This window comes from Excalfactoria chinensis, chromosome 13, assembly GCF_039878825.1.
Source record: "Excalfactoria chinensis isolate bCotChi1 chromosome 13, bCotChi1.hap2, whole genome shotgun sequence".
In the NCBI taxonomy this organism is placed as follows: Eukaryota; Metazoa; Chordata; class Aves; order Galliformes; family Phasianidae; genus Excalfactoria; species Excalfactoria chinensis.
The window spans coordinates 2,363,691-2,424,638 of record NC_092837.1 but is presented as its reverse complement, the minus strand read 5'-3'; the positions used below and the strand labels follow the sequence as shown (position 1 = coordinate 2,424,638).

Genomic DNA, 60,948 nt, shown 5'->3' with positions numbered 1-60,948 from the left:
CTGTTTTGGGCTCACAGAACAGAAGGGGTGCCTTTGAGTTGAACTACATGTTTCAACAGTATGTTGTTCTGAAAAGTGTTGTATATGTGCCGACATCCGCTGCTGGCATGTGTACAGACTGAAGCTTGCCAGCTCCTCCTAATCTGGAAAGAGGAGACATGTAGTGTTAAGTACATGTGTCATCACTAGTCATCCCCCCCCCCAACCCCCAGTTTTGTCATTTGGTTGTGCAATGCATTTGAACCAAGTCAGCCCATTTAGCTGAGATGAACTCAGGCCAAATAACTGTACTGAGGCTGACTTCAGGGAGTTGAGAGGAGTTGCTGGAGTAGCTCTTCCATAAGTAAATGCAAACGCTTTTGTGCTCCTTGCTCTGCTCCTCAAAGGCCTCTTGGTAGGGCTGCAGTTGGAGGGAGAGCCCCTAAGAAAACAAACTCACCATGCAGCAGATTACATCATGCCACTTCTGACTCTCATCGTGGTAAATCTGACAGGCAAAACAGGGCCAGGCTTCAACAGGGCTTACAAAGGGGACTCCAAGGAAACCCATGCTGCAAGGGATGGTAGGATGACTCAGGAGGTGACATGGGATCTTAGTCAGGATTCTGGAGCAACATTAGCATACTCAAGCTCAGAAGGCTTTTAGATTGACAGTAGAAGTCCTGGGAAATTTTTGTGTTCATACAGATCTCCTCATCTTGGTCAAAATGCAGCTGTACTGATCGTGTCTTCCCACTGCAATTGTTTTGGATGGAGCAAATGCAAGGCTATGACTGTGGTCTACCCCACAGTCCTGAAGAATGACTGCAGCAGGTTGTGACTCTCCTGTAATATGGATGCTAACACCTGTGCAATGATGGCATCAGCTGCAGAGTATTTAGGCAGGAGGCTCAGTGCTTACTGTTCCCACTTGTGGTGATTGCATTGCTTGTGGCATGTGAGTTTCCCCCAGCTAGAGCAAGTTGAGTGTGCTTATAGGACTGCAGATGCATCCCGGGGGCTCTGGTCTGACTCATGGATCTGTTTGTTGTCTGTTTGTGCTGTGTGTGGACCCTGGGACAGTGCAGGAGCAGCAGATGATTTGTTTCTGAAGACCTTGGAGCAATGAGAGGAGTGCAGCCATGTGAGGTACTGTGGTACCAAACAGGAGTGGGTAGAAGTTTTGGTGACCAGAGAAAAAGGAGAGATTTTAGAAGGGCAAGGGAAAAACAAAAACATATAAAACTATCATTATTCATTTTATAGTCTAAATGTGAGTTATGTTATGAGATGCTTTCATCTCAGTATAGGTTAGCATTCCTCAGCTTATTATATTTGTATATAAATATTTTTCTTGAAGTGAAGTCAGCCTCATTGGAAGTAGGAACTATTCTATGTCACTTTTTTAATACTGTAATATATTTCCCCTAGTTAATCATTCCTATTTCTAAATATAAATTTCCTCTCTTTTTCTTTCAAGTCCCTTAAAACAAGAGGGCCTGCTTTCCTCTTTGACCTTCTCTAACAAGCAGACCCTTGAAATGCAGCGTTTCCAGACTGTAAGCTGTAGGAGCAACAGATGGGTTTAGTAAATTACAGCTTGCAGATGAGTTGTATGAAAAGTAAGTTTGGGATGAAGGCTTAAAATACACAGAGATCTTCTGTGCTGCAGCTTGTTCCTTGCTGTCAAATGCTGCCTGCTAAACGCATGACTTGTGTGATGTTAGTTTTCTCCGTGGATTGACTGGGACAAGCAGTTCCACCCCAGATAAGCAGCCCCCTGGGTCTCAGCCTGCAGTCTCGCTCAGACAGAAGACTGTGTCCTCTAGGTATGTTTCAGTATTTTGCATTTCTTTTATTTGCTGAAACCATTCTGTCAGACTACTTACACTGATCAGCAGATCCTAAAACCTGTTTGTGGTTTCCCAGGGATTTCATAGACAAATTAGTGCCTCTGTGTTTGCAGGACAGGTGACTCCTAAATGTTAAAACTGCAGTTTATAATCAAAGTGCCTTTCTTGTAACAATAATCTTGAGATAAGCATTTGCCTATATTCCAATGTGATAATCCTTTCTGGGATTAACAACTCATTTCTCAAAAGCATGCTCTTGGTCCTGCAGACCTTGCTGACGAGTAAATCTTGCTGAGTTCACGAGGCATAAAGGCTGCAGGAATGGATATTCATCTCAATAGGTTTCCTCAGTGTGATTTAAGCGTTGCTCTGAGGTCTGAAACTCCATTATGTGCTTGATATAGAGTAGCAGCAGTAAGTTGTCATTGTGATCAAACACAATTTTTTCTGTAGGGAAGCATAAATCATTTGCATGGGTGTGATGAATGCTTGAAGGGAATTTGATAAATTGCATGTTGAGCACTGGGAAAACTCCTGAAAAGGATCCGTGGTGTTCTCTGCAGCTTCAGAAATGTATTATTGAAAAGAGCCTGTCGCTGGCTCTGCTTATCGTGTAAGATTATTAAGTTTCCTGAAATGTGTGCATTTGGGATATCATGGCCAATGATACGAGATCCGGTGGGCCCGTGACTTTTTTCTTTTTAAACATAAATAAGGACTTATCATCTCATATTGATATGGAAGTCAATGGACTGTACAGTGTCTTCCTATGCTGTCTGAGTTTGCAGTTCTTGAAGTCACTGGAACGTCACCAACCTTGTGAATCTCTGCATCAAGATTTTGCATGGCACCAATGTGGTTCTGTCTGGGGCTTGCAGGATTTGTTTCTGCATTAAATGAAGTAGGATTTCCTTTTGGAAGGAAAAGATGCACTTGGTGAAGGTGAGGATGGTCATAATAATGATCTTGTAGCTGGGGAATGTGCACAGTGCTCTCATTGCTGCTTTCTGCTTGACCCGTGTATGCAGGTGGCAGTACCACAGCTGTGGGTCATTACTGCCCATTGTGCTGTGCCCCATATGGGCATGCTGCTTGGCTCCTATCCCCATGCATGCCTTGGCTTTCACACAAAGGAAACCATAGCACATGGGGGAAGGGTTTGCATGCAGATCTCCTGTAACAGTGGCAGTGCAGGGCAAGGGTGTATGCCTAAGGATGACAATTGCAGGGTGTACTGCAGGGAGCATCTGCCCAGCAGTGCAGATACTGCCTGCAGGGAAGCCTCCTTTAGAAGGGTGTCTGGTGCTGTAAGTGCTCTTCTTGCAGAGCCGGTCTCAGTGCGACAGCACTCGATGTGCAGGTAGTACCCAACGGCCAGGCTATGAGTATAATGCTTATGCTCGGTAATGGCGTTAAAGACTACAGAATTCCCATAAGAGATAAAGGCAGGACTGCTTCTATGAGGAATGGTTAGAGAATGCAAATTTAACATTTATCTGAACTGTAACACCAACTCCAGCCTGGATCAGTGAGCTTCTTCCAAGGCTGTCAGTGTGCGTGAAAATACCACCCCCTTTTCTTCTTAATTTCCCCCTTTTGAAGATCATCCCACAACAGTTAACTGCACAATAGGTTTCTCTGCATTCCTAGGACTACTCACATGTAAAAGGGCTGCAGCAATACACAGGGATTGAAATAGTTTTTCCATGATGTGATTTGTTGCTGCTCTAAGGTTTGCCGCTCCATGGTATGAGTACTTGACATAGACTATCAGAGTTGCTGCTGTAACTGCACAAAATACTTAAGCCACTCACAGCAAGGCTGCCTAACGGTTTCAGATCTGAAATGTCCAGCTGAAACTCTATGGAGAACTGCTGAGGGAGGCAGAATGTAATTACTCCTGTTGGAGTCTGGCCAGGTTTCCAAGGTTAACACCTTTCATCTTGACAGCAAATCTTTAATGACCACATGTGGCAAAGACATTTGTTTAACATCTCGTTTGGGAACGTAGCAGGTCCAGCATTACCATGCCCCTTTTGTAGTACTGGGGTATTGGTCTGAAAGAAAACGGCTTTCAAAGGTTCCAGTAATATTTCGTGGACAACCACACGTTTCCTCTAGAGGTTCCCATTGAATATTACTGGGAGCTACTAGTCTGATTTATCTCTTTTCCTAATGATTTGGTCCTCTGTCCTTCTTCATGAGTTAATGACAAGCAATGCAATTGCCTTTACTTCCAGGTTGCCAAATAAAATAATTAGAGAAGTAAGTGTTGTGACTTTGGAGAGATAAGCTAGTAAATGAAGGGGGGTGATGACAGTATGCTCTCAGTGTGCCAGTTAAAACACTGCTGAGGAGATTCAGCACAACTTCCTGGAGAACCAAGTAGATTGGAGATTCAGAAGGATTCTCTTAAACTGAAGAACCTTAAAAAGGCTTCTTTCTGCTACTAAGCATATGGCATGGGGAAGTAGTTAGCTTATGCTCCTGGCTGTGCACGTGTACTTCCTTGAGCAGTACACGTTATTTAGAGAGAGGATGAAATAATCTGAACTATCCTTAATGAAGAAATTGGTGGTATCTGAGATGGTCCAATTGAAGAGTCAGTAGTTGCTTTTAGCTGTAAATTAGTCTTGTTCAGGATCCAACAAAGACTTCTCTGTATGACCGCTAACATCTTAAACTTGCCACTCTTTTAAAAAAAACACTACAATCCCTTAAATGAACAAAGAAAGGAAGCCCCCAACAACAAATATGTGAAAATCTAGCCCAGTGCATTGCACCCACTGCTCTTCAGATACTCTGCTGTGAAAGTACACAAGAATCTCCATTTCATATACTGGGGGAAGCAGAGCTTAGACAAGTTGCTTGCCAAATGTTGGTCACAGCCTGGTGCTCTTTCTGCTTCTGAGCATTTCTTACACTACTGATAACTGGGGAAAAAAGCACAGCAAAAACCAGATTATATATTTTTTTAATAACAAAGTCTCTGTGTTCAATGTGAGTGTGTATGGGTTCTGTGCGATAGGTCTTTGTTCACATGGGGTAGCATCTGAAGTGCAATGAAATTCTGACTTGTGAACTGATACAAAGCTAAATTTGGTCTCAGTTTTCCCCTTTGTCAGGATGTTTTGTTTTCATGTTATTGGCATTAATCTGTTTTTAATCAGTCTCATTTGTAATCTGCTAGACGAGTCAGTTGGTCCAGGGAAATGTGACCACAGTGGCTTTCAAAGTCTAAATATAGAGATGAAAGGAAAGGACATTAGAGCATCCAGGGCAATGTAGGTGATGATTACACAGATCTGACCATCTTAAAATGACATTAGGATCACCTCGTCTATTAAAATGGGAATATCCGTTATGAAACACTTTGCCTCCTGTCACACTGGTTGTGGCTGATCTGTATGTGGTCTAGAGTGGTCACAGGCATGGGCTGACAGTTGGATGCGATGATCTTATCGGTCTTTCCAGCATTAATGATTCTACAGCTGCAGTCCTCTCCCACTTCGTGTGGTGTGTGCTCTGTGGTGAGCGTGGCCACTGCCTTGCAGTGCTGCATGTGGGGCTGAGGGCAACAAAATGGCTGCCCTTGCCTTCCAGCCCGGTGTGCACAGTGCTGGGCCCAAAGACAAGATGGCTGGCAGGCGGGAGAAAATTGAGACAAAACCAGCCCTATGGTGATGATGGCCCAGTTTCTTCAGGCTTCCCATGCCAAGCAGGTTAAATGCAGACAGACGAGGTGTTTCTGGTGCTGTGTGATGCTGTGTGCTGCGGACCGGCTGCTGCCTGGCTGGGTGTAGGGCCGAGGCCTTCACTGGGAGCGCACTGCCTGCTGAGCGCCATCTGTGCCTGTGGGGTGGGTGGGGGCACAGCACTGCCATGCCCTCCGTCCTGCCTGAGGAGAAGGGGATGTCTTCACATGTTTGTTTCGGAGTTTTATTATTATTAATTTGTGATTTTTTTTTTTTCTTTCTTTCTAATCAAATACCTTCATTTTATTGTCTGCCTGCAGTCCGGTGACTTCTGTAAACTCGTGTTGGCAGAGCTAACAACAGGTTAAATGAAGTGACTAATTGTTTTCATTCATCAGCTATTCATTGCAAGAGCAATTACAGTTTCAGTGTTCTGCCCCCATGTGAGGGATCCTGTAGTCATGTATGATTTATGTTACCTGCCTCCCTGCTGGCATTCTTTAGCACAGAGGTGGCTATACCCAGAGTCCAGCCCCTTGGAAAAACCATGACTTCAAATCCAGCTCAGAATTTAGGCCATCCAGAATACCCACATTTTGTCTTAATTCCAAGTATGAGATGAATACAATCTAATTTTGTCATTTTATTTGTTCGTAGGGTGCCAGGAGGCAGCTAAAATGTGAAGAAGCTCTTGCTTAACTTTTTCTGCTCAGATGAAATTTAGCACCAAAGTGCAATCCCTGAGGCAGCAGCTTCATTCTGTGAAGCAGGTGAGATATTTCTACCTCATTAGTCACTTCCAAAATTATTATTTTCCCACATGTAAGATTTAAGAAAAAGACCTCCTCATAGCAAAACTCAGGTTTCCCTTGCCAAGCACACCCAGACCTTGAAAGAACCAGTGCTAACACCTTCACTGTTTGTTTTAGTGGTAGGACAGGTAAGATGTTCTGAAAATGGAGATCAGTGAGATGGTTCCACAAACAAGTAATTCTCAGGGATTTTGTCACTGTTGTGTTGTTGGAAGTCATATCTAGACTGAACTGCTTGGCAGGGATTCTGATGTCCGCTGGTGGCTGTGCATGCTGTTTGCTTGGAGCAAAGAGAGCGTTCAGCTCACTGGAGCAGCAGGAGAAATGTGTAGGAAACAAAGATGTACCACCGTAGGCACCTCCATTGGTGAGTCCTTTTTGCTTTCTTCCCTCTCTTGTGCATCTTCGTGCCACCTTGGTGCAGCATAGAAGCACAGAGAATGACCACTTCAGTTACACCTGAGAGCTGAAATTCAGATAAAACCAAGTAAAGAGATTTACACTGTGCACTGTTGAATTCTGGACCTGTACCAAAACTTTGTGGTGTTCCTTCATCTTTCCAGTGGGCAGAAAGAAAAGTAAGGCTTTGAAAATCGTTGTGGTCTTAAATAGGAAATTTCTCGTCTAATCCAAACTTCATAGCTTGATCCTGTTTCTGCTACTGCAAGCTACGTTTGTGTGTCTGATATCCTGAAATGTATGGTATTCATGTCTAAACCCCTTATCTGCGCCTAGTCCACAAAGCAGCTGTAGATGATAGCAAGCGGTTCATAGAGGAAAAAAATCAAAGTGAAAATGGTAATCTTAGTGCTACTTTGTACTTGGTAGATCTCAAAACACTTCACAAAGTGAAGGCGCCTTGTTTTAAATCCTTCAGCAGCCCAGTGTGCTAGTTAAGCGGAGGGAGGAGAAGCATTTGTTTATAACTGAGCTATTAAATGTAGGATTTGTCTTACAAAGTGGCAGTGTTGCTTTTCAAAGCAGACTAGGAATGGGGAATATATTCAGGTCCTACAACATTTAAAATGAATGCAAAAATTGCTCCACTTCAATAGGAGAAGGAGAGAGAAAAATGTTCCTGTTCCAGTATCTTCCCTGGTGAGTGTCTTGGTTAGCATCTTCTCAAATGGCAGACATTGTACCTAGGTTTTGGGTATTCTGGAAGTAATATTTGATGCTAATGGGTAGCAAAGTGATAAAAGAAATATGAATTTCCTAACTATTTAATTACATCTAAAAGCAATGCAATTCTATTACGTCATCAACACTACTTTGCATATATATATATTTCTCTTTGCAATGTGATTTATGAGCAGCAATTAACTCAACCTTCTAACACCACGTGACATAAATGGGCCCATTTATGAGCTAGGCAAGCTGAGGCACAGAGGTGTCAAACGTAGCTTCTCAGTGATGATACTGCAAAAGGAAGACAAGAACCCAGGAATCAAATCATAACATTGCTCTGCTATTGCTAGAAAAGAGAGGAGCTCTAAAATCCACTTGACTTGCTACAAAGTCTAGCAAATTTCATAAAACTATAAATGCTTTTAAATGCAAATAGTTTCCTTAATAAATGACGAATGCAGGAACTGTTTAAAGGAACACTAAAGAAAGACGTTTAAACCACGATAAAGCAGGAATCAAGTCATTTAAAAAAAAGAAATCAAGCTGGGATGGATAATTCTCTGTATCTCTGTCAGGCCACGAGCTTCCTAAATTAGTGCAATCTGACTCTGGCTGAGGTGGCAGAGTTGTCATGTTTTATGGTCCTTCCCCTGCTGTGTATCTCTTGGCCTTGCCCATGCTTTGGAAAACTTATAGGATGGTCTGATGCTTCTGACTGAGGAAAGGTGTTCGGTGAAGGCAAAATTTATCTTTGCGTAGCTGAGACTGCAGTGGAACACAGATCTTAACATTGTCCCTCAAAAATGATTTTCATCCTCAAGACATTGTACTTGGTGTGTCTGCAATGCTGCTGAGGCCAACGGTAGCAGATATGAGCAATGGCTTGTATGGGCAGACCCTCCTGGGACTATCATCACAAGTCATTCTAGATTGACAAGAGATGTGCCACCACATATCAGCTAATTATATATAATATCAGGATATGGCCAGGTAGAAACCAAGCTTAGAAGCTGAGTGAGAATGAGATTGTGTGGAGGCAGAAGAAGAGAACAATTTAGGCCTGAACCTCTATTTCACAACACGACATGCAAAAAAAGAAAGGTATAACATATCTTAGGCATTCTTACCTGCAAGTACCTTCACATTAGTGGTGTGGTAAGGATTCCTGAACATCTGCCTTGCTCACCAATGGGGTAGAGATGTGACAACTTGATAAACGTGGCGTGGGGACTTGCCATGTGTTTAAATCTTGGCAAGGGAAATGCTTTATTCACATATGAAACTAACAGCTCTGTAGTGGTGGAAATAGTATTTCTCTGTTGTATGGAGATCTCTGATGTTTGGCAGATGATTTAATCAGGGGATTTTTTATTTTTTTTTTAATAAAAAAGGAAAAGTAGAATACAGATGCGGGTGGTTAAATATAGGAGATCCTATTTCTGTTTTTAGTGTAAATACATTTATTATTTTTAAATCTGACTCATTTGTAAAGATACCGATCTATATATACATGTATGTAAGAGTCATGCAGCGAGGACTATTCAAGTCCTTGTATGAGTGCAAGCAGTACTTTATAAATTGGTAGCAAGATGTTCCACAGTAATGATCTGGGCTACCAGTACAGTTATTGCTGTAGATGTGCTGCCTATGCTTATTTTCACATGCAGCTATATTCAGATCCGGGAAATATGTTACCCTTTGCAGGAAAGTACTTAGAATCAGCTAAGCAGGTAATATATTTTTTTTTTTCTCAAAAATTGAAATGAGGTTTTAAAACCCATCCTCAAAACTGGTCAAAACCAAAGGCAAAAGGGATAGCGTTTCAGACCCTGTGCTCCGACAAAGCTTGGCAACCCATGGGGATGGATGGTGTGAGATCCTGGCGTTGCCCTGGGCATTTGATTCAACCCCAAATCCTGCAGACTTGTAGGACAATCCCTGTTGGTTGTTTGGTGTGTTGTTTTTTGGTTTTGTTTTTTGTTTTTTTTAACCTCTGGCTGAAGGTGCAAAGTAAAACAGGTCTGTGGTCCTGTTCCCATTAGAGCCTGTGAGAGTTTGCTTACACTGAAGTCACTGAAAAACCCTCAGCAGCTTTAATGGGGGCAGGAACAAGCTCACCGTGATTTAGTCTCAAGTGTTCAGCTCAAGGCAGAAAGACGGGGGCTCTTTGAAAATGACAACCTGTGGGTTTTGGAGAGGTCATTAACATATTTGTCATGGGGGAAAGAGGGTAAATAAGGAACTTGAAAAGAAAGGCAGATATTAATTACGCTTCAGACAACATAGCTGTGTGCTGATGACATGCTGTAGCTCTCCAGACGACTATAATTTGCAAGTGAGCCCAACGAGTATGAGACTACAACAAGCCAAGCAATTAGTTCCTCCTGAGTTGCAAGAGTGACATCATGTGTGCAAAACATGCCTTCGCCTTCAGCAAACAACACATACTCATTTATTTTTCCTGTAGGGTCACTGCAGTGAGGCCACTAAACCTGCCTCTGAAGGAAGCTGATCTTTAGAGTCTGAGGGTCCCCAGAGTTCAGAAAAGCCTGTATTTGAAACATCATCTTCCAGCAAAAACAGCTCCTGTATCTGATTTTGGTGCCATGCTGCCACTCTGCAAAATTCTCCTATCATTTAAGGGCCTTAAGTTGTATTTCCAGAGTCTTGAAAATGTATCCCAGCTGAAGGGATCTGACCCTGATCAGTGTGTTTTCTAATGTGGAATTAGGGAGTTGTTGGAAGAGGTGAGGGGCTGCTCTTTGGAGCTCTGTTATGTACAGACTTCTGGAACAAGCAAACAGAGAAATGCAGTAGAAACAAAACAATCAGTTTGCAATGTTTATATGCAACTGAGAGATTTCCAGTAGTGTATGTGGCTTTATAGCTTGGATCACAAGGTTTTGTGCTGTGTGAGCTTTCAGAGAGGCTATAGGGATCCATCTGATACTCAGGGAGGAATAAATTATGGCATTGATCTACGGAGACAATTGCATTTATTCTTTTAATGATCTATGTGGGCCCACTGGTGCTGCATACTACTCATGTGCAGTAAATTAAGCTGCTGGAGTGCTCTGTAGAATCAAGAGCTAAAAAATCTTGAAGATGTTTCTGCTCTTTTGTCTGTTAGAAGTGTGATGCAAATGCTGCATGGCTTTTGATTTTTTTTATTTATTTATTTATTTGCTGGAATAATGAGAAAGAAAAATACGATGTGAATGGACTTGATGTTAGGAATACGTTTCGGTGTGCAAAAAGCTGCTTTACCTTTTGAAGAAAACTGACTAGAAAAGCAACTGGAGCTGTGCCTTGTGTCAAATGAGAGCAAGCTTCCCCATCAGCCGAGTTCCCCGCATGGCTTTATGCGTATCCCCATTACCCTTCCCATATCTTGGCAGGGTTTGAATCCCCATGTTGGTCGTTCCCACAAGTTTGCCGTCTTCTTGTCAAGTTGCTGGGAAAGCTTTTCCTCTTAGCAGCAGCCCAGCCAGGCTCAGGGGGCTCTTGTGCTGCACTTTGTTCTGCAGATCTGAAAGCCCATGACTCACTTCAAGGTATTTGGGTTTCTTCACCCACCCTGTGCTTTAAATAATCTGTATTGGGTTTGTGTTTGTTTCTGGCTTAACAGTTTACATAGTCCCTTCTAGAGGCTTCACTTTAGAATCCTAAGGAACATAGGAACCTGTTCTCTGAAGCCAACAGATTATCTAACAAGAGTGGTTGTTGCTGTTATTAAGAATATTAATCACCTTATGTTAACTGAAGGCAGGAATGAATCTGTTGCTGGACGGTGTCTGGGGTTTGTGACCTGTCTTTGTCCTTTCAAAGCTGAGGCAAAACGTATCTGAGTGAAGCTGAAGATGGCTGTACTGGAGAAGCCCTGTGTCAGGTAGCAGTGCCTTTGTGTCCCTGCTGACACTTGGCTGGTTGGGTATTTCTGCTGCTTCTGACAACTCATTGCCTGCACAGGGACAAAGCGAGTGTGTGCAGCGTTCAATTCAGTGTTCTGCAGTAAAGTTCCTGTTTTGTTCACTGCACTAAAGGAGGGTGGGCACAGGAGAATGGCAGCAAAAGTGCCAAGCAGAGCCCGAGGGGAGGAGAAAAATTCTATGAAAGGGTTTGAACCCTTCAGCTGCAGGGACTTTCCTCCTAACTGAACGCTGAGGATCCCTCCGTATGAGGCTATTTGGTTCATCTCTTTATCTGTAGCTGCCAGCATGGCCACAGATGTGATAGGGGAAGACGCTGGTTTTGGTGGTGCAGACAAAAGAGGAGTGAGGCGTGTTTGCATGAACTGTCTGCTTGGCTAACAAGCTCTGCACAGCCTGGAGAGGCAAACCTCCCACTGAGCCCAAATCTGCTTGCTTCGTGGCCCATTCTGGTTGAATTATTCTGCTGGCAATGCACCCCTTGAGCTAAACTTTAATAATGCAAAGCCGATGACAGCCTGGTTTAGGTTTTAAGTGCATGGTTTTGATTAATTTCATACAATTCAAGAGAAAAATGTGTAAACTTGGTATTTACTGAGTACGGCAGCACTTTGCATGTGTAGTTGACCTACCAGAATGGTAGATCTCTTTTTGCCTGCTGGACATGCAGCTCCATGTACTAGACAGACAGAGCTGGAACACTGCATGTTCTATCTGAACTTGCACTGGGAAACTCAATAAGAATGTGAGCAGAAAGTGCAACTCTTCTCAGAAACACAACAAAACCGCACCTGCTCGCCTTCTGTTCACCTTGCTTTGCTGGCACACTGTACAGAAGTCATCTCTCCTTTCTTCTGTGTGTGCACCCATGCACACAGCCACCAACCTCCCGCAGAGCAACGAAAGAGAATCTCCTCAGTGGTTATAATGAAAATGCAGTTTCGTAGCTCTAATGATCAACAGCTGGGAAAACTCATGCTGTTCTCCTTCATCATCTCTAGACTTGTTTGAAAGATCTTACTTTTGTGGCTTTCCTGATGAACTGATTTAAAAGATCATTTAATTTCTTCGAAGACCATAATGGTTACCATAGAAATACGTTAACTGCAAAACAAGGAATAATTAGTTTACGTTGATTCCTTTGTGTCTCCTAATTTCTTCCATTCAGGATTTTTAAGCATATAATTAAAGGGATTATTCAGCTTTGTGATTTATTTCCCCCCCCCCTCCGCCCCCCCTTCCATAAATTCATTTAAAGACAAAACTCTGATGTCTGTCGAGCATAAGTAATAATGATTATATGTGGTAAGGAGTCCAACCTGTTTGTCCACATAGCAGAAAACAATGTGTTTTCTGTCGGAAGCCTGCAATGCTGACCTGTGGTCACTCTCAGCTTCGGCTGTGGCATTCCCAGTTATCTGCCTCATCCTTTGTGGGCACCCAGCTCATTACCCTTAACAAAACCCTGCTGGGAAGTGGCCTTCTCAAAAGCACTGCTGGACACCTTCTGTGCCATCAGTGTGGTGGGAAAGGCATCATTCAGCTCCAGGATTCTCCAGGGTCAGGTGACAGTTGCTCAAGAATGTGAACTGTTGCAATACTGGGACTTGAAGTGGTTATTTCACGCCGCTGCCCTGGCAGGGCATGCTGAGTAGGCAAAGCTCTGTCTGGCTGTGTGGAAGGGCTGAGGCTGGCAGGGCTCTGCAGCGATGCGGTGATGGATTGGGCTTTTGGCAGGCTGGCACCTTTCCCCTGACATGGGGATGGGCATCAGATTGTGGTTCAAGATGGTATGCCCCTGTCTTCTTTTATAGCAGAATTCAGAGGTGAGGGGAGTGAAGCCAGCACTTGATCTGCCAAGTGTGCTCCAACAATTCTGAGCTGAGCCCAGGCAAAGCAATAACTGCTGGTGCTACGTGGCTTCGTTCGGAGCTGGATTCTGAGATGCGCTGGTCCAAATAGAGGGGCTCTGGTATGGACTAAATGCAGTCACTTGTAAATGGATGGCAATGTGGAGCTTTTCTAGTTTGGGTGTTGGAGTTTAAAGCCTACATCAGCCCATCTTTATGTGTATTCCTTCTTTGATCAGGGTTTCTTAGTTTCTCAAATACATATCCTGGCAATTCTATGTTTCACCTGGGCACGAGAGCACTGAAGTTCGTTCTGAGCGCCCTGCTCTCTTACACCCTGCGTTTCCTTTCCAGAACGCTCGCGGATTGTCCGCTCATGGATCTCAATACGATTCCGGCGAGGGCTGCGCTGTAGCGCCCTCTGGCGGCCGGAGGCGGCCTCTCCCAGCGCCGCAGCGCTTCGGGCGCAACCCCCGCGCATCCCGCCCGCTTCGCTCTGCCCACGCCTTCAGCGCCTTCCGGCCTTGTACGAATCTCATTTGCCCCTTGATATTCCGTCCTGATATTCAGTACCTAATTTTTCAGTGGGCCTTGTATGTTTTGCATGCATGCACTGTGTGCTTTAGCTTCTTGAAGTATTCATTTCCTATGCTGACTTTTGGTAATATTACATAATATCCGGGAATGAACGTTTAGGATGGAGCATTCCACTTAATGCATTTCTTACACAATTATGAGTTGTTTACCTTAAACATTATTCTAAAGAGTAATGAGGGGAAAAAAAAAAAAAAAAAAAAAAAAAAGTAAAGAAAATTCTGGTTAATAAACCGGGCAAAGCAATTATCCCACTAAGACTCTTTATTGAATCATGTATGCAAAACACAGCCAGTTTTCGTAACAGATGTATTTAATCTTGATGCAAGGTTTGGTTTTAACCCCGTGATGTCTTGCAGTTCTGAGCTTGAACAGAGGATTCTGAGCTGGAAGCTTCTGGGATCAGAAAGAAGAGTTGGCTGTTGCAGAAGCTCCTTACATTTTCTCATTGTCTAGTGGTTGCTTTGGAAGCTCTCCTGGTGTTTCTTGAAGTAAATGTCAGTACGAGAGTACTGTGTTGTTTGTGTCATAGATGTAAACTCCTGCAAAAGAGAACAGCCCAGTGGCGTGTATTGTTCTAGAGCTTCACTCTTCTGGGGAGAAGTGAGCACGTGGCAGCTCCCTCTGCTCTCTGGCAGCTATTTGAAGTAGTGCTGCTCCACGTGCTGGGCTGCTGCTGCTGTGGCAGTGGTGGTCAGGTGTCCTGGAGCTCGTGGAGCTGCCTGAAGTTGGCCATACAGAGACCTTGAGGAAAGGCTGCCTTAAAAGTGAATGTGTTTGACTTTACTGCATAGCAACCTGCAGGTGGTCAGGTGTAAATAGAGCACTAGATCCTGGAGCTGGCAAAGCATTAGTGGATCACTCAGTGTCCCCACTTCACAAAGGTTGAGTCCTTTGCCAAATATTTATTAGGGCTTTATCATGCTTGTCTTTGAATTCTCCTATGAAGGAGTTTCTGCATATGACCCCTTTTCCCCAAACTATCTTATATTCTAATTTTCTTTCCTTAGTTTCTTTCCCTGTATTGAGCCTGACTTTCTTTTCATTCAGCTGCTTCTAATTGCTCCCAGTTATCCATCCCAACCTGAGCACTTTCCTCTTCTCTGGGCTTATACCTGTCAGATATCCCAAATGATTTCCCTTGCTCAAAGACTTATATATGCAATTCCCTAATCTCCCCTCTGCCATCTGTTCCCCCCAGCTCTTTGTTATTTTGCTAGCTCTGCTCTGAACACCTTCCCATTTGTCAATACCATTTTTTAATGATGCCTGAGCTGCACACAGTGCCGTGCTGTCCATGGATGCAGCCCACAGAGCTGTGTTTGTGCGCAGACTCTGCTGAGCCTATTGTCTTGGCTCTGCCCCACAGATAGGAGCACAGCACGTCACATACTGTTTGCTGGTAAATATTGGCCCAGAGTGAAGCATTGATGGCTGAAGACAGATAGTTTTTCCTAATCACTTATATATCCTTTTCTCAAAGACTGAAAGCTGTGCTCACGCAGCCCTTCTGCAGTGGGAGCAGTTGCTGAGGCACAGCTCAAAGTCATGCAGCTTGCTTTTTAAATGACTGTTTATTTTCCATTAATGTTGTGTGCTGAGCGCAGACCACGGTTGGTGCTTTCACTGTGCGTGTCTCATATGTGCTGGGATTCTTGCTGTTGTGTTAACGATAAGGAAATGCAGTGTGTGTCTGATGGGGTGTGGTGGCTGTGCCTGAGTTGTTTTAAGGGCTTTTAAGCTCATCCAGAAAATAAATGGTTAGAGAGTCTGCAAGCAAAGTTTTCGGGTAAGGGCTTTTTGAGACTTGACTTTGGCTTAGTCTCTGATATAACATTTGGGTTTCTTTCTGTAATGGGCAAGGAAGGATGGAGAAATATATGTTTAGGAGTCTTTTTATAGTAAACGAAATATGTTAATACAAAGAACAGAAAACAACTTTTAAAACCACTAAGTGCTAGCAGTAAAGCACGATGACCACCAAGCATGTCACTGCTGAAAATAGACCACCACCACCAGAGAATTACGTTTCCAAATGCTCTGCCGACTGAGCTCGTTTCTATGAAGTTAATCTTTACAAGAACAAAAGAAAAGGCTTGAACAATAAGTCTGCATGAAATAATTGTGTAAGTAAATATCAAGAGAGCTAAGGGAGCAAAACTCAAATGAACCTCGTGCACACAGCAGCCCTTCGAGAACAATGAGGCAGAAGGTGACTGAGGTGTGTGGGCAGACCCTCCTTTGGGTAAATGAATGCCAGAAAACAAGGCTGTGGCCCAGGGTTTGGGATTACAATGCCTTGCTCCTGGCTGGAGTTCTGCTGATTGTGTACCTTTGCCTTGCCCTGTTTTGAGCAGAATAAGGGAAGGGTGTATGTGGAAGGCAGAGACTGCTTCACTTAAATGCTGTCCTGTGCCTGTTTGGCATTTGTTACTCATCCTTTTGCTGCTTAATGTCTTCATTTCCTTCACTGTTTGTATAAAAGCTTATCTTAGCTGTGATCTTCCCTCTAATGACATGGAATGAATGTCATGTGGGAGGGAGGGATTCTGTCTCCCTTCTTGGACAAAACCTGAGCATTCTTCTCAACAAATCTCAGCTCTGGACATGGTGGGATGGGATAAAGGACAATCAGATGGGGGCAGGATTGGAAGTAGGCTGATGTGGCACTGACAGATGTCTTAGATCCTTTTTGTTTGTTTTCTTAGAAAAAAAATAAAGCAGAACTCATGAGATCGAATGTGCCATGGAAATCCCTTTGTGTCACTGGAGCTCCATCCTTCTCACTCAAACTAAGCGAATTCCTGGATGAATCTGTAGCTCTGGGAGTGAAAAACAAGCAAAGTGGACTCTTCCCCATTCCCACCAAAGGCTTCTTTCAGCAGAGTGGAATTGCATCATCTCAGTGGAGCTTCCGGGCAAGGTTGGCCACTAACTGTTGTTGTGGGTTTAAAAATCCAGAAAGCTGTATCATAACAACATCCGTGGGTCTGCAGTTGCATTGCACTTGGTTAAGTGTTGGCTTTGATCTTCCCAGAAAGCCTAACCATAGCCAGCTATGTAATGAGCAAGGGAAGGATTTCTCAGGTCTGCTGGCCCATCCCCTGAACCACTGCAGGAAAAACGTCCTCTGTCGTTCTAGTGAGAAACCTTGAAATCTGCTCTTACAGACTTCCCATGATGGGAACTCTCATCTCCTCCATGCAGCCTGTTCCAGGGCATCCCTGTCTCTTAAGAGTTTCCCTATAGTTTGGTTTTTCGAGTCTCTCCTGCCAAGGTTGAAGTCTGTCTTCTTCCATCGCATCACCTGTGCATTGTTCATGACCATCTTTTCACCAGGTGCATCTGGTGGTGTTTGTTGGTTCTCACTCCGCTTTTTGCACTACTTATCACCTGCCCATGTTGAACTGCATCTGTTGTTATTTCTGTTGTGAAGATCATGTTGAACTTCGGTCTTACCCTTCGATATACTGGCAGGGAATTCCACAGTCTTATCATCTACAAAACTAAAGACGTCCTTTCTGTCTGATCATCCTTAACTTTAGGGAAAGCACTGAACAAAATTGAATCTTAGTTTCCTGCAGACCTGCTCTTGATGTGTCCACTTGATAGTGAGTAGCCTGTGCTCACCCTCTGGGTGTGACTGGGAATGGGCATTGGCTTTGGCATCTGTGCTGAAGATTTACTCAAACCTTATGAAACGTATAGAGCTAAAACTCCAACTGTTCTACTTAAACCTGATGAAATGAGATGCTATTGTGCCTGAAAAATTATATTTCTTGCCAGAGTTCAGAATGGGATTTGCTAAAGCCCTCTGAGGGCACAAGCACTGCCTTCTTTGGGAACTGGAAATGACTTAAGAGCCGCTGTCTCATGAGATTTCCAGCTCATACAAATGAGCTCCTGTGTGGGTAGGAAGCATTGTGGTAAAGGGATCTGAAGATGAGAAGGGGCAGAAAACATTTGAACCCGAAGCGTAAGCTGAAGCTCATTCAGGTTGATGGAAAGTCTCTGACTGGCAGCTCGTGGCCATGCAGAGGGCTGCTAAAAAAGCAGAGCGAGGAGAGAAAAAATAAACATCTTGTTGAAGCAAAAAGATTGTTGAGATAGGAGAGAAAAATGTATTTCTGTAGAAACTTCAAGGGCTATGGAAAGGCATCCTTCCAAAGGCCACTTGAAATGTGTAGAGAAAGCTCTTTCCAGTTGGGTAATGGTAACATAGGACCCCAAAAAAGGAGAGAGAGAGAGAGAGAGGAGGTGGAACAGAGTGGCATTAATAACAAAAATACAGCAAATGTAGACAAATTAAACCAAGTGAACTTTAGGCTTTCTGATGCTCCAGGTGGTGCATGCCGGCTCTGCTGTGTGCTCAGAGTTGTGTTCTGAGAATTAACATTCTCCTGTCAGTGTGCTGGTCAAACTGGGCTTGTCCTGGCTGTACCTTTGGGACTCAGTGACATGTGGATTCTTTCCTGTTCTCCTCTGTACAGCTGCATTTTGCACCCGTGGAAATAAAGGTGCTGTGGTTTGATGCGGCTTCCCTGTGTTTTCCCCAAGCAGACAGTTTTATGCCTTATGTCTCATCCTGTTAATTGCTATTAGAAGCGATGCTGCTGAGTACATTTGTGGGGCTGCATGTGTATGTGTGTTTATATGAAAGTCTGAGGGCAGAATCTGTCTGTACTTTAGCATTTTAGCAGCGGCAGCATAGCAATCAGAGGAGAATTAGACCCTAGCAGCTGTTCGGTTTCTAGTGCCTGTAGCCTGACTGCTTGTTACAATAATGAGAAATGCAAGTAAGCAGCACCACATCAGCACTTGCAATCCCACTTTCTATTGCCGTCATCAAAGGGTTTGGGAAAGTTTGCATTCAGAGCAGGGTTTTTTTGTTTTGTTTTGTTTTATAGTACATTATATGCTTTTGCACAATGTTGTCTGGGAAATCCTGCACTGTAAATGGCAGCTTCTGTGTAAGGCATGACTTAGGTTTGAGTTCTTGGTCCAGTGGTCAAGGCCAGGTGAGGACCAGGACAGGGAGCAGAAGGTCAAGGCAAGTGCAGAGAGCTGGTGGAAAAAGCATGGCTGGGAGCTGAGGGAAGGAGGAGTTGTACCACCTGATGTGTGATGGTGATGTGGATTTTAAAACAACTGGGATTGTCCCAACAACAAGCACTTAAAGCATGCACGCTTAGAGGCCTGTCGGTACTCACTCTTTGCAAACAATTCTCCTTCATCTCTGCCTGTTTCAGTCTGGGGAAGTGTAAGTTTTGTTCTGCCTGAAAATAGCGGTACCAACAACCACTTGTATGCTTCTGTTGTGTCGCAAGTAGAGAATTATTGCTTTTAGTGTGGATTCCCAGCTGCCAAAGAGTTAGTGTTGAAATCTGGATGTAAAACTCCATGGTGATTTCCAGTGCTGGATTTCATAGGGTGCTTTGGTGTTTGCCAGCTGTGCAACAGGCTGGTAAAACCAATGGTGAGAAAATTAGGAAGAATGTAATTGCTAGAGAGACTCCTGAAAAGGCATCAACAGGAATCCCAAAACTCATTGGAGTGTTGTGAGCAGTCTCTGTTGAGGTCAAAAGTAAAATATTGACAGGGTAAAGACCTTGAAAGTGAAAATTACCAAGAAGTTTGATAGGAATAAGAAATTAATCAACCTAGAAGTGCCTTCTGCAAATGAAAACCTTTTGCTTTGAAAGAGCAAGGAACATTATTAATCCCTTTTGCTGCTTTTTGCTTACTATTATCCCTTCAGCCTGGAAATAAAGCAAGGGATTGCCACAAAGTCTGTGCAGCATTCATAGTTCACATGAATTTTGAAGAGAGGCCTAAATAGGGGACCCTGAGCTAGCCTCACACCTGAGTGTCAACTTCTGGCAAATGCAGAATGTTCATTTAGCTGAAGATAAAGTGCAATAACACGTTCTATTCGAGGACCTAATCCAGTTACTTGTGTGCCTGGCTGTATGGCAGATTTGGTCCTGCACTTGGAGACTCGTTCAGGTTTCCAAGAAGCACGGAGGAGGCTGGGAAAAGCCTTCAGCCTGTTGATGTCTGCTTCCCATTCTGCTTTTACAGACAGGTCTACTTGTCAGCTTACCCAACTTGTGCTTTTTATCATCTGTTACAAAGACCCAAGGTTGTGTTTTTCATCATCTGTTACAAAGACCAAGAAGCCATCAATCACAGTTAAAACCAAACTCTACAGACCATGAGGGAAGGAGAAAGCTCTTTAAGCCATCAGATTTCTTTCAGAAAACGGAGTTAGTCAGAGTCGTCATCTGGGTTTCATTGGATTTATTTCCCTTCATTAATTTTTAAAGTTTGGTTGCAAAGAAATGTATCCTCTTTGGTACCGTGTGACTATTGGAATGAATATTCAACACACGATTCCCAGAGAGACAGGGATTTGAAACACACAATGTTGTAGTTATTACGAATTAATGAATGTTCTCTTAAATATTTCTGTTTTATATCTTTGCTTCCTTTAAGCCTTGCCAGCAGAGGGGAAAAGAAAGCTTAATAAAAATAAGCAAATTGCTTTTCAGTATGCTGGGAGTGATTGATTTCCATGGACAGCTCAATGGCTCTTTCAACAGTGCTGGGAAAGTGGGCAGGGATCTCGTGGGATCTCATGGGATCTCAGGTCCTGCAGCCTGAAGTTGGGTTTGAGTTGCCATAGCCTTGAATGGTATGAAAATGAAATAGAACCACAGGATCGTAGAATGGTTTGGGTTGGAATGGACCCTTCCAGGCCACCTGGTCCCACTCCTTGCAATGAGAAGAGACACCCATGGCTCCATCAGCTGCTCCAGCCTGACTTGGGATGTCTGCATATATCCAGGCAGCCTGTGTCAGAGCCTCACCACCCTTAGCGTAAGCAACTTCTGTCCTATATCCAGTCTGAATCTCCCTTCTTTCTTGCCTTAGCTCTGCTCAAGCTCTTCCGTGTTACAACCACCTGGCTTGACGATTCAGAACTCATTTTGCTGCTAAGAAGTTTCACGTGCTAATTGAAATATTCGATCACGGATATTTATTTCACATTTAGGTATTTAGTTATGTTCCAGTTCTGGCCAAACCACCCCATGTGCCCAGGCGAGGAGCTGGGTGTGCGGCCAGCTGGCACCCATGGAGGGCATTCAAACCTTTGTGCTAAGGAGGTAAGAGATACATTCAGAGTTTAGTACAATGCTACCAATTTTAAAAGTTTCCATTGTTTACTTATCTAATTAAGCATCTATGTCCATATAGGCACATGAACGGCAGGTACGAATCTATCTAGATGTCTATCTTTGTTCCACTGTACGTTTGCCAGTAGGTCTCTATACATAGAAACATAAAGCGGCGTATATATCCTGCTGCCTTTTGAAACTTACAGAAAATTACCAACAGTTTCTTTTCTCTAGTTTGCTCAAATGCTTGTGGTTAGGTATTCTGAAAGTATAGAATAAAAAAAGAGAGAGAAAAGAGAAAATTTACACACTTTGAAAATCTGCTTGGTTTAAAAAAAAAAAGCAAAGAAAAGCTTTTAAAATTATTTTTATTTTTTTTCCTTGTTAACCAGCACATTTTAATTCTTGACTTCTGTTTGCCCTTTTCTGATGAGATGAAGTCAGGTAATGGGGCAGTGTTGGGGTCACGAGTGGTGGGTGGCACCCACTGGGATTTAGGAGCAGTTTGGTGGCATTTTGGGTTCTGTGTTGGGTGTCTGCTTCCTGCAGCCCGGCTGTATGAAATGAAGGTTTTGCTCAGAGCATGCATTGTATCTTATTAACTGTCTCAAAATCCAACGTGTAAAACAAGCTGAAAGTTGAAAAGGGAGATTTGAATAAGTCTAAGAGGGATATTCCTTGTAATTTTTTATTCAAATAAGCATCAAAACATTTGGTAGCAGCACTTAAGCATGAAGAGTTAAATAAAAGGGGAAAATTCCTGGGTGAAATCATACCTAATGAACATAATGAGCACAAATCATATTTAATAATTGACTTAATCTGGCTTTCTTATCTCTTGGTTAAATTTGATTCTTTTCCCAAATGTAGGATTTGAATATTAATGGCCAAGGAGTGTAAACACACCTGGCCTTATTATTTGCTAAAACGAGACTGAATCAGTGGGGAGCACTTGGAATGGAATAGTTTGTATCGGTGCTTGAAGACTCAAAGGAACAAAGACGCGTAATGTGTTGTTTTAAACAGTTTCACTTTGAAAGTTATTCAAAAATTGTCCACAAATTAGTATTCAGGTAAAGGAAAACCCTCCACACCGGTGGGTTTATGGTGCTGCAGCATTCCCATTTCCAGACTGCTGTGTCTTGTGCTGAACAAATTCCCTACTATTTCTAGTTATGAATCTACTGGGTTTTCTTACCGTTGATTTTGTTAGCACTGTTTTATATCTGTTTCTAATGGTGTTAGCATGGACTGCTACCAGAAAAAGTTAGGGCCTGAATCCTGGTATTCTCAAATAAATGCTGTGGCAGTGGAAGGAAGATCCCTCCTGCTTCTGTTTGTGGTCAGAGCCCCGTTCAGGTGCACCATTAAGCACAGGCAATAAGGAAACACCCACTCAAGTCCCAGCGATTTTGGGGGTGTTTCAGGATCAGGCTGTTTGGAACACTTAGTTAATGTTGCATTTCAGTGCCAGCTGCACCAGAGCTGTTGCAGTCCTGCTGGCAAAACTGATCTGCTCTGTGGGGTACAAAAAATCTTCACTGAGTTTATAAAAACGAATGCAGAAAATGGTGAATTTACCTAAAAGGCTTCCAGCTCTTTCAGAAATGAGGACAGAGTCAACACCCAGTGCTGCAAGGGATGGTTCTTGTCCAATTATTCTTTGGCTGGGTGCTCTGCGAGGGGCTGGGCATCAGGTGTCTGAGGAGTGGCTCAAGACAGTCTTTAGCAGTCGGAGTTAATTTGTGAGTCGCCCAGATCTGAAAGCCCAGTTACTGGGTGGCAGCGGCTGGTCCTGTTGGTGGGAATTGCTCTTTTTCTTGATTGAATGGTTTTACTTTTCACTTTGTTTCCTCTGCTTCCACGGCTGCACTCAAAGGGACCGTTTGCTTTCTGTAAGCACTCACACTGTTGGAAAAAAAGAACAAGAAATAGACAAAATGTTGGGGAGCGGACAGAAATGAGCAGGAACCAGTTTATAGAGTGCTGAGTGGGATGCAACCCAGCTGATCTGACAGTGCCTTGGTGTGGTGGTTCCATGGGAAGAGTCACGGTGGTGATGCCCTTCTGGAGTGCCACGTCTGGGCATCACATGCATGAGCAGAACTGGTCTCAGGGAGAGCATTTCAGGTGATTCAGTTTGAGCTGTGAGAGAGGTGATGGCACGGGGTAATCGCATGGGGCTGTGAGCAACCTGGTCTAGAGGGAGGTGTCCCTACCTATAGCAGGCGGGTTGGAACTGGATGATCTTAAAGGTTTCTTCCATCCCAAACCATTCTGTGACTCTGTGACTGAAGGGCCAATGCTTTGGAGGCGAGTTTTGTTAATGAGCCGCAACAGCTTTAAGTTGTAAGAGGAATCTATAAACCCAGTTATACCCCCAGATATGACTCCGATTTGGCAGAGTTTGGGTAAGGTCTTGTCTTAGCAGAATTTCTGGAAAAGATGGCTTGCATTAAAGAAAACCAAGGGTTAGTCTTGTGTATGCAGATGTTTGGGATCTTGCAGGGTGAGGGGGTTGAGCAGTGCTCTCTGTTCCCTTCTGGGACCTTGGCTGGAGGGACTGGTGCTGCCCTGCTTGTGTGGGATCATAGGATCATAGAACCAGTAGAGTTGGAAGGGTCCTATGAAGGCCATCTATTCCCACTCCTGCAGTGAGCAGGGGCACCATGGGCAGAATGGGATGAAAGCGGCTCCCTGGGCTGTGGCCACCAGCACAGGGCAGCGAGAACAAAGCCTGGCGTTCAGAGCCGTCACCTCCCACACCTCACTGCTTTCAGATTGATCTGTTTGAGCCATTCCGTTAGTGAGAATCATAAGGAGGGAAAGTTTTCATCTGAGCCTCCAGGCACACACACACAAATATGAATGATCTGGAAAAAATCCCCCAAACTCCTCTCGCCTGCCCCGTGCTGTGAGATGGAAACAGGGGCGGCTGCCGCCTGTACTCGACAACGCTGCAACATGTGATATTTTCAGAGGTATCTCGGGAGCATCTACCACATTTACAGCATGTGAGGCATATCATCTGGAGCCGTTTTGATCTCCCCTAACCCGTTCACAAACGCACACATCTCATAACAGGCCCCGCGGGGTGATAAGCATCTCCGAGTTTCTTCTGCGCAGTATCTGCAAACAATTCAAAGCTGTTCCACACAAACAAATGTGAGAACCCCCTGACCACAGACTGCCTTTAGAGCAGACCAAGATTTGATGTTACTCATATCTTCCAGTACCTGTCAGAGTTCAAACAGGAAACCTGGTTTTTCCTCTCATGTCAACAACTTCTTTTCTGCAGCGGCGCTCGCACCGAGCGGTGGAAGTCCTGTATTTCTTTGGGACAAACAAGTACTTGCCCTGGTACGTCATTGGTGACATTAACAAGAGCTGAATATGTGGTTTTTGGTGATCCTGTGGGTGCTTCTATAGAAACGGACACACTGGCTTTGAGCAATCACACAAGAAAGGAATTCATTCATACAGGATATAGGTGGCACACAGCCGCAGTTTGCTTTGGAAAGGTCAGAAAAAGTGGGTGCTCTTTCTTTCGGCATTGCAGTGTTTTGTGCTTATGCAGTAACACCTTTTATCACTGCACTGTTTGTCACTGGTATGATATCCTGCTGCCTGCGTCCCAGCAAGGCCACGTGAAAATATTCTTATCTACTAATAAAGGTTTCATCTGAGCATCTTGGAATGCTATTAATTAACTGATGTGACCCCCAGCAGCCTGAGATTTGGCCACAGCCACTTGTGTATTTTGGCACTCTTGGGAATGGAAATGAGGGATGATAATTAACATATGTCCCTTTTCATCAGAGCCCATTATTTATCTCTAAATTCTAATCAATAAATGCGGTTCAATCTGAAACTCTCGGCACGCTCCATTTCCACTGAAATGCTTTACTGACATTGAACTTAACCTCCCGTGAGTGTAGGGAGTATATAACAAAAGTAATCATTGATGTGAACTAATGCCCGTGACACAACCACCGGCTCTATCAAGAGATGCACTGCTCCTGAAGATCATTTTTCCCATTTGATTTATGCCTGACAGATGCAAAAACCATCTCAAAAGCATCTGCATCAGGGAAAGAACACACAGACGTTTCCATGGCTTTCATCTCTCTTCGTTTTATGTGATTATAAAACATGCTTTTGTGGCATGCATAATCAAGGGGCAGAACATCTGGCAAAGCCTTGTTACAGCAAAATGTCCAGATAGCTAAATATTATTGTTGTCTATTTTTTTTTTTTCATAGCAACAACAAACAGTTGTATAACATTATGACTGGTGTTAATGCTGTGAGTGGTACTTGCTGAAATGATGCTACAGACCCATGCAATGAGCAGCACTGGGACAGAGCTGCCCTCTGAAGCCCACAGGTCAGCCCAGCACCAGGCTTCATCTCTTCTTTATTTCTGTCATGGAATCGTAAAAACATGAATGTTGGGAATGATCCCCAAATCCACCCCCTGTGCCCCCTGACCGTGTCACACCTCCATTCCTGCAGGGTTTCTGCCCAGATGCAAATCCAGCATTTGATTCTCCTGCAGTTTTTCCAGTGGCTCTTTCAGAGCCAAGCACTTCAATTAAAACCCAATGTTACAAAGACTCCTGGAAAATGGTACTGCTGTGCTGTTAGTGTAACTTGGGGATGCTGCTTGCTGTGCTTGCACTGCTCAGCAGCAGATCTGAGATCTTCCCCGCTCCTGGTTGGGCTAGAAGTTCTTAGTGGTCCTTTCAAGCTGTAATGGTGCTCTGGTTCAGCCCCTCAGTGCATCCCAGCCTGCAGACAGGTGGCAAGAAGAAAGGAATTATTTGCATTCGTCATAAGAAATCTTTCCTTTCTAATTTCCTTTCTAACTCTCAATAGTCTATGAAACCTCAAGGAAAAACTAAGTACAGATATAAGCTGGTGATTTATAAGCCGATTCAGAAAAGCATCCAGACACATCCCCTGGGGTACACAGCTAAAACCAAGCATATGCTACAAGGTGCTGCTGAATCAGTCAGTACCTGCAGCTCAAATTAGCAGTCTGTAGCAGAAATGAGTAGTAAAGCACTTCCAAGCTCTCGGCTACTTGCCTCCTGATGCACAAAGCACTCACATGTGTTGATGCCCCATGTTATCCTATGGAACTGCACCAAAGGACTGCAGTCTGAGGAGCTGGGACTGACCCAGTGCAGCAGTGTGAGCCCTGCAGCTGCGGTTGGGTCCCTCACTGCGGAGTGATATGATGTGGGGTGACACGACGTGGCAGGGCAGCAGGCAGCCTGGCCCTGGGAACCGACTGTGCTTACATGGGATTAACTCCTGGTGCTTGATTCCCAAAGGGCTGTGGGTGCAATGCTGCGTTCCGAGGCATCTTCATGAAAGTGCTGCCAATCCCTCTTATTCAGGGTGTGATAAGTTGCAATTAGGTAAATATAAGTAATTACAGTCAAGTAGTGTTTTAGGGCAAACTGAGCTTTACCGGGTAATTGTAGGCATTGCTATTTTCAGCCTGCACACAGTACCATGTGTTTTCATGGCTGTGCAAGCTCCCTAGCAATTGCATGGTGGATTACTGCTACAGAAGGGAGACAGCAGAATTACTGTTTTGCTTTTTCATGGATTTTGTTACAAACAGTAGAGCTGACCATTCCGTAACACATAGGACATGAATGGGTGGAGATCAGCGGGTGAACGAGGAGCTCCAGCATCCATAGCAGTTGAGATGAAAAGATGCTTTTGGATTTATGGAGGCTTTTTAATAGCTTGAGCAAAATGATGGAGAATGTAACACCACACCTGTGTGAGCTGAGAGCTTGCTGGCCCCTGGGATGTCCAGTGGGTGCATCTCCAGGCTTTGAGCTCTACCATTGTGCACAAAGCTCAGGAGTTCCATTCCAAACCATGCACTTCTATGTTTTGTATTTTTTCTTACATCCTTGCAGATTTAAATTGCTGGGGTGCAGCCTGACTCCAGCCTGGGTGTCAGATGGCAATATTCTGGGCTCTGTCAACCTGGGATGGATTGGATCTGTTTGAAGTGAAGAACTTCTCAGTATGCCAATATCCTCTCGTTTGGCTACCTGCAGTGTTTTACAGCACAGAAGGCAGAGTGGCTGCTTGTGTTAACCAGGTGTTCTCCAGACTCTGCTCGGGAGCAGCTGCAGAGCCTTCGCTTGGGTTTTCAGACTTGGGGTAACAAAAGGGGATATGCTGAGGGTGAATGGAGGTGCACAAGTGGCAAATCACCAACAGCTCTGCTGGACCAGACACATTGGGATGTGCTTTTGGAAGGATGCAAAGCTTCTCCATGCAGTATCTTCAAGGCTATAACCTCAGTCTCATATGTCAGGATGGGGCAAAACCAGTTCTGCCTTCTTTTGTTCCCACACTTTTCTGTGCAGCCCCAGTCAGGACGGCTGCAATCTGCAAGGGTTTTGCTGAAGGAAAATGAGCATCTCCAGCTGCTGCGAGTAATCCTGTTTTGGCTAAAACCAAACACAGCCGTCATGTGCCACAGCAGCAGCGCTCAGACCAGTGTCAGTCTGCTGAAGCACAAAGAGCCCCTTAATAGCTGAGATGGAGAGATAAGCTCTGCCATGCCATTTAAAGCAGAGCATTTATGCCTGAATAAAGTCACTCCAGTTCTGGAGCAGGGAGTTTACCTGGAAAGCCAGGATTTACATTGCACCCCAGGGACTACAGCGCCCTTACACCCTTTCATAAGTCTCCTTCCTTCAAAGCCATTCACCCCACCTGTGGGTTCCTCACTGCCTGTATTGCAGCACACAGCTCAGAGTTTTGTTGCTTTGCTTGAGGAGTGGCAGTGACATTTGCAAGCTGGGAGCTGGCACCTCATCCCTGCGCCCCAATATTGGGCATGTGCTCCAGGAACTGTGCACCCAACCGTGTGCTCTGTAGAGTGGCAGGGAGTGCTGTCTGGCACTGCTGGCAGGTGAGTGTCTGCAAACACCATTGATTAGAAAGTGCTGGTGGAGAAAGGTAGGAGCAGTGAGACTGTGCTGGGAGACATGCAAAATTGCACAGGAGGCAATAAACAGTGTCATGCAAATCTGCTTTGTACAACTCCTTTCTGCTGCAGTAACTTCAGGTGCTGTTCAGGGCATACCGGCAAGGAAATGTCTGTTTTTCAAAAGAGATATGGTTTTAACCAGATAGAAGCCCTTTAATTAGCCTGACGTTTTTGCTCATGTTTTATAGCCATATCTTTCCATGTGCATGCCAGAAAGCTGGGGAGGCATGGAAATCGCTGCTGGGATGGAGCGGGTAATTGTAATAGAAGCTGGATCAGTCCTCTGCTTGCAGAAAGCATTTGTTTGGTGGTCCCTTGCTTTTGCTTCGTCATCATCCTCTGCACATCTGTTTCAGGATGGAATCAATGAGTCCATGCCTGAGAACCAGGTTGTTTATATGATGCAACATTCAAATGATTTTGGTTTTCATATGTCTGGAAAAATAATTGTCATCTCAGAAGCAAGGGTTACCATAACCGAGGCTCCCGTTACTGCAGGCGGACGTGGGCAACCCTGCAAAGCACATTTCTCCTAAATAGAGATGCACTCAGTCAGTGCAGGGACAAAGGTTATTGCACGGCTGACAAAGGGAATTTTGGAGTCCACTGCAATACGAGTGATGGAGCTGATTAGCTGGGAAAGGGGAATTCCACCCCACGCTCCTCCACACAGAGCCTTGCAGTGATGGCACCGTGTGAATCCCCGCAGTGCAGTGCTGGGGCTGCAGCACCCCAACCCCAACCCCAGCCCCAGCTCCAACCCACCGTGTGCTCAGTGCCTCAGGGCTCAACACAGGGTCACCCCCTGCACTGTGCCACCCATGTGTGCATCTGAGCCCTCTGCTCTAGCCAGCGATCTCGTAGCTCTGCACAGACCCCTCCATCACCATGGGTCTGGTGGTGCTGCCCATCCTGCCTCAGTTTACCCATCTGTAAATTGGTACTATGTTTTCCCATCATGTTTTTTTTAAGCTGCTTTTCTGGAAGGAACGCCGCCAGCTCAGGTGCTGCCACAAGTGATGAGATGTTTGCAGAACCGTGGTGAGATCGGGGGCAATTCACAGAGCTCTGCCCAGGAATCCAGAGGCCGTGACCCACAACCACTGCACTGCCCCCAGCTCCCAACACACAGCCCTGCAGGGCAGCGCTGGCTGAGACCAAATGGGAACCAACAAAGAAAATGACAGCAGAGATCCCCCCCATGAGGCTCTGTGGCCATGCAGGATGATGGGGTTCTGCTGGCCTGGGGAGAGAGGGAGTGTACAGATAAATGCAATGTATAATAAAAGTGAAAACTGTCAGAAGGGAGGATTTTCGCACTTACTGTAAAACCGAAACTCAATTTCTTTCTTTTTTTTTTTCTTTTTTTTTTTTTTTTTGGTGAAAAAATTCACTGATTTTTTTTTTTTTTTTTTTTTTTTTTTTTTTTCCATTCTGAAATGAGTTATTTTCAAACAAAGAGATGAAGCTTTGTTTAAAAATGAGTAATCGTTGTCCCACATTTGAGCAGAGGGGATTTGCAATGGGAATACATCGCTTTGCAGTGACATAACAGGGTGGTGACACACTGGAACAGGTTGCCCAAGGAGGCTGTGGATGCCCCATCCCTGCAGGCATTCAAGGCCAGGCTGGATGTGGCTGTGGGCAGCCTGGGCTGCTGGTTGGTGACCCTGCACACAGCAGGGGTTGGAACTGGATGAGCACTGTGGGCCTTTTCAACCCAGGCCATTCTATGATTCTATGACAAGCATGTGTGCATTTGTGTGCCAGCTGCTCTGTGAGCCTGGAAAAGCCGAAGGTCACAGCTGGGCAGCGGTGTTTGCAGAAGCACCTGAGAGCCATTGTGAAGGAGGAAAAATCCTTTTGTTTCTATGTTTTGTGTATTTTGGAGTCATGAGGACGTTTCTGCTGCCTGAAGGAGCTGAGTGTGACAGGAGGGAAGCGGTGCTTTTGCACCGTGGTGATTACAGTGATGGCTCCGGTTGTGCTCTGTGTTGCACAGCAGGGAGCTGGGAGTAGGCACAGGGCTGGCAGCACGTCATAACACAGCTGTGCACTCTGTAAGAATCTGGGTCCTGTCCTTTCCTTTCAAGTCAGTCTCCTCTTGTTGTAGCTGTGTTTGGATAAGAGAACACCAATGAGGAGACAACCAGACCAACCAAGCCCTTCTGTTTATCCACTGGCATTTGGTCAGAGATGACAAAGACGATTAAACCCTGAGATAAAGTTTCTCCTCTGCTACTATTTGATTGAGGAATTTACATTTTTCTCTAGTGCATTATTTAGGTGATTAAAAAAACTGGATGGTCTTCGTGGTCCCTCCCAACCCAAAGCCATTCTATGGCTCAGCCCGCTCTCCTGAGCAATATTCAGTATTGGTGCACAGAAATTTCAGGGATTATTTTTAGCCACCCATTTGTATTGAATTGCACACTACAAAACTGACACCTGGAGCGCTGCTGATGTCTCGTGTTGAACAGGCTGGAATCCAAAAGCTCCAGCTGTAACAGCACACTGCGAGGGCAGCACCTGCACCAGAAGGATCCTGCATGGGGACAGAGAAGTGCTGTCCCCATTGGGGGATACTGGCCTTGCCAAATCCCACAGCCCTCATTAGAATCCATTTTGAGTGTAAGAAGAGAAACAGCCACAGGTAAATGAAGATAAATGAAGGTTATTGACTTCTTGTGTGTCCATACAGAGACAACTCAGCTCACACACTCCATGCAAGTGAGTTAACTCCTCAGTTTATCACCAAACCACCACCTCCTGAGTGAGTTACATTAAACCCTACCCTTCACAAACAAGAGATTCTGACCACTCATTGCCAGAAGATCCTTTCCAGCTCACTGTCCTGGTACTGGAGATGGGATTCTCCCCTGGTAGCTCTATTTCTGTGGGCACTGTCACCATCTAGTGGCACTCTGCTCCTGACTCACAGGTGCAGCAGCCACATTGCTCTCCATCATCATTCATTTCTCCCAGGTGTTAGTACCAGCTTTTACCAATTAGCACGTTAAAAGCTGGCAGGTGTGGGTGCAGCCTTATCAGCCCACGTTTCCCTGTGGCCCTATTAGGATGTGGCTGCAAGAGGAAGGTGCCCCTGGTAAGCTTCTGAGGGGTTTGTGGTGGGGGCCCTTAGATTGTGTGGAATTCTGTCTGAAGTGTTGTTTTCGGGTGTTTGACTGCAGAGAACTCTCATAGGTGAGCTTTGTGCTCTCAGACTGTTTCAGGCCATGCAATGAGTGACCCACCCTAAGGATCTCTGGCAGTAACCCCATAGAAGATGCTTCTATTGCTCAAAGGGAACAAATGCTGTGGCTGTACACTGGGTTTCCATCCCCTTGCCATGTCTGTGGCAGCCCTAGGGGATTCTGATGTCCTCCTGGGGTGGGTGATGTATGTGCAGAGCTGGAGGATGGCACTGCCATGTGTTCAGTTTTGCAGGAGCTGTTTCCATGCAGAAATGCAGGCAATGCACCTTAAATTGTAGCAGCTGTTTCCCTTCTCCAAGGCTGAGGAGTGACACTGAGCAGGACAAGGCTCACAGTGCTCTGCCTGGGGTTGTGGGTTTCTCAGATCTGTTTTTCAGCACTTTAGATCCCACTTGCTTTGCATAACAATGTAACTTCTAGGCATTTCTTCCCTGCGTGCAGCTTTGGGTTGAGTTTTCTTTGGTTGTGAGTCCCACTGGTGGCCCCACACCACATGGAATATAGCTGTCAGCTCTGCTGCAAGGTGCAGCCTCACCTCTTCAGCATGGGCCTGAGTGTCCCACTGAGAGAGATGTCACATCACCTGTTTCTTCAAGGGATGCCAAAGTGAGGTTAGGATCCTAGAAGCAGGGAGAGGAAAAGGCAAGACTGGCTTTTGAGCATGGTCAGTATGGGCTGCAGCACCAGTTCCTGCTCTGTACCAGCCCTGGGTGTGTAGCTTGGTGTAGGAGAGACCTCTGAAACATTAAAATTAAAGCATGGAGAAGCAGGCGGGCTTTGTGTTGTAACTTTCCCCTGCTGCCAACATCTCTCTGTGCAGCAGCAGGAGAAACATGAGGTCACCTCCCTGGGGAGAGCACAGTCCCCACATGGTGCGGTCAAGGGGCTGATGTGGACTTGCAGCCCCAGATAACGTCTCGCTGAGAGTTGTGTGTGGTTTTTCAGTTTCCTATTTTTAACTTTAAAGATACCTTCCTCTATCCATGTGCCTCTCCAGCCCACAAGAGCCCTGTGAGCAGGGGAGGGAAGGCAAACAAGGAACTGTTCTGAGAAAAATGAAGGTAACCACATCTGAAAAAACAAGAGCAGAACCCTCACAGAAAATGAAAATGACTGCTTTTAGACCAATTAAGGGAACTTTTTATTATTATTATTATTGTTATTATTAATCCTGGCTGGAGCTTGGAGCTAATGAATCACAGTGAGATGGCAAACAGATATGTTCCTTAGGACACCTGGTAGCTTCTTCCATGATAATTTGATACAAACTACTGAAAGAGTTACATGACTTTGAGTCAACATTTGAATTAAGCTATGGGAACTCAGCTGCAATTAATTTTGTTGTATCCTGCATATGGTGTACAGGATAGGTGCCTATGGTAGGGAGATGGAACCTGTCCTCTTATTATTTCTAATTGTGCTTGTTTCTGACCTTTCATTTTCCCTTTATTGGCCTTATTTAGAAGGTGAAATGGGTTGTATTCAGTGCATCTACATTCAGGATATTGTCAATTGTGAGCTCCTGCTGGGCTAAGAGTCAGCAATTGGAGGCCAGTTTATTTACAGTTCTGTTGAGCATCATGACATGGAAGGAGAAATCGCACTCTCAAAGCAGTAGGAATCTACAATAGCAGCTGTGTTCTTATATGTACCCAGAGGTTGCCTTAAATACTCAAGCAACTCCTCAGCAGCTGGAGCTGCCCACCAGTGAAGCACCCTGCCCTGGGAGCTCAGCCAGCGGACAACACCAGAAGCCAAAATGTGATTAAGGTGTTGGTGTTTGACCAGGAAGCCATGGTCAACTCTTGCAAGAGGTCATGAGGTCTCCACTAACCACAGGAACCTGGTGCACATCTCACAGCACACATAGCAAACCTTCAGTTAATGTCTCTGTACAACACATCAGACTTTGATGTCTCCATGCAGTAATCCTTCCTGCCTCACATAATATGGTGCTGGCAAAATCCACTTACCTTTTCTGCTGACTTTGTCCAAAAGATTAATTGGACACCTACTCTGATACTTGCTCCTGGGTTTCTGATTCTTCCCACTGGTGTGGTTTGAGTTCGTCTATGGAGGGGAGGAACAACATCTGAAATGTCACCATCCCCATGAGAAAAGCAAAGTGTTAAAATCTTTAATGCAGGTGTTCTGCGGGATCTGTTTTTACATCCTTTAAGAAAGGAAGTTTGGGGTTTTGGCTGTGTTTCGGCTGATGTGGTTGCACAGTGCCTTGGTACATCTCTGAACACTGGAGCACGAGGTGCTGGGTTAGGACTTGCACATGGGCTAATGTACACAAACCCATTAATGCAAGTTCTGACAGTGCAGGCCGGACTCATATTTGTTAGTTTTTGGGTTCCTCTGTTCTCATTCCCCTAATTGTGCTCATTTTCTGTTTTAAAAATAATTGGCAGAAGCTTATGATGTGAAAACAAGAATCTGTGAAGACAAAACCTTGTAATGGAGCTCATATGTTGAGTTTTGCTGTTAAAAGATGCACTGAGAGGTGCGTTCTGCCATGGGCTGCCTCCAGCTGGGGCCCGGGGTCAAAGCAGCTGAAAGGTTTTGATCAGGCCTGACCGTCTGTGAGAAATTACCAGCTCATGTGGTGAATCCTTGTTCCTGGGGCTCCTTCTGCTTCATTCCCCTTTGTACTATGAGTTCAGCGGTGGCTTTGCTTTGGGGAGCTCTGAGGGCTGTGTATTGCCGTATTGCCATGTGAAAGGAAAGCCTCCATCCCGTAATCCCCAAAGCCTGGAGATGGGAATTCCATGCCAACCAAGTCATATCATATCATAGTATCATAGTATTGTGCGAGTTGGAAGGGACCTTAGAGATCATCGAGTCCAACTCCCGGGATTCGAGCCCTCTGTGTAGCAGAGCGGCACTTCTACCCCCTGCTCCACAGGGGGGGATTCGAACCCGGGCCCCCTGGTGTTGCAAACGGGAATTCTACCGCTGCGCCACCGGAGGCACACAGTAGGTCCCTACTCTCCAGTGAAGCTGCAGTCCAATTTTACCTTTTTTTTGCTCCAAATGTTTCTCTAAAAATAGTATGCATATGTATGATCTCTTTTAAAGAAGATTCTCTTGTTGAATTAGCAGTAATTTTCTGGGAAATGGGGGGAGAGAAAGAGAGTGAAAGCAGGCTGCTTGCAGCAATCCTGGCTGGACTGCTGTGTGACCTGCTGCAGGGCTGGGCATGCCTGTGTTGGGCCCCCTGGAGCCTGTCTGAACTCAGACCCCTGCCTTCTGCTTCTGGGTCTCAGCATGAAGCAGCGCTGGGTGCCATGGCTGGGTGATGCATCTCCTGCTTTGTGACTCTGCGTGCTTTTCTATCTCCAGGAGGAGTATGGACAGGGACCTCGGTCAGGTCCCAGCAGGTTCTGTGCTGCCAAAGTTTCACATGTGGTTTTATTTACCTTGCACTTCTGAGTGATTTCTGGGTGCGTTTGGATTGTGAACCCAAGCTGTTTGCTGCTGGGGGCATGTGTGGCATGATGTGCTGCTGTTCCCTTGGCAGGAGGATGTGCTTCCAGGTGTCTGCTATCAAGTCCAATGCAAGAAGCTGAAAATACTCCATTTGTGTTGATCCCAAAGTGTGGGGTTGCAGTGTGCTGTCTCAGAGACAGTTCCTGGTAGGTTTATATGCACAGGCATGGCATTTTATGGGGGCTTTATGGAGTGAGCTCCCCACAATGGAAATGCTCCCACTGCGTGATTTTCATGTGAGACTGGAGGATAAAGCTGAATAATTCCTTCAGGGTCCTCTAAAAACTTCAGCTGAAATATTTGGGTGAGGCCAGCACAAATAGCCATGAAAATGCTGGAAAGGAATTAGATGGGAGATGGAAACACTCATTTGCAGTGTGGGGGTGAAGCAGTGGAAGCTATTTTATGGGCTGATTGAGAGGATCATTGGGACATCCCTTAGCAGTTGGTGTTGCTTGCTGTTCGCTTTTTGCCAAAGTGGAATTTGTTGTTTTTTTTCCTATCGATGGCTTAAAGGAGGCTGAAGAGAAGTGCAGACCCTGCGCTGGCTCTGCATGATGGTGCATTTCATTCCAAGAGAGAAGATGGGATTGCTAGAGAGCCCTTATGGCTCAAGACCTCTACCAGGTGAAGAGAGGCAAGCAGAGGTTTGATCACTCCTGAAGCACAGATCAAGGCATACACTGGAGAGAACTGTAGAATGTAATGACTGTGAGGTTTCTGCTGGCTTTACAGCCAACATGTGTATAGAGATTATTCAGTTCTGCTACAGAATACTATAGGATACAATGGAAAAAATGCAAGTAAGACTCCATGTTCCTGCAGCACTTCATACAAAGCCTTCTTGTGTTTTTGTAGCTCTATTACATCCTTACGGCATGAGGATTTCTTACACCTGCTCCTGGCAGTGGGGAGCCGAATGGCTGATGCCTGACTTCATGGAGTCATTATTCCTGCCTGCACCCTGTGGAGCTGCCCATGATTTTTTTCTTCTCTCAGATCTGACGTGCTGGATGCTCTGCAGTGGCCGCTGTTGCACAGAGCAATGAATTCTCTCCTCCTCTGAGAACAGAGAAAATATCATGGGTTATTTTGTTAGCTCTGGACCCAGCTTCAGGCTGTGGTACCTTTGGCTGTGGCTGGCACCACTCTTGCTCTGTGCAGGCACATCAACTGTTTTTAACCATACGAGGAAACAAACTGTTTAGTGAATGAAGCCAGATGCATGAGGTTGTGCTGAAGGACCTACAGCCCCTTTGTAAAGAGCTCCAACCAGAAACCTTGGAAGAGGCACATAAAAACATTTGTGGAATTTATTCTTGGCAATTAAAGGTAAATACACATTATTCAGATGTTCTCTTTTAACTACGCTGTGCCCTTCCTTGTGTTTCCAATCAGTCTATGTGGTGTAGTGCTGCAGCATGGTTTTTCTGTTCCTCATTGTCTTGCACATCCCGCTGTAGGACGGTGGCCTGGAGCAGGGCTGGGGACCTTCACTGGGCTTTTACTGACAGAATGGGAAGATCCAGCAACACCAGAGAAGCAGCTGTGAGAAGAGCGTGCCTTCAGACGCTGGCAAGAACAGATACAAGGTAATTCTTGAAATAAGACAGGCTAACACACAAGCTTGCACAACCACCAGTTTCAGCCTGGACACTGCCCAGGTCAATGGGATTCTCTCCATTCATTAGTCAGCATAGCCTGACTGCCATGCCCTGCGCCCTCAGCGTGTGTTGCGACACGTTGTTCCATGAAATAAGCAAGTTAAAGCTTCCTGTGAGCTGCTGAAGCTCTGCTATGCTGAAATATAAAGTGCCCTGTTAAAACTGGATCGGGTCAGAAGATACCTTGTAACAGCAAGGCTCAAGTGTCCTCCGGCTTCTTTGATACCCATTTTAGTAGTACTGACCAGGTATACGCCTCATTGTAACCTGGCTGTCTTTGGAAAAGAAAAAAGTTTAATATCCAAAGTGAATGATTAACTCTTCCCTCAGTCTTATTTTAAACTCTGTGTAACCAGGGGCGACATCAGGGCATGCTGTGGCTCTTATTGGCCAAGGCACGATGCCACCAGCATGGCCCATGGCTACAAGCAGGAGTGGTGACAGCTGGGACACAGGCAGGGCTGGGTCAGCACGGCTGATGCCATTCTCATGACACACCAGGACCAGCGCAATAAATGGGAGAGCCAGAACTTTCCAGGTGAAGTGAAATTAAATCATTTGTGCTTGCTTTAATATAGGGATGTATGATATTATCTGTCTACAGCATTAGTCTGTTCTGCTGCCTTTGAAGCTAATAATTGGTATTAGGGTGGTGTGTTGGAGTTTCCTTGTTAGGCATGATTTTGGAATGAATCTCAGTTATCCAGACAAATGGGCATTTTCATGGTATTACCCACCACCACATGATCTTACCTATTTCTCATCAGTGGCTGCATTCAGGTTTGGGCATCACTGGGGTTTGGGGTTTTTCTTCAGCTAATTAAGAATTGTGAGAAGGGCAAAAACTATTTGGGGTGTTGGAGAAGAAAGGTTAAACCAGCAAAATGAGGCAGGCTTGGCTGAGCAGTGCTTAAGGTGGTCAACATTCATTAGTGCAGCATGTGGAGATGTAGGGAGAAGCAACTGCAGCTGAGCGATCTAGCTGTGCCTTTGGAAATGAGGTCTTAAGGGCATGCATTGGTTTCTTGCAAACTACATTGCACAGGATCTTGGGGAGATTTGGTAGAGAGCAATCCCACAGTAGCACAAGGGAAGGCTGAGCAGTTCAGGTGCTCCTTCCAGGCTCTGGTTCATTGGTTTTGGGTGTAGCTGTCGACTCTATTGCAATGGGCTTATATTAGGTATGAGTTGGATCTGGTTTGTGCAATGGCTTGAGTTTTTTGGATTATGAGTTCTTAGATGATGGCCACAAAGGAATTTTAATTAGGAAAGTAAGGAAGATTTTTCTGGGAGACAGGCAAACCACGATAATTATTGGCAGTGAGAAAGCCAGTGAAGAACAAGTATCAGGGAATGTATGTAGGTCTTATTAATAATTAGCTAAATTGAGGTTTTAGGGATATCCACAAAAGAATATCTTCAATGGCAAAGACCTAAATGATGTTAATGTCCCCTCCTGTGTTTTATCCGGTGTTCAGCTGTGCTTACAGGCTCTCGGGAACACACAGATGTGGCTCAAAGTCTGACCATGGCAGATACAATCACTGTGAATGCTGGGATCCCTGGAAGAGCCCATTGGGGGCTGGTCCTATACCAGTGCCCATGGGAGCTCCCAGGTGCTGTTGAGGTGACTCAGACACACAAGAACTCCTCTGTCTCACCGAACCATGGATCCTGAAGTTACCACATTATTTTAAGGAGAGTTCTGTAGGAGTTTGTATTTCCAAATGCGTCCCTATTGAAATCAAAAATTAAAATGTTACACTAGGATGACACTTTTACATCTTTCTTCAGGAAATAAAGGGCAGTGTTGGTTCCCATCTGCAAGAGCTTGAGTATTAACTAGTCTGGGAAGGAGATTACCATGCTGACATAACATATCCTTGGTGTTTGTGTGGAATTAGCATGTCCAAACTCACAGGAAAATGCTCTTGCAATTCTTGCTTGGCTAAATCCAGACTTCTAGTTCTGTCTGCTAGAACACAGAGCTGTACATGTTCTCTTCAGAATCCAAATTAAGGCTACTGACAGAGCCTTAACTTTCCTTCATAGTCAGTTGATGGGGCAGGTATGAGTACATGGGTGAATGCTGGTGTGAAGCAGGATACCTATACTGTATATGTGTGTGTATGTATATATATATATATATATATGTATATTCATATGTATATGAATACATATACTATGTATTCAAAGGCCAGGTCTCATTTTCTTTGACTCTGTGGCCGTGGCTTGCTCCTTGCTAATGTCACCTTCATGTACCAGCAAACAGGGCTGCTGCCAAAGGTGCAGGCCTGTGTCTGTAGGAACAGAACCGCTGTCTGCAGCAGAGCTCCTGGGAGATGATCCTGGCTCTGGCACAGCCAGGACATGCAGCTCATGCTGCTGCTCAGGGCCAGGAGGCAGTTGGGTGCTGGTCACCTTTGCAAAGCTGCTCTTTAACCTCTTGATCTTCTTAATGAAATGGGAGGGGTGGCAGGAACTTGAGCTTTCTTATGTGGATTTTGCTAATTAGTCCAAATACTTCTAAAATGCACGTGGACTTTCAAAGCCATAGACACCATTAATGCAAAGCGCTTACTTGTAACGGAGTAAACACCACTGGGGTGACCACAATGCTCACACCAGCAGACTCTTGATTTTTAGAGATTGCACAAGGTTGCTCGAGGTGCACATGGGAATGGGTTTTGAAATGGTGATGCTGCATCTTCCTGGTGTCCAGCTGGTAACAAAGGCTGTGGTGGGTGACCACAGGAGACAACACTCAGCGTACCTGGGTGCTCATTGCCTCCCATGCCCTGTGCAGAACATGTGACACTGACATTTCTTTTAAGGTCTCCAGTCTGGCTTCTGTAGTATAAAAGGGCTCCAACAACTCTGTGAGCTGGCTTGAAGGGGGAAGGAGCACAACTAAAGTGTGTTTGAAGATGTGCTGGTCTGAAAGCATGATTGATCTGTGAAGCTTCTCTGTCATCACAGACTGTATTCCTCTTAGGCTCTGAAAAATGGACTGCTCCTTCAAGTATTGAATCTGAATATACAGAAGCAAAAGAGTAGAGGTGACAGTCAGGTGCTGGCCATGTGCTCAATGAACCATGAGGTCTCTGTGCCAGTGTCAGACGTAGCTGTGTGCACCTCTGCTGTTCTTTTGGCATTATTTTGTGTTCTTTTTCTTATAGCTGAGGCCATCAAAGAGCTGGAGTAATGGCTTTTGGTGACATTCTTGTACAGTGATTGAGCAGGATTTTAGACTGATTTATTTGATTTCAGAGACATTGGGGTTATTTGTGAGTCTATATGATCAAGGGAAGTTTGGAAGGCTGGACAAAATCTGCCCCCACATCAGTTTTCTGAGAAGCTGAGCAAAGAGCTGTTAATGTCAAACCATTGGGACAACCACAAGCTTCAGCAGTGCAGCAGTTGTGCTTGGGGCTGGAGGGCCCTGGTGTTGGTAAGGGAACTCTGCACAGATGTTATGGACTTGTGTGAAGGAGCGCACTGAACAGCCATCATTAGAACAAATCACATCTGTTTAATCTGACCGTAATGTTTTAAAGAAAACAAAAATACCCTTCTTCCTATAAATCTAAAAGCTTTTAACCTCTTTCCTTCAATATGACGCTTTCTGAAAATGCTTGCAAATGGGATTTTTTGCACAAGGCTGCCATATGGTATTTTGCGGCAACATCTTCCATTGCAGCTATTCCACAAGCAGATGATTCTGCTTTTGAGAAGGGGAAAACCTTGTGCTGACTTTCTTGTGACCTACTTGGCTCAGGGAAGTGCTGTGCAGAGCAGCTCTGCACTTTTGCTGCACTACTCTGCTGGCTTATGGAGCTTTGGGGGCATTTTTGGGTGGCTCTTGCCAGCCCTTCAGCTTCTTGCTTAGCCTTCTGCGTGCTGGATGAGTGGGGGCAGGCAGAGGTGTGAAGAGTCATGGCTGGAAGGAAGGCTAGCAGAGGTGCAGCTTGATGCTTTGAGCTGGATGGAGGGGCAGATGGGATGGGACCAATACCTCCCAGTTTCTGTACTCCTCCAGAAGAGCTCATGTGAGCCAAAGGAACTAACAGAGAGAGAGGAAGACCTAAACTAGGTCAAACCTGGCTTCAAAGTGGAACCAAATGTTAACGCTTTGTGTGTGATCTGCCCTGGGAAAGTTTGCAGCCCATTTCTGTTTAGGGTTCAGCTGTAACGTATGTGTACCACACATGGTCATGGTGGGACTGCTGCTGCTGCAGATATCTGCAAGAGCCTGTGAATGCTGCAGGAAGGCTGCTGCCGTGCTCATCTCCAGCGCTAGTCTCAGAAGGTGCCTTTTGCACAGTAATATTGGGAGAAATGAAGTAGGTTCAGTCTTAATTCTCCCTAATTCTCATGCACATTGCAGGCTCAAACAAGGAGTGGTCTCTAGACTGGTAAATGCCATCCAGGGCTTTGAGAGTTGAGGTTGTAGGCTTTGCTCTTTGGGGAATTTCTAACTTGTCATCTCTGGGTTATGTGGTTAAGCTCAGAGCAGGTACAGGGATACCAAGCACATGTGGGCAGCTGCCAGTGCAGAACTTGTTGGTCCTTAAATGAGAATGAATCAATTTCCTTGTGTTTCCATTTGACGAGACCTTGCTGAAGGAGAGCTACGAAAATGGATTTCCACAAGGGATGTAGGAAACTTGGGAGCAAAGTGACGATTCCAGTCCAGAGCATGGGAAGCTGTTGTCAGGATGTGTGGAGCTGACCAGAACTGCTGAGAGCTCTGCACGTTTTTGTGGCTTATCTTCCTGTACTTCATAGCTCTGGAGCCCAAATATTCTTCCCAGAGCCTTGAAACTGAATTAAAACAGGGTAAGACCTAAGAAAGTCTGCTGTCATAACAATATCAGCTGGTCGTCATGAGTTCTGGGTGTCGTGCTCACATTGTCCCATGGCATGTTCCAGTGAAGGTCTGGCTGTGCCCTCTTTGAGCTGTTTGCTATAAATCAATAATGAAGTCAGATGAAGTTGGTTGTTTCTGCTGTGACAAATATTAGACTCAGACACCAGTGGTGGTGGACTTTGGGGAGGGAACTACAGAGGGCACTGGGTCTCTGAGCAGAGAAGAAAGGAACAGGGAATAGCTGTGATGGGACTAAACCTCCATTGAGGAATACCAGCCAGCACTGGGAATGAGTGGTGTGACTTCATCAGAGCACACACACACACACACAAAAAAAAAAAAAAAAAAAAAAAGAGAGAAACTATTCCAGAGTTGTGAGCAGCCTTTCAAAGCCTTGCCCAGCTTTGCGGGTTGGTCGGGGCTCCAAGTTCCCCTCTGGGAGATAGGATTCCTGCAAGAGGAGAGATGTGCAGTATAAGAGGGTGATTCTGCCAGAGGCTGAGCCAGACACCATCTCTGCTGCTGTGCTGGGTTCCTTTCTCAGCTGGAGCAATCTCTGATGAAAATAGGAAAGGTTGGGACCAGGAGAATGGGCACAACCAGATTTCTCACTGAGGGAGACGCCCCCAGCAGCAGGGATGGAGGGACTATCAAAACATGAATGCAAATGGCGCAGTTATGGCTTTCAGCCTGGCACCTGAGAAGCACCTTAATGTCTTGCCAGGAACAGTGCTCTTAATGTTAAAAGAGAAGCTGCAGGCCATGAAAAGCAAGCAAGAAGAATTCAGGGCTTTCAGGGGTAAACTTAAATGTGAGAGTAGGTGGATAGGGAAATGAGAGATAAAATCTGTAGCTGTTTCAGGGAAAAGGGCAATCATTTGAGAGTTGAAAGTGAGTCGAACCATTCATCTTAGTGGAGGAGCAGGCGATTAAATGGTTTGGGGAAAATCTAGAGACATCTTCTAGCTCCCAGGGAAGGACCCAGCAAACTGCAGCTGTGAGAGAAGTTGGGTTGTGTCGCTGACAGCACTCCTTTTGAGCCACTGGAACAGAGAGATAGATGGTTTGGGGGCTAAATTGGATGGGAATCGCCATCTGCCTACAGCTGCCCTTAGAGGAGAGTACAGGAGCACTTTGGGTCTGGGTTTGTGCCCCTGGGGTTGTGCAGTTCTCCATGGAGCATCCCACTTCTGGTAGGAAAAGGAAGTCAATCTCCTAGAATTGGAAACTGTCTCAGTGGTGATAAATGAAGCTTTTGGGGTACAGTACTGGTAATGCAGAGAGGGGCAAGGTGCCTGGAAAGAAGGGCTTTGGGAGGGGAATTGTCAATTTGCTCTTCTCTGTGCATCTTGTGCTCTGCGAGTGTATTTCTTACTGTGAGTGGTGAGCTATAACGATCCTGTGTGAGGTGTGGTTGCCCCGAGTTGGACTTGTTGGGTGGGACTCAAATTTGTTGTGTCACAAATAGAAGGAATTCTGGGGGCTGCTGGAGCCCAGTGCCTGTGTGTGACTGACAGAGCAGGTTCACGTCCCTCTAACACCCAGCCCCAAATGTCTGAGGATGCCCTCATGGCCTGGTAAGTCCTGCCAGCCCCAGGGCTGGTGTGTGTGCATGCATGCTCTGCCTTTGGGTAATGGTCCTAGCACATCTTTGATTGACAGACTTTTAAACATTGTGTGTTGTTCTCTGATTTCAGCCTTGGTCCTTCCCTTGCTGTTTAGTTTCCAATTATGCCAGACATATTTTTTTGTATTTGCCCACTGACATCTAAGATTTAAGCACAAACCGTGTACCATAGAGATACTCCAAGGGCTGAGGTTTGTTCTCCTGCTGCCTTTGTCCACAAACTTCCCTGACCATTTCTGATCCTGCTGAGAGAAATAGCACTCCATGTAGTATCAGCATCACTAGATGGCACATGTGAGCTGCTCTCGTCCTGGCTCAGGGCAAACCAGGCAGGAGTGGTTTCTTCCCCGCGTGTTATTTTATCTAAATCTACTTCTGAGGGCAGGGAATGCACAAAACATCCATAGTGCCCTGTAGCCCTGGGAAGTGCCGTGCTGCTGTGCTCTGTCCTGGGAGCCTCAAGTCTGTGGTTCTGGTTGACCTCTGCCTTGTTCTGTTGGTGTTTATTGTAGGAATTCCTGTTGCACAGCACTGTGCATTTGTCAGCAGTTGGAGTTTGCTCTCTCTGGGCTTCTGTTCCCATTTCTGCTGCAGTTCTGACGGCTTCGGGCCTTTTAGGAGCCTCCCAGGCCGTTGTATTATAGATCTGCAGGGGCAAACCCCTCAAAGACACCTCTGGTAAGAGCTGGGACTGTACCGAACCTCTCAGAGTAATGGAACTGCATTTCCACACCACAACTGCTGTTGTGCAGAGCTGGGTGGAAAATTGCCTTTCTCTTGTCCAAGGTGGAGTAGATCAAAGAGTTGCATTTCTTCCAGACAAGAACATGCACATCTTTACAGCAAGCTGTTATTACTGTCCTTCTTGCTGGACTTAGGCCAGGCTGGATGCAGACAGGAAACCAAATCCCAAGGAGGATCAGGCCTCTGTTTTTGTGTAAGCACAGAACTAAAAAGTTTTAAGTATTCTTGGCTCGGGTCAGTCACTGCTCGGCCCTGCCAGGCTCAGCAGGGTGGCTGATGTGACTGGGAGGTCATAGCACTGCTCACCACCAGCTGTAGGAAATATTCCTTTAGGAATAAATCCTCTTTTCTTTTTTCCCCCCATGCACTCCTATACCCCAACACGTGGGCTGGGAGGTGTGCACTGTAACAACCACAGAGCTCTGGTCTGGGGATCTGGGAGCAGATGTGGTGCAGCTCTTCCAGCTCAGTCACCTTCCTCCATCTTCCAGGAAAAAAACCAAAGCACTTTTTCATGGAGCAGTCCCCTGGCTTTAGCTGCACACTTGTCTTGTGCTAATGCAGTTCTCAGTTTCCACCCAGGAGTGCAATTACAAGTGCACTCAAAGCCTGACTTTAATCTGATGCCAGGCCTTGCTCAAAGGGCTGAGGAAAGTATTTTTTCCTTGCAGCCTCCTGACCGTGTCATCCTTCCTCTCAAGTTTCTGATGTTGTCTGTGCTATTCTTGCCAGCCAGCTATGGAGTTAGCTGACCAGTCTGAATATTTGGGGCTGTCTGAGCAGGGTGACTGGGGAGTGGTGGAATGGGCTTGAGAATCTTGATGAATGCTTGATGGCCCCGTAGGATCATTAAGGTTGGAAAAGAGATCTAAGGTCATCAAGTCCAAGCACCAACCCATCACTACCACCCCCAACCACGTCTGTTCCAGCTCCTTCCCACAAGGTCCCCTCTGTGGACGCATTGCTTCCCTGTCAGACTGCCTGGAAAGGAGGTGAAGGATGGGAAAGCTGCGTGTAAAATAAGACGGTGCAAGAACCATCTGTGTACAACCTTCTGTGTGGGTGTATCCATCTACTCTGGGACATGCAGCCTCTTAATGAATGCTATCTGTTAACACTAAGGAGGTAACCTCGCTCTGCTCTCTTACTCCAATAGTAGTTTCCACCATCCCCAGAGCTGACTGTAGAATTGTTTTGTGAGCAGCATTAGAGACATAGGATGTCCTGTGTTATGTAGGACATAGGATGTCCTGTGTTATTACTCACTTCTGTCCAAAGGACAGGAAAAGACCTGCAGGTTGAATGTGTTCTATTTTATTGGCTACTGAAATGCAGCTGGTGTTTAGGGCTGAGGATGCAGACCCACAGCTCAGCCATGTGTAGGGTTGCACTCATGCATTTTGTTCTTAACTGTACAGAGGAACCCTGAAGTGCTAGATTGCATTGTATTAATCACATTGGTTTGCAGCTCTGTGACCACAAGTGGAAGCCTTATCTGCCAGATTAATACCAATGCTTCCTTTTACAGCAGCTCTTTGAATTTAAATAGCCTACAAGGAACACTGGCAGGTTTTTATCACTTATCTTACATACCAAATCATTGCTTCCAAGATGGGGTGCTTGTGTAGATTCAGAAATCACCATGGCTGTCAGGACATCTTGCTGCTGTTATCTGAGATCAAGAGAAGCCGGGTGGAGTTTGCTGTTACTGCGGTTCCCTTTAATTTTCTGGTGGTCTTTTCTTACTTCCTGCAGAGATAGGGATGAAGCTGTATTGGAATCAGCCCGAGCTGTTGATGTAAAGCTCACAACATGGGGCGTCTGGGCAGTGTTTTCCCCTCATAATTTCATTTGAGGCAGATTGTTCTTATTGGAAATAGAAGAAAAAAACCACACAGCTTTGCACAGGTTAGCCATGTTAAAAGGATGGATGAAAGCATTGCTTCCTGCCCCCGGGTGGTGACAACTGAATGGGAATAAGCACACTTTGACACACAGAAGGGCTGTCTGTCCCATGCCCTGTGCAGAACCACTACTGCTCCAAACAGACACGGAGCTGAGCACCACCAGAAGGTGATGAGGGCACAGCGGGCACATGGCCCTGGGTGCTGATCCCATGGCTTTGTGCCTGATTTACATTTATTCCCTGTTCACACAGCATGAAACTGAACCCAGCACAGAGTCACAGCCACACAGCACTGGTGATATGGCACAGAGCTGAGAAACAACCCTGCTGATGGGTTTATGTAACAAAGAGAGGAACAGGTTTGGGTTTTCCACTAAGCGCAAACCTCTCTGGGTGCTCAAGAGCCAAAGTTTCCAGCGGCAAGAAATGTTTGGCTGGACCTTGTGTGTGAATTACCTGGGGTCTCATTACTTGTGGAATCCATCTTTATGTGTTCTCTGTTATTCCAAGAAATTAAGACGTAGCGTTACCCAAACAGCAGGCAAAGTTTGAGGGGTTTGATGTCCAAGCAAGGTGCCTGAAATATCTAAGTGTTCTCATCCTGCCGATGGACTCTCTTTCCTATCGAGTGGCGTCACGAGCAGAGATTTTCCCCTTGGGGACACGCGGTGTAATCCCCGATTATCCGGCGCTCACCAGCACAATTTTCGGCTCATAGAGTGTAGGGAAAATAGAGCCCTGCAGAGCAGCTGTCAGCGCTGCCAGCTCCATCCCAGGGCGTCTGCTGCCATCTTCTGGCAGATGCGCGTTACGGAAAGCGGAGCCAACGGTCCTTCCCGGAGCATCTCCGCTTTGCAGCTCCTTCACCCACTGCTGCATCACGCAGACATCTCCGGCCCTCGCTGAAGAGTCCTCTGGGATATAAAAACCCCGCGAGTTAGGAAAAGATGGAGGGAATTGACTGTATCTCTATAGAGGATCTCGGCTCTTCCACTTGTGCTTTGCAGTGTTCTCTTGTGTTCTTTCTTTTTGTTATGCTCCCTGACTGCAGACAAGAAATGTGCTCCTTGCCAAGCACGCCGTGTTCCCACACCTGCTCTTTTACAGCTTGCTTATGGCCTTTACAGTTCTGCTCAAATGCAGACATGGGAGCTTTCCATCAACTGGAAACTAGATCTGCTTTGATCTGATAGGAAATGCTCATCCACCCCCAAAAAGGGGATGAAGTGAACTGCAGAAGTGACTCCTGGACCCCAGTGCAGGACTGAGACACAGGATGAGCTGAGCCGCCTCTGGGCTCACGGCCCAGCTCTGGGGCTGCGTTAAGGGGCTGTGTTAAGGCCCTGCAGAGGGGCCTTCCCAGGGCCCTGGTTTATGCTGGTGCCTTTCTTGAGTGCTGAGTGCTCTGGGTTTGTTTTCCAGCAGATGACTCTGATCTCCTTGTGACCCACAGCTGTGCAAACTTCTGGGGCAGTGCTGCTGGGAAAGCAATGGGGTGAGCCAAGCAAGCGTGCTGCCCCTCGCTATCTGTCCCTGATATGCGAAGGAGAAAAAGTAGGCAAGGAATCATTATTAGAAATAACCCTAAAAGAACCTTGCCGTGGGTGGGATGTGGGCTCTTTGCAGCGACTTTTCTGACAACCCCCCTCCCCTTGTGCCGCGGTTAGAAGGGCGGTATCAGGACCGGCAGTTCGGGCGGGTTGGTGCTGCGGTGCTGCTTATCTCTGCGGGACGCTCGGAGCTCCCGGCAGGACGGGTTCCTATCTCAGCCCGGGTGCAGCCCGGCTTCGGCACCTGCTGCTTTCCGACAGCAGGGCTTTGCTGCGCTTTGTCACGGGGAGGACGTGAGTTTGGACACGGCCCCGGCTGAGGCCGATTCACGTCTCCAAGAGGCAGTTCTAAAAGGTGCCCAACGCCCTCGTTCACCGGGGCATCTCCACGCCCCGCGGCCGGCCGTGCCCCGGGCTGTTCGCTGCCTGCTGACTCACAGCCCGCCCGGCGACCTGCGGGAACGGGAATCCCAACCCAACGCAGCTTCCAGCCGGGGCTGAGCGCCGCGCTACGCAGGTGCCTCGGGGGTGCGAACCCTTGATCTAACCGGGCTCGTTCGGTGCCGCTGAGTCCCGGGTTGGGCTCCCGGCACCCGGTGCGGCGGCAGAGCCCGCCCCTTCCCGCCCCCGCCGTCTGTTCCCTCCCCGCCGTCCCCGCCCGCCGTCACGCAGCCGCCACCGCAGAGCCCGGGGAGGCGCCGGGCCGGGGCCGGAACAGGGACGGGGTCGGGGAGGGCCGCAGGAGCCCGAGGCGGCGCCGGGAGCGGGAGCGCAGCGCGCGGTGCTGCCGCCGCGGCGGGGCCAGGTAGGGCGAGGGGGGTCCGGAGCGCCGGGTCACCGCGCTGCGTGGTGTGGGGGCGGCCGGCGCCGGGTGGTGCTGGTGGCAGCTGGTGGCGGTTCGCCTTTTTGCCCTCCGAGGCGCGTCACATCGGGAATAACTGTTTTCTTACGTAATGTTCGGCACCCTGTTACGAAATCACGGCGCGGCTCCGGGGCCGTAACAGCTGAGGCCGGGCGCGGCAGAGCCCCCCGGGTCGGGAGCCGCGGCTGGGGGCGGTGTGAGCAGCGGGGCTCCCGGTGCGGCGCTGCGCTGCCCCGTGCACAGAGCGAAGGTCGGTGGCCGCGCCCGGCACCTGCCCTGCCCCGCTCCGCTCCGGCTGCGTGGGGACGCGGGGGGGCAGCCCGGTGGCCTCGGGTTACCTCGGAAGCCCGGAGCAGCCGAGCCGCGTCCCTTTGCTGGTTGGTTTCACTTGGGTTTGTTCTTCAAATTCTGTTCTCGCGGTGGGGGGAAATGGCCGTCTGGGAACGTGCAGGAGTCGGGTTTTCACTGGGAGCTCTGGGAGGCTGCGGTGGGGAGCTGCCTCCATTCTGCCTCGTCACAGCCTCGCTGGGTACAACTCCTGCTGGAGGGTGATGGAGTCCGTCCGACTCCTTTTAGAAAAAAAGGAAAAAGAGAGAAAAACGTCAGAAGGCGAAGCAGAGCTGACTCATCCTGCCTGACCCGCCGGGGAATATTGTGGGGAATGTCCGTGGCAATGCTGACACCGCGGTGTGATGGCGATCAGGAGCACTTGGAGGTTTCTGCTCTGTGCAGGGGGTGCTTGAGTGTTCGGGTTGGGTGTCAGGAGCAGTTTCCATCGGTGATGGACAAGCACGGGCCGCACAGGGAGCGGGGGTCACCATCCACAGAGGTGCTCCAGAATGTGGGGATGTGGCACCTGGGGACACGTCAGTGGGCGCAGTGGAGCTGGGGTTGGATTTAATGGTCTTGGATGATCTTTTCCACTTTAATGATTCTGTGACTTGTCTGCCTCGGGGAATTTAATCAGTGTGATCTGGTCAGAGTTCCTTCCAAAAAGGCCTTATGAAGGCAACCTGCTATAGTCCCCACACCCAGCATGCTCTGTGGAAAGCTTACACGTATCCACAGTCTGCACCCTTTATTCCAGCCTGTTTGGGACTGTCTGAGTGGGATGTGATGACGTGTGGGACATCAATGGGCATGTGGGGCATTAATGGGGTTGCCCTGGCAGCAGGAGTGATGTCCCCTCGTCCCTACGGGATGCAGTCAGGGTGATCCTCACCTATGTGTGCTGCAGGGAGAGAACCCATATTGCTCTTCTTTGGTGCTGGAAGAGCGAGGTGTCAAAACGTGCTGGGACGAACAACGAGGTGTTGTTTTAATTAGTCACCCCTATTGGTGGATGTGAGGCATTGCTGCAGAGGGGCCAGGCACCAGGGATGTGTCCCTGAGCACGTTTGAGCTGTGCCCCCATGAGTGCACGGATGGCACTGAGCTGCTGGGAGTGACAGCAGTGCTGCTCCTTTCCTGGTCTGCGGGCAGCTGGAAGGAGCTGAGAGTTACTGCCATTTTTTAATTCAATGCACAGCGTTTCACTTCTTCCTCCTTGCACTTTTAATGCAAACAGCAGCTACAGCAGGCTGCGGCATCCCCAGCTCTGTGGAACTGATATTTATGTGTGATCGCTTAATTAGGGGGTTTGGTACAACACTCTTCATAATTTATAGCCGTGCAATTAAGAGCAGACTCTTTCTTTCTTTAATTCTGTAAATATTAGTTCAGACTAAATCACAGTATTTACGTTTGCTTTTAAGCTGTTTATTTCCCTTCTGCTCCAGTGTTTGTTGTGCTACAGATCCATGGCATAAATCCATCCTTAAAAATGAAATCTGCTCCATGGTGTACGTAGTTTGAAAGCAAAGCTGCAGTGGGAAGGCTGTGTTCCTGCAGGTGCTGTAGATCATCACAAGGACGCCGCACGTTTTCACTATTACCTGCATGAATGAAATTGCAGACTGCAGGGCTGTAAGTGTTGAGCCATGCAGCTCTGTGGATGTGTGATGGCACAGCACAAGTTGGGGCAGAGAATCGTATCGTGTGTTCTGTTCTGTAATGCAGAGCGTTTACAAACTTCAGGCATCCCAAAAAGCTCGTGTCCGTGCCGGACGTGGTGTGTGACCCAATGGCACTGCCTGGGTGATTGGTGGCTTCATTTATTTTCACGTCTCTGCAGATCTGGGGCTCAGAGCACGCTGCCACCATGGCTCCAACGGCTGTGAGATCTGGGTGGGAAAAACCAAACTGCACAGGCAGTGCTGGGCTCAGCAGTGAGTGCAGCACCGGGCAGGGCAGGGAGCTGTGCCCACACACTGAGCTGATAAACCGTATGGGGAAATAAATGGCTGCATATCTGTGAGCCCAGAAACGTGCTTAAGAGCTACTTCATACTGAGGAATAGTTTTTCTTTCCATAAAGGAGCTGAATAGGAAGTGTATCAGGTTTTTTGGTCTTGAGGCGGAAGACCTTCATGTGGTGATAGCAGCATGGTTGGTGTCACAGCCCGATGCAGTTCCTCCCAGCCCACGTGTCAGAGGGATGCATCCCTTGGCATCTGCTGCGTGCCAGAGCTGTAGTGCTCATCCTCATGGGAGCAGAAGCATTTAGACCTATGGTTATCAGTCAAGGAATGCTGCGCAGGTTCGAGTTTATTAGGAAAAACGTGACCAGAGTAATGTTAAATCCAGCCTTTTTATTTTCTTAGCTTCAAATCTGATAGACTCCCGTTGTTTTCTTGGAAGCTTAATCGTCCATTGGTTATATTCTTAATTTTTTGGAGAGCTCCTCCCCTCGTTTAAGTTTCACTGATCACAGAGATGGACTCACATTTGCAAAGGGCGCCCTGATGGCTTGCTGTCTGCTGGGGCCGAGTTTGATTTCATCCCCAGAATCACACTGCAGAGTGAAACTGCCATCTGTGACACTGGAAAATATTTCATTCCTTCTGCAGGGCTGCCTTGTGTTCAGAGAGATCTTGGCTGGGGCTGCGGGTGCCTCAGTCACGACTTGCATGGCAGCGCTACCCATTCAGGAACATGGAAATGTTTTACTACTTGAGCATGTAGTACATAATCTCCTTGGTCTGCTTTGTGCCGCAGCTGATATATGTGGTCACTCTGAGACACTTGCACAATTGGAGAAGGATGAGAGCAATGATTTCATTTCACTCCTACCCTAATCTGAGTTAATGTGCTGAGATCCTACTGGTGAAAAGCAAGGGCACTTGGCCACGGCCATGCCTTGATCCTTTAAGAGTTTGAATCCCCGCTAAGCATGCTTGTCTTCCAACCTGCACTCACACAGGATGTAATCAGTTTTGTTTTCCATCTGTTAAACAAGAGGCTTTGATTAGCCCTTGCAAACAGAAATAATTATTTTTCTTCTTGCTGATGACAACAGCAAAGTTAACCAGCACGTGCATATTTCATCACCTTTCACACACTCAATTGCAAGCGCCTTGTTCTGTTTTACCTGATTTGCCTTACAACAGGGATTTGGCTTCCAGTATTGTCCCTTAATTATAGTAATTGCCTAAGTGGAGATCTCGGCATCTCCTGCTGTCCCGTGGCAGCCCTGTCTGTGCTGCAGCCTGACCTGGCCTGCCCACCTGGCAAGCACCAACGCTCTGCTCAGCCCAACCCAAACTCACAAGGCTTCCGATTTTCAAGGAAATAGTTTGATTTTTATGGAGAGAGTCAAAGGGGCTGCTGGTAAAATACGTCTGATAGATGCCAACGTGCAGCTGGAGGAGCAGTGTGGTCTGATTGCCAGATGGAGGGATTTTAGCATTGTGAATTTTTGATGATGCTAAATGGAAATACCCATCAGAGGGTTCTCCTGAGACTGGGCTGCTCTGGCTGGCAAGATGCATTCCTCAGCCTTAGTGACCCATCCCTCCATACCCTGTGCTGGGGGCCCTATGAGTGCCCCTGAGCTCTGCCCCAGGCTGTGATCTCCAGCTCATGGTGCTGTGCTCTTGGGGACCTCAGTGAGGAGCAGAGGATCTCCTCAGAGAAGTTTGTTAGTACTTGGTTTCTTCATTGGTGGATTTCTAAAGGCGGGTTTTATGTTTCCAGAATCACACCTGATCCACGGTTGAGATGGTTTGTCCTGTAGAGAGCAGTGCTTGCTAACTGTAAATCCCAGCGTTCATGGATCTGTGAGAAATGGAGACATTCAGGCCTGATGTGATCCAAAGATCAGTGATGCACTGGCACAGCTGGCTGGGGGCGGGGGGGAGTCCCCAACCCTGGAGGTGTTCCAGAGCCATGGGGATGTTTCACTGGGGGACACAGTGGGGTGGGTTGGGGTTGGACTCAGTCACCTTGGGATTCCTTTCCAACCTTAATGATTCTGTGATTCCATGCAGGTAGTGTTCCCAGCTGAAGCTGCACTGCAGCATGTGCTCTGCTTTCAGTGTGTTCTGTGAGCATCGTTGGCTTTGATTCAGCCACCAGATCCAGTTTGTTCCCTCCAGGATAGAGATTCCTCACTTATGCAATAGCAATATCCTGCTTCAACAGGCAACGGCTTGTTGGGCCGAGCAGCTGCCCAAAGGAATGCCTATCTGCAGCTCGTGGGGTGGTACGTGCCCAAAGAGGCTGCAGGCTGTGGGCAAGGCTGCATCCCTGGTGCTCACAGCCAGCAGCTCTGCTCGTGGCTGAAGGGAAGAGTGTGCAGCTCAGGTTGGCTGGAATGGTGGTGCAGTGAGGGCCAGCTCTACACGCGTGGTTCGTCTTCACTGTTATAAAATGAAGTCTTGCATAGAAAGGCAGGAGGTGTACATCACATCACTTCACTTTGTGTCCTTAGAACAAAAGAATATGGGTTTGGTTGGTTTGTTCCTCTCAGGATCACGAGTGGCATCCATTCAGTCCTCCTTCTTCTCAACAGGTTTGATTTTTCCCCAGAAAAACACCTCCAGGTCAATGGCTAAAGAGAAACTGTATCTGTTCACAGCAATTCCTGAGTCGAAGAAAATGGAAGGTGCAGGATGCCTGTTTGTTGAGTCTGCTGACATCAACGTTAGCCACTTGCTGCTGTCAGTTAGGGAGGGGTGGGAGTTGCAGCTGCTGGATGTCTGTGCTGGTTACATTTGTTGTGCAGATGACCTTGGGGTTCTAGTTCTTTGCATCAGAATGCACAGATTGGTTGCAAGAAATGGGAGACACGTTTCCTAGAAGCTGATCAAAAAGTTATTCATTCGTGTGGTTCTACTGATAAGGGCACAACTGGGAACCCTTTGGAAAGTCATGGGCGACTTATATGTGGGTTTTGGGGGTTCTTTTTAATGTATTTGCTCTGTAGTGTTTCTCATCCTCAGTGGTAAATGCGTGTTTATCGCTTAGCAAAAGGGCAAACTCAAACCTCAGCATTTGCTGTAGCTGCTTTCTTCAGGCTGTATTTAATGGATGGGTTTAGATAGGAAATAAAACTGTCTGAAACTTAGGAATTTGGTTTAATGGCTTTTTGCTTAAGCAAATTAAACAAACAGCTTTCTGAACACAGTAACCGTGCCCTCTTTTTTTCCTTCCCCCCCAGAAAATGGCTGTTCCACCTGCTTATGCTGATCTGGGCAAGTCTGCCAGAGATGTGTTCACCAAAGGATATGGTAAATAAAGCCAAATTAAGTTTCACCTTTCTCTGATTCTTGAAACTGTTACGATTTTGTTACTTTTCTCCGATAAATATTGCACTAATTTCCATTAGAATCCAAAGGTTCCTGTATCCTACCTTCACATTGCCATGGCTGCCTGCAAAGGGAGGTGACTTATTCTTGCTGGCACAAAGATCTTTGTGTTCCCGTAGGTCTGTTGTCTGCTTTGAAAGCAAACAGAGTGTTGTATTTTGGCTGCTTCCATCCATCGTGAATAGGACTATTGATGTCAGTAATTTCCAAGGGAAAGCGCTGCTGCTCAGTATGAATGAAGGCATTCTTACCTAGGCTGGTCCTGGTGCTGTCGCAGGACTGCTGCAGGCAGTGCTGTCTGAAGGCAGCGTGAGCTGTGTGAGCTGCTGCTTTACAGCTTGGGATTCAGCACCCATGTTGTGCTTTTTGTTATGTTTTATTTTGTTTTAATAGTTGGCAGCAGGTTTAGAGAGGAGCTTTGAGGAGTAAATCAGGCGTGCTTTTCAAATTAACCTATATATAATTCATGTTTTCCTTCATCTTCTAGGGTTTGGGTTAATAAAACTTGATTTGAAAACAAAATCTGAGAATGGACTGGTAAGTGTGGGCAGGGGCTGGGATCCCAAACATGTCGATGTTTCTATGTTTGCCCTCTATTCCTTTTTAAAAATAGAAGTGTCTTCCTCGTTCTCCCCATATCAGCTTTCAGATGTTATAGCCCTGCAAGCTGCCGTGCCTTTATGGTGCAGCTCTGTGCAGGACTTGGAGCAGGCTCTGCAGGGATGTGCTGTGCGCTGTTCTTCTAAGCACATGCTTAACACAAACATGTTCAGTGGTGACATAACCATGTGCTGGAGCTGATCTTTAGAGCATCTCTGTGAAGTCTTTGCAGCCCTTGTGTGCCCATTCACAGATACACCTCGTGCGCTGAGCTCTCATACGGGCTGCTTATGTTGTGTTATGCTGATGGGAAGAATCATCTCCTCTCTGCCCCACACCCTTCAGCAGGCAGTGCTCCTTCTCTGTGATGTTTCTGTGGGCACATTGATATTAATGACTTGCAAACACCTTTGAGAAAGATGCAGATCTTACTGTCCCGAATTACAATGTCTAATAATTCGACAAGGATCAGTCATCACATGGGTACAAGCAACAGTGATACATATCATTTTCTTTTTCCTCTTCAGGAATTCACAAGCTCAGGTTCAGCAAACTCAGAAACGAGCAAAGTCAGTGGGAGCTTGGAAACCAAATACCGATGGGTGGAAAATGGGCTGATGTTCACAGAGAAGTGGAACACTGACAACACGCTGGGAACTGAGATCACTCTTGAAGACCGGGTAACTTTGAGCTTAAAACAAGCAGCTTCCAGATTCACTTGTGACAGTGTCTGACTAGAAATCCAACCAGTGCATTTCTTTTCTGTTCAGCTTGCACGTGGCCTGAAGCTGACTTTTGACTCCTCCTTCTCACCTAACACTGGGTAAGATGTTAGTAAGCTTCAGAGAGACACACACGTACACAAAAAAGCTTTTTTGCTCCTGCTTTAATTTCCCAAAATACTGCCTTCTTTACTCCTTCTGTTGCCCAAAGACATCGAGGCATTTAACGCTCTGCCTATGCACAGTGAAATCATGTATGTTTCGTTTCACTCTTAAAATGAACGATCGCTCTCTAACCCTAACCTTGAAATGCAGTAACTTGGAAATCACAGTCAGAGTCGGAAGGAAAGGTTTTGTTTCTGCTTACTTCTGGCCATGTCAGAAAACGAGCACTTCGTTCCTGCCTGAATAAAAATGCCAGACAAATCAGCTGTAATGCAAAGCTTAACAAGCTCCACAAGCCAGTTGGCTGCGGCTCTAATAGGTCGGCACAGTAATTGGGCTCTTTTCCCAAGCTGAATTTGTCATCTTGAGTTCCTGCTGGCCGCACAGTGCCGTGGTGCTGCACCCTGCGATTGGATGTCACGGTTATGTGGGCCAGAGGGATTAAGCAGCATCTGTAGGGCTGTATGCTGGTTTATTTTTTGTCCCCTCTTGATTATCTTTTTGCAATCAGCGCTGCCAGTGAGACAAAACGGTCTGCAATGAGCTGCTCAGAGCAGCGTGCTGCAGTGCTTGTAGTCCCAATGGAGACTTCATCCTGCCTGAAATGTCACGTTCCCCGCTGCCAACTGCTTGCTGCCCATTCTTTACTCTGAATTAACTGGATATTTTTGCATTTGTCAAGCAGAATAGTCTCCAGTTTTTGTTGATAATCATTTCTCAGCTTCTGCAGTAATTGCGGGCGAGTTAATGCTGCCATTTCTGGGACTGCTGCTCTTGATAAATAACAGAGTCAGAAATAATAATAATAGACAGCGGTCTCTCTGCAGGTCTGATACAGCCTGTTTTGCAGATGGTGGGACTCTTTCTGCTAGCTGAAGTGGGCGGCTGATTAGAAGTTTCATATCAGCCTGACTTTTCTGAAAGGATTTCAGTCAATGATTTGGTAAATGATCCTGGCCAAGAGGTCAGGAAGGCCAAAAGAAGGAAGTGACTTGAGAAAGTTTGTTTCTGCAATTAGCCTTTGTTATGGCTGTAAGCATGCAGTGCTGTAATGCATCATAGGGAGGAAAGGGGGCTGCAGCAGCCTGACTCCTTAGCAGCTCAGACCTTCCCCTGGGAAGCTGGAGGCAAAAAAGCGTTTTGCTGTTGTCTGGCAGAGTAAATGAAGTGACGCAGTAGCCAGGATTGCCTAAAAGCTGTTTGTCTGGGACAAAAGGTGAACTTTTGTCGGTGGCAAACCTGTAAACTGTTGGTTTCTGTTATTCCCTTGTCACTCCTGAACTACTGAGAAATCAGACTGTGGTGAGGATTGGCTTTTGTCACTTCAAGGCTGGCACATGGTGCTGTTGCTCAGCAGGATGCAGCTCAGAAAAGCACCGCACTGCATGTGATTGCATACACTTGTTTGCAGATGAATGAAAGTCTCACAACTCCGAATTTAAGAAGGCGATGTATCATATGACTCTCCAAACACGGATACTTTGTCTTTGAAATCTGTTACACGGAGTTAAAGTAACTGATTTGATTGAATTGCCACCTGAGAGTGCCTGTACAAGGATGTGACTCTTTCTTTTTGCTTTAGGAAAAAGAGTGCTAAGATTAAGACGGGATACAAAAGGGAACACATCAACGTGGGCTGCGACATAGATTTTGATATCGCCGGTCCTTCGATACGAGGAGCCCTGGTGCTCGGCTACGAGGGCTGGCTGGCAGGTTACCAAATGACTTTTGAGACAGCAAAGTCCAGAGTAACCCAGAGCAATTTTGCTGTCGGCTATCAGACGGATGAGTTCCAGCTTCACACTAACGTGTAAGTATTGGAGGGTGGGCATTAAAAAGAATTTAAGAGCATTTTGATGCTTCCAGAACAGAGACGGGGCAGAGTTTCAAAACTGGAAAAGAGGGGGAGGTGGCTCTGATGTTGCTTCTGCACTTGGGAAGCTGAGTTTTACAGTTGCATTAGCTTTCCACGTGTGTGTGGGTGCATCCATAGCCCATCCGTCCGACACACAGTGATTGCTGCAGTCTCTTTGTGAAATCAGGAAACAAGCGGGTTTCATAAATGTTGTCTGTGAATGTTGAAGTAAAAGCAGTGCTTCCCTTTTGCACATGTAACAATTGAACTAACTGTGCTGGTTTCATCTGTAGAAGGAGCAGTTTCATCAGAGGGTGACAGTAACAGACAGAGGGGATCCAGAGGAACAGATACGGACTGGTTTAGCTTCAAGATCGGAAGGGATATGACTGAAAAGTTTGCCTTAGTACTGCAGCTCCTGATAATCTCAATCCACAAGCATTGGTGTTTTCTGAATGTTTGTGCGGAGAGAAACCAGGATTAAATTCCTCGAAAACTTGATTTTTGTGCCTCCTGTTCCTCTTAAAACAATCAATTCATGTCTGCAGTAAGACAGGCTTTTTTTGTTTTGTTTCTAATTAAGATGAAGCAATCCCTGCTCCACCCCTCTACCACTCCGTTGGGTAACTGCATATTTTGCATGTAGCAGAGCTGTTGCAGGCTGTTCCCATTTCAGGGCTGAACAACTGTTCTGCTTTCCCGGAGCTGCTGCTTCAAAGGCTTTCTGTTCTGTCTCACTCTGTTTCGCAGAGATCTGGTTTAGGAAGTTGCCGTACAGAACAAGTGAACCTTCATAGCCCAGGCAGTGTTTGAAGGACTGCCAAAGCACAAAAATGTGGGCAGAAAACTTTCATCGGACCGATATAAAGGGTTCCCCTCCGCTCAGCAGTTACGAGCTATTCCTTCAGGCGTAATGGCTTTCAACTTTGTCACGCTGTAGTAGTTCAAAACATTGTACGATTGGCTTTTGCTATGAAATGCAGTCATTACTATTACTCCTGATTAAAGCAACAGCAGGAAATAACACCAGAGCATTACAGTGGGATCTGAGCCCCTGCTGCTGTTCCTTGGATCCCTGAGGGTCTGTTATGTGGTCACTGTTACTATGGGTGGATGATGGATGATCTTCAAGAGGGTGCCTCGTTTGCTTGTTTAGTATTCGTACTCTAACAACAGACAGGCAAAAATGTGTGTGATATGAACAGAACTCTTAATTATCGATATGAATGGCTTAGCTGGGGGCTTTTGGTGTGTTTCATTCAACTTTGAAGCACGTAAAATCCAGGAAACTGTTGTATTTGGAATTTGCATGACTGGCGTGCTGGGTCATTAGATCCAGGCAGTTCGGTGTATCAAAAGGGTGCTGCGGCATGCTTGATGAATGAACCAGGTGGGGCTCGAAGCATCACCTTCTGTTCTGCCTGCTTCACAGGGCAGCCAGGGGCCTGAGCAAGTTGCTTTCCTTAATGGTGCCTTAATATCTGCATTTCCATAGAGGGGTAATGTTTTTGATCTATGCATGAAAAGTGCCATTACTGTGACTAGAATTAAAGGGAGCTTCGATTTACTTACTTATTTAAAATAACTTTAAACTAATGTAATAAGACATGATCACTAAAGGAAGGCAGGGCTGGATAATCTCTAGTTTTTAATATGGTTTTCCTTTCTTTTGGAGCTTAGCTCAGACCGCCCCCCGCTAATGTTGCAGGTCAAGACAGAGCTGTATGGGAACCTTGCACAAAATCTGCCTGTGTAACCAGCTCTCCTCAGTCTTTTAACTCCTCCTTTTCTTGAGAGCCAAGCACATGCAGCTCTGTGTGAGCTTCACTCTTAGCTGAAGGAAGTGCTGTAGCCTTTTTCTGGAAGAATTGCTCTGACGGTTTGAAAAGCTGCTGCTATGGCTTCAGCTTTGGAATAGGCTGTCAGTGTGCAACTGTTGTGAACCAACGCTGTGCCTAAGAGGTAAAAGTGGCCTTTTAAAGTCACTGATGGTTTGCTGTTGTCCAGTAATTGAAGCCCATTCATTTCATGTTTAGAAGTAATACTAGGTATTAATCTGCAAAGGTCTTGTGGTGTAAAGCTGTTCTGTGCAATGGATCTGTATCTTCTGTGAAGAAAATGAGTTACAATGGAGGTTCAGATGCTCGCTGGTTTAGAAGGACTGCAGTGCTTGTACAAATTATGTGTTCCCATTTTTATCACCTGGGCACTGCAGGGTTTTGCACTTCATTTACCTCATTCTATTCCCTGTGTATCCCTGGTTTAAGCACTAACTGGACGTTCTGCTGCCTGGTAGCCAGACTGTGGGCTGCCATCATTCTGTGGTTGGCCACAGCTCTCTGCAAACCCCACTGAGTTTCATTTCAGTTTCAAGACCAGAGAATTCTATAACGAAGGCCATTGAATGTGGTATTCATTTGTAAGAGCTGGTAGACTCGGTAGTTAAGTTGGCATCTTCACTTACAATGCAGTTCATCTGTGTCAGGTAAAAGCAGGCTGACGAGGCGCTGCAGCCCCTTCTGGACACCAGGAAGATGCATGTCTAGGAACACAATTATTTCATAGAGAGTAATAAATGCCTTTTCTACTAAGACCTCCTGCCTACAGAGCGGGGAAAATGAGAGGCTGTCACCATTAATCTATTTTTGATAGCTTATGTGGCCAAAGTCTTTGCTGTTACGGAGAGATTAAATGAGGTGCAAGTGAATGTTGTGCAAACAGAGATCGAACTGGAGAAAAAGAAAAGCAAAAGATGATTGCTTTGCTTTGGGATGCAGTTTAAGCCTGCACTGCTGTGTTCCTTCCAGGAATGATGGAACAGAATTTGGAGGCTCCATTTACCAGAAGGTGAACGATAAACTGGAAACTGCTGTGAATCTTGCTTGGACGGCTGGTAACAGCAACACTCGCTTTGGAATAGCAGCCAAGTATCACATTGACCCAGATGCCTCTTTTTCTGTGAGTGCCAAACATTTATAAGCATTTGAATAACCAGTTTCTTGTAGTAGAAACGTGAAGCAACTTTACATCAATGAGTAAAGTACTTTGGAGGCAGTTTGCTGGTATGTGCCAATTCCGTTGCCGATTCCATTGGCACATGCCTCTGCTGGTCTTCCCTTTGGCCACATGGGAACACAATTATTGGAGTTCCCTCGAAGCTGATACAGACAGAATGGTTTATCGTATTTATTGGGCACAGTGGAGAAATTTCCAGTCCATATTTTTGACAAAAATTACAAACATGGCCAACTATAGCACAGTTTCAGTGACCGTGGATGTGGACTATCAGTGTATTGATTCTGCAGTTAAGTTACAGTGAAAGTGAACTCTAGATTATTTTTGTGTGTGTGATTTGAAGCATGATGTTAATTTCCAAGTGGGAAGGGTTCTGAAGGAAGATAACAAATGATTTACATGTGTTTTTTTTCTCCATCCAGGCTAAAGTGAACAACTCCAGTCTGATCGGGCTGGGATACACTCAGACTTTAAAGCCAGGTAAGTCTGTGCAGAAGAAATCCAGAGATACACAAATAGTATTTCAGTCTTGAAATATCAGAGAGGCTTTCTGCAATAGTATGTGGTTGGTTTCGTAACGCTGCTGTTCTGTGTGCCAACCCAGTGGTGAACGTCTCCACAGACTGCTCTGTTAGTTTGGGATGTCTGTTGGGACCAGAACTGCTAGACCACCAACCACTGTCCATCAGGTTCTCTTCTGTTAACACCAAGTCCTGTCATTTCTTTGCCTGAAAATGTGATGTTCCCAAGGCCTGCTGGTCCAGGAAGAGGGCAGTTTGCCAGCTGCCCAGTTGGTTTCAATGTAGTCTAAAAAATCTGCTGCCACAATACCAAGCAGGTTGATTACTGCATCAGGCTTGGCTCAGGGCTTTTCATCCCAGTGTTTTAAAGAGGTGTAGAAGGGTGAATAAGCGTCAAGGTCCCA

General features: G+C 46.2%; 1 protein-coding gene and 1 long non-coding RNA gene across 4 annotated transcripts in view; both read left to right on the top strand.

Annotated features, from left to right (window-relative positions):
* Positions 1-914: 914 nt before the first annotated feature.
* On the top strand, positions 915-18,078 carry LOC140258301 (uncharacterized). 2 transcript variants are annotated; one of them, XR_011905237.1, is made up of 7 exons: positions 915-937; positions 1,068-1,128; positions 1,460-1,601; positions 1,707-1,808; positions 6,185-6,297; positions 6,582-6,706; positions 16,549-18,078. It is a non-coding gene; the product is annotated as an uncharacterized lncRNA (long non-coding RNA). The 2 variants fall into 2 exon arrangements; XR_011905236.1 differs by lacking the exon at positions 915-937 and having other exon boundaries at positions 954-1,128.
* Positions 18,079-47,789: 29,711 nt separating this feature from the next.
* VDAC1 (voltage dependent anion channel 1) overlaps positions 47,790-60,948 on the top strand; it is a 14,425-nt gene continuing 1,266 nt past the window's right edge. The window contains exons 1-8 of one of the 2 annotated variants that reach the window (XM_072348392.1): positions 47,790-47,923; positions 53,519-53,588; positions 54,154-54,203; positions 54,794-54,946; positions 55,037-55,089; positions 56,736-56,963; positions 59,816-59,966; positions 60,446-60,503. In XM_072348392.1, the coding sequence (XP_072204493.1) occupies positions 53,522-53,588; positions 54,154-54,203; positions 54,794-54,946; positions 55,037-55,089; positions 56,736-56,963; positions 59,816-59,966; positions 60,446-60,503 (760 nt within the window). In that variant the 5' untranslated portion in view covers positions 47,790-47,923; positions 53,519-53,521. Of the gene's footprint in view, positions 47,924-48,225; positions 48,358-53,518; positions 53,589-54,153; positions 54,204-54,793; positions 54,947-55,036; positions 55,090-56,735; positions 56,964-59,815; positions 59,967-60,445; positions 60,504-60,948 lie in introns of those variants that run through there. The other variant, XM_072348393.1, reaches the window with a different exon arrangement.